This window comes from Symphodus melops (genome assembly GCF_947650265.1).
Source record: "Symphodus melops genome assembly, chromosome: 5".
Classification (NCBI taxonomy): Eukaryota; Metazoa; Chordata; class Actinopteri; order Labriformes; family Labridae; genus Symphodus; species Symphodus melops.
Genome location: NC_136695.1, coordinates 11,733,390 through 11,805,478, shown reverse-complemented (window position 1 = coordinate 11,805,478; position 72,089 = coordinate 11,733,390). Strand labels below are relative to the sequence as shown.

Below are 72,089 nucleotides of genomic sequence, written 5' to 3'. Positions count from 1 at the left end.
TCTCATGAAATCAGAGCTACTCTGATTGACCATGTTCTTAGTATGAGCATGAGGGAGGCCGGACAAAGGGTACAACCAAACATCAGTAGATTCACTGTGTTAGACCGATGATTTATAGAAGAGAACAGATAACCTTTTTTGACATTATAGTATGAAAATGTTGACAGCAATTACTGTATGATTACACTATATACCGCACCACAGTATACTGTAAGTAAATCTGTAGTACTGTACTGTAGTATTTTAATGGAGGGTTAGACTAACTGTTGGGCCTAGTATTCCATGCATATTTTTTTCCCCCGTTGCTTGGGCAGACAAAATGTGGCCTGTGATGTGGATGAAGTCCTGTGGCCGGACCAAGTACAGAGACATGCTGAGTAATGCACTTCTCACTTCTTTATTTTTTACATAGGCTCACTGTAAACAAGTGCTAAATGCACCGTTTTTTTATTTTGCAACATGCATTTAGAACAATAAACATTTATTTCTAGCTTCACGTTTGATAGGGTTTTCTACTTTTCTCTGTAGTGTATAGTGACGGCTCAGTCATGTTTTTAATTTTGACTGACTCAAGACACAAGTCAGTTTTGAGCACAGATTGATCTGTTTTGAGGTGAAACTTTGGTTTTGCAAGAGGAGTCTGAGGTCTTCTGAATGTAGCTTTACAATTGGGTTTTGTGTTCACAGTTTAGAGAAAAGGAGAGCAACTTTCGAGGAACGTGTCTTAGCAATCGGGAAAAACTGTAATGTTAACCGTGACACCTTTAAATAAATTCTGAACTATTAATCTTTACATCCCCACAGCATACCTCGTACAAGGTCCTGTACAAGCATCCTGCGTCATACCTATGTATAATTAGGTTTGTAATAAGAAAAAGATGCCCACTAAGTTTTACAGTTGAACTACTGGTGCAACCTCAATATAGTGAACATGTGTGACTGGTTTAGCAGTTAGTTGTTAACTTAGTTCAGCAGTATATGAATCATGGACTACTTATGGAAAATATGTTTTTCTTTATCAAATTTGGGTGAAATTTCCTTAATCGCATCCTCTGTTTAGGACTTTGATGCATGATTACATACATGCATGATTACATGCATAAATTAAGTTTGTTAAAGTGAAGCATAATTCAACGTTATTGTTGCATATTTCATTTGATTATAAAGGAGTATTCTGTTCAGTTCATCCAGCTGTGGGGGAAGAATGATCACCTGTTTACAGCAGCAAAGAACAGTGCCAGCTTTGCTTGGATGTAACATTAAGGAAAACAACGGTCCACATTATCGCCATTTGACCATCTTGTACTTAAAGGCTACAATTGGTCCTCATCATAAAGCCCAAAATAAGTATGTTTGAGGGATGTGTATCAATTTTCACCGCTGTGTTAATGTGATTACCCTTTTCTGTTGTTTTCTCTGTAATAAGACCTATTTTGGAGACGATGGGCCTGACTGCCAGTGGGTCACCATTACAGGAAAATTCAAAGTATGTAATCTGTGCCTTCAAATTGAATTTATATTAGTTATTTTCATACAAATTGATAACAATGTTTAATGTTGCTGTTGTTTTTACCTGCCATGATTAGTTTCCTCTGCCTTGGGATTGCAAGTGTCCAGGATCAGGAGAGGGCATGAGTGGGAAACCTTTTGCCACAACTTGGCCCTGGTTTGTCTTCATGGGTGAGGTGTTGGGACATAAGCATTCCACCTCACCCCCTGTCCTAATCACCTCCATCCCTGCGAAGCAGTAGGGGAGCAGATGAAGGAAAGGTCAGGGAGAGAAGAAAGCCTGGCAGGAGGAAAGAGAGACTATAATGATGAGCTGATTGAATTTATCAAGGAGGACATGAGCTTCCACAGAAAAGCAGCGGAGAAGAGGGAATGTGAGAGCAAGGCAAAGATGGAGAGGATGTTCTTCCTGCTGGGGTAATTAATTGAAAAATAACGTTAATAGAATATTTGACTTAAAATATAGTTTTTGTTTCGTAATTGTCTGCTATTTTTAATGTCATTTTAATACACTTTTTAATTAATTCAAATCATTGAAAAGTAATTCAGATATATGTTCTTTACCTGGACTCTGTATGAATGCTTAAAAATGATTGAACTTAGAAACTGATCTAAATGACGATTCATTGATTCACTAGGTGCAAACTAAATCTCAAGAAAACAATCTGACCTTCCACTCCTCAAAGACAATACTTAGATGGCACATTATTTACTAAACTGCCAAGCTACGTCCTTAGAGAGCAGGAAATAACCAGACGTGTCTCCATATTTTAAGTTTATAAATAAAATGGCCTGAATGTTTACAAAAAACTACAGTGCCAATTGAGAAAAAAATTGTAAAAGCCCTGATAGTTGCAGCAGTATGAAGGGTATTGTAACCCCGTTTCACTGTATATTTAGTTTCACAGTCTAAATTGTCAACACTATTGTGTAAATTATCAACCTGAACTAGTAAAACTATAATGAAAACAACAATCATAAATCAAATTAAACTGAACTATTTATTTAGTTTAAAATCTATATATAATGTTGAACATTTATGATTGGGTTTTTAAATTTGATTTTAATAAAAAAACACAACCAAAATAAAAACAGCAAAGGATTTTGTACTGCAGGATAAACCTGGCTGTTCCTGTGCTTGACAGCCTGACTGCTGGGTCCTCTCTACCAGAACACGGCTCTTCAAGCTAGCATGTGTTGGTCTCCAGAGTGTTCAGGATCTCTTTAATGTCCACCGCATTGTTCAATGACCAGGTTTACAAGGCGGACTCAACTGACGGCTGCCATCTCATACATTCTGGTGGTCTGATGGTATCTCCTCCTGGGCGGACATCTCTGCAAACAGCTAGTCTCGCCATGGAGCACCACTGACTGCTTTCAAATCATCCTCTCCCTCCATCCTCTGGGGCCACAATGTCATCAGCCCCGAGGCAGATGTTGTGGAGAACGGCACATGCTGTTACAACTTGAAATAGTGAAATGGTAATAAAAATATATAACACCCGAAAAATAAATCCTTCTTTACTTTGATGTACTATTATTAACCATTGTAAAACATCCTATTGACTGATTACTTACTTGTGGTGCACCTCCAGCGCTTGCAGGAAGATGGCACAGAACCTGGTCTTCATCATTCCAAAAGCACACTCTATAATGACATTATAGAGCCCTGGAATGACGAACGGTCCCTGAGGAGGGTTCGACCAAGAGCATGCCACATGGTGTTTCTGGCCCCGCTGATAAGCAGGCTGCACGGCCGGGAACGCCGGAGGAGGAGGCGGAGGAGGGCGAGATGCAGCCGCGGCTGCTGCTTGGGGGCGTCTCTGCCTTTGGCGCTGGTCACGGCGGTCCCGCCATTGACCGGAGGGGTCTCTGGTCTGGTGCGCGCCATATGCTTGCGAATCTTCTCTTCCTTTTCAGTAGCTTTCTGCATCTGATCCACCACGGCTTGGAGATGAGGACCAAACAAGGCGTCTGGACTGATGGGGACCGCCATCAACTCTTTTTTGATTGCCTCAGGGAAGGAGGAGCAGAGCTGAAGCCACAGGAGTCTATGCTGATGATGCAGCCAGGCTCCTGTACGAGCAGAGGAGACAGCGATGCAGGCACACAGGTTAAGGATTGTGGCTGCCGCCTTACCGAGCTCAGCCGCTGTCTCGGAGGGGAGCTGCGGGTCAGATGCCACCTTGGTGAGCGAGTAGGCCAGCAGTGGCATATTGTTGGACGCTGCAGCCGACTAGTACGCACACTGATGAGCCCTGTCGGCAAGTCTGGCCAAGAGTCCCGGATCCAGGGGTGGGACAGGCAGGAACCAATGCTCCATGAGACCTTCGACCTTGGTGATGGGAGTATAAGTCGACACCGGGGCTTTCAGGCTTCCGGGTGAAGTTGTTGCAGCGGTCAGATAGGGGATTATCGCCGGGAAGCGAGGCCAAACAGGATCACATCTGCCCACATGGGCAGAGCCGAAGCCGCCTGACATGTCATCAGGAGCGGCCGGTGCCTGAGCCGGCGGGACAGAGAGATTCTTGTACGCCACCGCCTTCTCAATTATCTTCGGGAGCTCCTGGAGGAGAGCTCCAATCGCAGATCTATGGGCTCATGGCTATTTATACTCAGAGTGAGCCTAGATGTGAGGCTCACCGCTAGGTGGGCGGGGATTAAAGTTTTCAGTGCTGTGCGGTTGCGCGAGGGATAAACCACTAGCGATAGCCTTAACCCTTGTATTATGTTAAGGGTCAATTTGTCCCATTTCAGTTTTTGTGTTGCTTAAATTACTAGTTATAGTTTATTTGCTCGAGTTGCTCGAGTAAACAAAGATGCTATGACTAGCACAATTGGATTTTCCAACTGGAAAAGAGCTTTGGACCGCTTCAGAGAGCATGAGAAAAGCACAGTACACCATGCTTCAATGATCAATGGAAAAATTACAAAGCAAGTTTGATACACGGCAATGTCATTGACAAGATGAATGTGGCAAATGCTGGTCAGATTGCTGAGAGAAGAGAATACCTGCATCGTATTGTGGCTGTCACTAAGCTATTGGGGAAACAAGGCATTGCATTTTGAAGTCATGATGAATCAGAGTCCAGTGAAAATAAAGGAAACTTAATAGAAATAATGAAACTCTTGGAGGAATTTGACCCCTTTCTGCAAAACTACAAACCTTCTGGTCATTCTACCTACCTGTCCCCTTCCTCACAGAATAAAATGATCGAGTGTTGTGCAGTTGAAACAACTGCAAGCATTATTAATGAAATGTAAGAAGCAAAAATGTTTGCAGTGATGGCTGATGAGGCAAGGGATGGCCATGTTGAGCAGCTTGTGATCTGTGTATGTTGGATCTGACAAGACAGTCAAAGAGCATTTCCTTTAACTTTGTAACCTGAAAGGTTTAGATGCATAGTCTATTACAGATGCAATTGAACATGTTCTAGAAGCAAATGACAAACTTCCTATGACGGTGCATCAGTAATGAGTGGTTCTGTAGGTGGAGTTCAGGCTCGTTTCCGTGGGAGACATCCCGAAGCAGTGCATGTGCATTGCTATGCACATCAACTAAATGTGGTTCTCTGCAACACTTGCAAGGCTGTGCCAGAAGGTAGTGAGCTCTTCGAAACACTGGAGAGTGTGTATTGTTTTTTCAGTGTTTCTCTTGTGCATCATCACAAATTCACTGACTTGCAGAAAGTCCTGGGCTTAGGGCAGAGTGAACTTGTTCAGCTCTCAAAAACTCGATGGGTATACCAGCTCAATTCTGTCAAAGCTATGTTTGTTAACCTGACAGTGCGTGAGTTTGGAATTATAAGGTTCTATCTCCACATGGCCGCTTCCAGAGGCGACTGGAAGACTATGTGGTGGAGTCATCCTCAGGGTCAAGGGCTCATGTGAGTACTGGAGATGAACTAAGGCACAACATCTTCTACCCATGTCTTGATAGGATGATAGGTGAGCTCACTAGAAGGTTTTTTGGTGTGGGTGAAGAGCTGTTAAAAGGCATTCATGCTTGTGATCCATCAGCACTACAAGAAAAAAGTCAGTAAAGAGGAGATTACGGTTGCAAAACACTTCCTAACCAGAAGAAAAGATTGATTCCAGACATGGAAAGTGTTTACAAGCTTCTTGACCCTGACATGTTTCCAAGTCTGAGCTCTGTCTTTCAAGCAGCACTAACAATTTCTGTCAGCAGTTGTAGTTATGAAAGATCATTCAGTGCTCTACGCCGGTTGCATACATGGTTGAGAAGAACCATGGGCCAAGAGCGGCTCAATCACCTGGCAGAGATGTCAATCGAGAGAGAATCTGTGGGTGCCACAAATAGGAACAAGGTAATAGACCGCTTTGCAATCCTCAAATCAAGCAGATACACATGAATGAGTCCACCCTCCAACAGATAAAGGACACAAACAGAAAAAGACAGACAGCATATGAGACAACTGCACGAGATAAAACAACACAAAAGACACCATCCAATGATTCAGCGGCACACTAAAGAGCAACACATGATTCAACACAGGAAAGCAACACAGAGAACAACACAGGAGACAGCAACACAGGAGAGCAACACGGAGAGAAACACAGGAGACAGCAACAAAAGATTCAACACAGGAAAGAGCAACACAGACAGCAACACAGCGAACAACAAAGGAGAGAGCAACACAGAGAGCAACACAGACAGCAACACTGAGAACAACACAGGAGACAGCAACACAGAGAGCAACACAGACAGCAACACAGACAGCAACACTGAGAACAACACAGGAGACAGCAACACAGAATGATCAAGATGTTGATCATATGTTTTTTTAATTTTTTTTTTATTTGAGGGACATTAATCCATGTCTGGACTAAGCCCCCAATCTCCTTAAACCCTAGAAACGCCCCTGTTAGGTGCACAACCCATAGGACTGAAGTCTGCAAACAGAGAATAGGACTTTATTTGGCTTCTCTGCTGAGTATTTGTTGTGCCGGTTCTGCAGGGTGTCCACAAGGAATCTCATTTGCATTCTGACCTGGGATTGTGTAAAGGTCTGCTTTTTACCTGTTGTCACACAGCTCACGTCGTCTCTGGTATAAAATGCTTCAATGCAGACGCAACAAATCTAACAGTCATTAAAAGGTTACACTACTTCGGGGGGGGGGGGGGGGGGGGGGGGGGCAATTCACAATACCACTGAGTTGTAAGGCCTGGTGACAGGGCCTGACAGGTGGCCATTTTAACCGTCCTCAGCCTTCAATAAGCTGTGTCCCATTCCAGAGGTTGCAGCCTTCGTGGGCTGCATTTTAAGACCGATTACGTCACACCGGCGCGACAAGTGCTGTCCCAATTCAGCGGCTCCTTCGAATGCAGCCGAGAAATGCAGCCTTCCTTTCCCCGATTTTGGAGGCTTCAGCGGTTGGATCCTTTGCAGCCTTCCCTTCCCAAGATGCATTGCGCGCACCGGTAAACATCAACAATGGCATCCACGGCAAACCCAACCCAGACCTCCGAAGCTGAATTTTACTTTTAAATGCAAGTATTGGGTTTTATTTCTGTCCAATAGTTAACGATACCCATGTTTGAAAATGAATGCGTTTCAAAAGCCTGATATTTGTTGATTCCTGCTCACTGATGATGCGGGAGCCTTAACGTTAATGCTGTAAGGTTGGATACGTTAGATAACGTTAAACTATCAACTCGACCTAACGATTGTTGAGATAACATTAGTTTATTTTGCTTTGCATCTCTTAACATTAGTTTAACTTACTTTGCTTTATTTTTAGTTCAGTTAACAGACACGCACACAAATGGTCAAGTTAAAAACATTTAGACAGGTTATGAACTCTGGTTTTCAGTTGAATATTACTCCAGTAGCCAAACGGTTTTGAAACGTTTGGCTCAAACGTTTGTTAGAGTGAAGCATAATTTAACATTATTTTTGCTTAAACATTTTTCGTTTGATTTCAGGGAGCAAGGAGCATACTGCTCAGTTCATACAGCTGCGGGGGGAAAACGATCACCTTTTCACAGGAGCCAAACACACAGCCAGCTTTACTTGGAGGTAATTAAGAAAAACAACGGGCCATATTATCACTATTAGACCATCTTGTACTTAAAGCTGTAATTGGTCCTCATCATAAAGGCCACAATAATAAGACACCCAGTAAATAATGAAAACTGATGGTAAATCTAAAAAAAATTATGTCAGAGGGATGTGTGAGTTTTCACCCCTGTGCTAACATGATTTCTCTTTTCTGTTTTCTCTGTAATAAGAACTATTTTACAGACAATGGGCCTGGATGGCAGTGTGTCACCACTACAGGCAAAAAAGAAATGGGACAACCTTAAAAAGAAATACAACGTATGTAATCTATGCATTGAAATGTAATTTATATGAGTTCTATCCATACAAATTGATAACATTTGTGTTTATTGTTGTTGTTGTCAACTGCCATGATTGATTTCCTCTGCCTTAGGATTGCAAGTGTCCAGGGTCAGGCGAGCGTGTGAGTGAGAAACCCACTGCCGCAACTTGGCCCTGGTTCGTCCTCATGGATGAGGTGTTGGGACAGAGGCATTCCACCTCACCCCCAGTCCTAATCGCCTCCATCCCTGAGGACACTTCAGGGCCCAGCGCAGCAGTGGGAGACCAGGAGGAGGAGAGGTCCGGGAGAGAGAGAAGCCAGACAGGAGGAAAGAGAAAGAGAGAAAGTGACAATCATAAAGAGCTGATGGAGTTGATGAAGGAGGCCATAAAGTATCAAAGAGAGACAGAAGAGAAGAGGGCGCAGGAGACCAAGGCTCAGATGGCTCAGATGTTTTCCTTGCTTGAACGATTAATTGAAAAATAATGAAAATAATTTTTTTGATTTAAAACATAGTTGTTTGTTTTGTTTCATAGTTGAGTCAATATCACTATGAAGTGCCTTTGGTGTCCTCATCAAACACACTCAATCATAAAAATGTAGCAAAATAATGAAAGTCTGAGGTCTTATTATAAGTGGCAACACATTTGCACACATATCAGTTCATATCATTTGCACAAGTGATAACTCTTTTAAAATGTGTTTCCTTAATTTTATATGTTTTTGTTTCATTGGATGTGTGTGATTTTGGCATGTCCCACACACTGCTCTGCTAACTACAGTGTGCGTGATAAGTGGTTAAAGGATACGAAATTAAAAAAAAAAAAATACATGTTTTATTGACCACAATAAGTTATTTAATAAAACAAGTAATTTTGATCATGTATATTCTATTTTCATAACCACACTGAACATTTTGCATGTGTCACAAAAATTGCTGTCCACCCTGTCATAATGGAGTAACTTCCCCTTTAAGAAGCCCACTGATGTTTTCAGTGACACCATGACAAGCATTTTTTCTTTCTTCAATGGAGGCTGAAGCAGTGGCTAGTTAAAGATTAAGTATTTACACTTATTTTTCATAATTTTTTTATCAAATTATCATATTATTATTAGCTGTCAAGCTTAACATGTCTACTCTGTCATAGGGAAATATCAATTGATATAAAAACCTATCAGAACGTTGAAATATATTTGTAAAACAGTACATGGTCAGTTTGCTAACTGTAGCATATTGCTAAGTGAAGGTCCACCATGTGTTCATTAAATGCTAACATTAGCCAAAAATGTCCACCCTGTCATTGTCCACCCTGTCAGCAAGCCTTCCATGACAGGGTGGACATGGTTCATGACAGGAAGGACATGCACATAGTTTAGGCCACATACTGATATGTTACACATATTACAATTAATACAATTACACTTGAATTTCCCGTGGGATCAATAAAGTATCTATCTATCTGTCTGTCTGTCTGTCTATCTGTCTGCAACAGCTATTACACACATTTTATAGCAGTAAATAGTAAGAATGGACAGTATGATATAATGACAAGGCAAGCCTAGTTTATCAGGACTGCCAATTAAAGTTTGAATCGTCTTTTTCAAGGAATGAGATCGAAAGGAGCCGAGAATGCGAGGAGATATAGGGAACATCGTGACGCTAACACAGAAAGAAGAGAGTATCTTGAGAAAGAAAGGGAGAAATGGAAAAAAGACAGAGAGACTGGAAAGAAGAAGGGCATCATTGACCTGAGTGAGAGAGAAAAGAGGGCACAAAGAAAGAAATGGAGAGAGGCGAGAAGTAAAGCCAGAGCTAGAAACAGGGCCAGTGCTTCACGACAGTCAGACACACCACCCAACTCCCCTGCTGAAACTCCTGAAAATCAGCGTGAGCCAGGGCCCTCCAGGTTAGAAAGTTTAGATTTATTTGAAGGTCAATTGATGATTATGCCAGACTCAGGATCACTATATTTAGATTTTAACCTTTGTGGGATTTTTGGGGGGGATTTGTTAAACTATAAATTTTTGGAAAAGTTATGGTCAAAGGAGTCAGAAAATCAATGTTTGCATTTGCCCAGGTCTTTTTTTTTTTTTTTTTTTTAAATGGCTGCCATGAAACTGTAATTTCTAATATCTCAGCTTCTGAATAAGCTGGAATGTTTATTTTATTCAAAAGCTGAGATATTAGAAATTACAGTTTCATGGCAGCCATTTAAAAAAAAAAAAAAAAAAAAGACCTGGGCAAATGCAAACATTGATTTTCTGACTCCTTATACCATAATCTTTCCAAAAATGTATAGTTCAACAATTCCCCCCAAAAAATCCCACAAAATTATATAGTGAACCTGACTATTATATTGATAATTACACTTAATTAATCTTATAAAAAACACAAAATAATTGCAATTACAAATATGTGTTTCAGGCAACAGCTTCAAGGGAAACGCATTCGAAGGAAGTCAAAGACAAAACTGAGAAAACAGATAGAAATATTAGAGGCACAACTTTCAAAAGAGAAAAGTAAAACTGAGAAATATAAGAAGAGGTACTATAGGGCCAAGAAAGAAAGTGTCTCCAAATCACCACGAACAAAAGTCAATGCTTTGTTGGCACGTCAAAAAGTAAATTCACCCATCAAACTAGCTCTTCTTTTCCATACATCCCTGATTAAAGATATAAGAAGAAAATATGAACATGCAAAAACAAACAGAAAGAAGCAGCTGATAGCAAATGTGGTCAGTGGAAACATTCTGAAAAAGTATAAGCTCCAGAAGCATGCCCAGACTGCTTTTGGCTTCTCTAAGAAGAGAGCAAAGTATCCTGTGGATCTGACCTACCGTGGGAGGAGGTGCTTCAGTCGAAATGAGATTCAGAAGAGCGTTACATCATTTTTTCTTCAAGATGATGTTAGTCGCATGACAACTGGCCGCAAAAAAACAGTCATACGGCTGAAGAAAAAAAAGCAGAAGAGGTTGCTTACTGATACCATGAAGAACTTGCATAGGAGGTTTCTTTCTGAGCACATAGGCCACATGTCATACACCTCTTTTTGCCGTCTCAGACCCTTTTGGGTGGTAACCCCCTCTTCTTCTGACCGTGGCACGCCTCTGCAAAAAACACGAGAACTTGCAATTCATTGCAAATGCCATGTAGAGGCAAGGGTTACTGTCCTCAAGAAATATTGAGGAAATGTCTGAAGCCACCATGTGTGACCCGAAAGCCAAGCTCTGTGCTTATGGTGAGTGCAATGAATGCCTCCTAACTTGTCACCTGATGCTGAAAACCCCTGGGGAAGAGAATGTTCGTTTATCTCAGTGGATGAGATCAAGAAGGATGAGAAGGTGTCAACAATAACAGTGAAAAGGGAGATAACAGCAACAGAGCATGACTTTAACACAGATTTCCAGGAGAGGCTTGTCCATTTTAGGAGGCATGTCTTTAACATTAAATGGCAGTTTGATGCCTACAGGGAGCTCAGAAGGAGTCTGAAGCACGACGAGTCCCTCATCCATATAGATTTTAGTGAAAATTACTCATGTAAGTACAGCGAAGAAATACAATCTGTGCATTTTGGAGGTTCACACAAGCAGGCCACACTGCACACTGGAGTGCTCTACACCACTGCTGGACAAGCGCCACACACCTTCTGCTCCATATCACCCCCCAGAAGACATGACCCTGTGGCCATCTGGGCCCACCTTGATCCAGTTCTGAAGGTAGTGAGAGAACGACACCCTCAAGTCAGCACACTTCATTTTTTCAGTGATGGGCCTGCAACACAGTATTGACAAAAGGGAAATTTCTTCTACCTCTCAACAGAACCCTACAAGTATGGCTTCAAAGAAATAACATGGAATTTCTTTGAGGCTAATCATGGGAAGGGGGCACCAGACGGTCAGCAGACTGGATTGTAGCCCATGGAGGAGACATTCCTGATGCCCAGAGCTTGTATAATAAGCTGAAAAGCCTGGACACATCTGTCAAGCTCTTCTTCATCCCAGAGAGGGATATTGAATCAAAGTCTGAGGTACCTGCAATAGCTGCCGTAAAAGGCACTATGAGAATCCACCAAGCTATTAGTCTGACACTTGGCCAAATGAAATACAGAGACATTTCATGTCTGTGTAAAAGAGAGAAAGGTGTTTTAGACTGCCCCTGCTTTAACCTTCAAGAGGTCACTCTAGCTGTTCCATCTGACCCAAGTCCCAAACATGTGGAAAAACAACAGATAATCTGAGGAGACCGGAAATGATCGAGCAAAAGCACATTGGAGAGTGGTGCGTTGTTAATTATGACAACGAAGCATACCCAGGCATCATTATGGATGCAGAAGGGAACAGTGTGAAAGTTAAGTGTATGCAACACAATGGCATAAACAAGTTCCGTTGGCCAAGTCTTCGGGACGATATCTGTTGGTACCATGACTGGCAGATACTTTGCCTAATACCAGAGCCACAGGCTCTGAACAAGCGCTCTGTACAGATCGAAGAGTCTGCATGGAAGTATGTTGAACAGCAACTGCAAAACTGAGCCATGTCTCTGCAGAAAGGGAGAGAATGTTCAGAGATGCATCCAAGAGATCTGTAATTTTTGGCTCGGCAATTTTTTTTCAAATCAATGGGTCTCCACTTCAAAAAAAAAAAAATCTTCTTGTTCAACAGTTGAATGTTTGAATTTCACTGTGCAGAATGATTAACTAGAGTTTAATTTGCCCCTACATGGGCTTTTTTACATAATGTTCTTGCATTGTTCGTCGCATTTATGAGGCCATTCACTGACATTTGTCAACATGTCCACCCTGTCATACCCAGGGTCCACCCTATTATCTTCATGTTCTATGAAAATAAACAAAATTATTTTCACAAGTAGCAGTGTCTTTTGTGTGATGCCTTTATAATCAAATGAGTGCCAAATATTATTGTTTAATAGTTTGACCAGATACCTTTGTTGTTAGATTTTATTTAGAAAATAAAGTGCAACTTTTACAGATGTTATAAAGAAACAGTTTGCCATAATTTCATTCTTATCCAAATACTTTTCCCAATAACTAAAAGATATTGTTGACAAAGTGACTAAATACCTTTCTGAAAATGTACATTTTATAATCACTATGTTATTACAATGTATTTACTCTGCTTTGAAATTGTCCATGACAGAGTGGACATATCTTGCGGTTTGCATGTAAATTGTCTGCTTGTAATTAATTTATAAAAAGTGTGGGAGCTTGACCAATGTGCATTTCTAACAGCATAACATATACTTAATGCAATGAATATGAAGTTCAATGGGAAATCTCAGCTTTTTGTGGGGGAAATGGGGAGGTCTCAAAGGCACCTTTTGGTGATATTGACTCAGTTGTTAAGTTTGCTATGTTTCATGTACTTTTTAATTAATTCAAATCCTTTAAATGTAATTCAGATATGATCAGTTTCAATTATATTGCTGTTTTTATGCTCTAGCTTCCTACACTGCAGAGCAGAAAATAACCAGGCGTGTCTTAATTTTTTAAATTATAAATGACTAAAAGGATGTGACTAGATCTACAGAAAGTCCATGCCTACAGCAACTGTATCTGGTGCCACTGTTGTCCTGTGTAACCTGGCAATGACATGGAAAGTCCTACTAGACAGGCAGATGAAGTGTCGACCCACCTAAAAATTGGTACCCAAAAATGTATCCTCTAGAAATTCATAAATATATTTTTAATGTTTTGTGTAAATTTAAAAAGGTCATTTGAATAAATTAGTGTAATCTGCTGAGTAATAAATATATTGGGGATTTCATATATTTACAGATAAATACATAAGCAGATAAAAACTAATTTTAAATTTGATAAGTTGACAAAATAATATGAGTTTCCTGTTTCAATGTGTAATCAGACACCAATGGTCAGGCACTTTTCGACACTTTGCAGCAGTTGACAAACGCTTGGTGGTAACGTCCTCTAGGTGGCAGCGGGACTGCGCTGTTTATAGACTGGTATGGTAATGACGTATTTTTGTAGGCCAACCCGAAAAAATGGCGCCGGTGGTTCCTATTTAAATTTGTCTATGGGATTTTTGCATTGGATTTTGGATCATTGCAGAAAATAAGCTCTGTGTCAAACAAACGTTTCTGACGCGTTGTTTTGTTTAGCGGGATAATCTTTACAGATGAACATCATTTATATGAAGTTTGAAGAGTTAATGCAGCCGAGAGAAGTAAAGAGCTAACGTTATGTGCTAGCGAACTACACCGCGGTCGATTTATAATGACGTCACGACCGTTATGCTTCATCGATCTAATCAGTGGATTTGACAAGATAGCTAAACGTTAGCTTAATAAGTTGTTTATTAGCCTAATATTTGCAAGAGCACTGAAAAACATGACTAGAGGCTGTAAGGAGGATTAGGGAGAGAGTTCCCGGCGTGATGACGTTTAATGTCTGTGACAACCACTGTAGTTTCAGTTAGCTACTCGTTAGCAACCGCCGTTTAAAGTTTGCGTAAAAACTTTAAAAGTCACCAGTGGGGTCTTTTCTCTAACAAAATGTCAGCATCTCTTCAGCTTGTGTTAACCACAGACCTTATTTCAGGCGTCTAAACACAACCCCATTCAAAATGCCCATTGACTTTTAGAGTTTGGAATCCATGGCGCTAAAATGCTAACTCATTTCCTGGTTTTAGGACTCAAAACTAGACCAGTCTATGTCCTCTTCCATGCTGACTGCAGAAGGAGTTAGACGCTAAGTTAGCTCTCTGTTAGTTAAGGAAAAAGGGATCCAGACCTGGGGATTTTCTAGCGTTGTGTCTGAAACATTTATCTGTTGTAATAGGTAAGCTCATACACATTGTGCGTCTGTCATTTTATTGTGTTAAAAATGAAAACGTTACGGTATAGCCGTAGTAAATGTTCAGATTTGCTGCACTGATTGTGTCAGGAATAGTGCGGGTATTTTGGTACATGTATGTTAACTGCTGTTGCATATAACTTGTTAATATGTTTTAAAAGTTATGTGAACAATTATTTAAGCGGTACTTTAGCTCACATGTATAGGTGTAGCGGGTTTGAGTTCAGTCTGTTGTAGCTAAGATGCCGGCTACGCGGTACTGCGCTGTTTATGTCCTCTTTCATGCTAACTGCAGAAGGAGTTAGACGCTAAGTTAGCTCTCTGTTAGTTAAAGAGCATATTGCAGGTTAAAAAAAAAGTTTAAATTAACAAAGGGGGTACTCGCCGGTGGCCAATGGCAGTCCTTTACAATATCTTGGACCTGGCTGCCATCAATGCACATTCTGCACAAGAAATGTAGCAGCAAACCCATCGTGAGGAGGGCCTTCATCAGGCAGCTGGCTATGGAGCTGAGGGAGGACCACATCAAGGTGAAGCAGCCCAGCCTCAATACTCGTGTGAGAGAGGTGCAGCCCGCGCCTAAAAGAAGGCAGTGCCAAATTAACAGCAGCTGCCTGCAAAATAAAACATGGGCCACATGTAAACAGTGCAAGCGCCCTGTCTGTGGCAAGTGCACAAGCAAAGTGGACACCTACTGCGCAGATTGCGAGTAAATAGGCATTTAGTGACGTGCAGGTAATGTAAATAAGGGTAAGGGTAACAGTTTATTAGAGTAATAAAGAATGTGTGCATGTATAGGATATTTATTGTTATTATATGTGTATATAGTATGGTTTCGACAGAATTCCTCTTTGTTCTAAATTGAAAATATATTCCTTTCGGCTTTGTTCATTTAAATTAAATTTAAAATTCTACATTTCCAGGTCATAAAGAATATATGTAAATATTGTCGTGATTTCAAGTTTATAAAGGTTTATTTTGACTGACGTAAATTGTTTTCACGTTGTTCAAACAAATCTATTTAGTTCATCTCCGCTAATTAATTAATAAATTCATTTATGTAACCCCCAAGTTCTTGTACTTGTTTTCGTTGCCTCCTTCTTTGAGAATGGTTATGGTAAGTTTCCTAACAAATAGTGTAGCCTGTACAATTTGTGGTTGTCTCTTCTGCATTTACTCTCTCCTCTCCTCTCGCGGCAACCAAAGGGTCAGCATTGATTATTATTATTATGATTATACATTATTCTAATTACTTGACAAATTGGTATGCTGGGATGTGCAGTGTCGGCAGAACCTGTTTCTGTCAAATAAATAAATAAAAACTAATCATAATCTTTTGTGCTACTTTCAAGCTGCAGTAAAAAATACAGCTGCAGCGACAGTAGGGGGTGCTGTATGCTGGCACTCCTAGTGTTAATAAGAAATAATATTTGTGTCCAACAGCCTTACACATCCTCAATATTAACTGAGGCACTAAGTCCAACCCTAGTTAGGTACGAAGACATTCGTTATTGTTAAAGTACATCTGCACAACTCTTCAGTTATGATTTCAGGGGAGAAAACACCTCCAGCTCTAAGTACATTTTTCCAGTTCTCAGATAAATTACAAAATGTTCCCCCAGGTTTCCAAGGTATAGGTGACAGCAACAAACCAGATTTGGGTTGGAGTTCTTGTAAGTCTGTTGTAACTATTAGCATAAAACAGCAGCATCTCCCTGAGAAGGTGTATTTGATCAGTGATAAAGTAAATGCATGAAAATCATGGGTTTTAATTTGGGGATTTTAAAGGATTGTTTGGTTCTTGGGGTGCAAATTTCTAACACCTCTTTTGGTTAACTTAATGCTGATTCTTTTTCTAGTGAAATGTCTGGGAACTATAATTAAAGCCATGTTTTCCATTGTTATTGATAATAATATTGAACTCAAACCAGTTAACCGTGAACAAAGACCTTACATTTTTGAAGAGTGGTTTCTCCCAGGTTAGCCTGATATTGAAGACGATGTTTCACTGTATGAGTAAAGATTTATATACATGTTGCATTTATCAACAGGGAGGAGAGAGATTTTTGTTTCTATTTTTGAAAATCACATTTAATATGAACTGAATGACATATTTTGATTAATGATAAATGAATGGTGTATTTGAATAAAATGATATGTTGCTAATTAATGTAAAAGACTAGAACCATGACGACGTGGGAAGAAACAACTGCCTTGATAAGCTCTCTAGTACGGCCCCGAGGTAATTCAACGTCCCATTCACTGTTTGAAAGTACAAAATAACTGCCATTGGGCATGTCAGGGAAATCATAGACACTGGTTTGCGTTTCAAATGACAATGGACATTGCGTTTTCACTGTAAAAGGATATTATGTTTAAAAAAAATAATAATTGATTAAGTAATTGATTTAAAACTGATTTTAACATAACATGTAACCTTAGTTTTGAGTGCATGTTTTTTTTTTTTTTTTTAAATCTTGGTCAATTGCATTTTTTAAAATTATTATTAGGTGAGGAAAAACAATACATGACGAGTGAGTGACAAGGCAAGTATATGCAGTAGGAGAGGCAGAATAATACAATGTACAGCATAGACTGACAAAGACTGCACAGCTAGAAGGGAGCGAAAAAAAACAAACAGGCAAATTATAAGCAGGTCTGTGTTTGTGTAAGTGTGTGTATGTGTAATTTAAGTTAACACTAGGTTGTTTTTTTCTTGTCCTTTTCTTTCCATTTTTTCCTTCCCCTCTTATTGTTCTTCCATTGCAAGTCCTTCTTTCTATATTATCATTTTTATTATTTCAGTCATTGTACAATGCACTATAGTGGTGTCCCAGTTTCAGTTGCTCCCAGACCCTGCAGAGGGGGCCAGCTGATATGGTCATCCACTGTTGGCCTCTTACCAGAGGGGCCCCTGTTTTAGTTGCCCACTGCTACCCTCTCGCCAACACTGAAACAGTTACCTCGCTAAGCTCAAATCCTGCTTCGTAGTATAGGCCTCTGATGGGAGGGGATGTGTTTGTGTTTGGTGTTTAGTCTGTACACTGGATTTATTTAAGTCTCAGTTTTGTTATGATTGTAGTTATTTCTTATGTATTAGTAAAACATGGAGCACTCAGAGGATGGAGGCAAAGGAGTAAATGTGTGTTGGTGTATGTCTGTGTCGTCATCTTTACATGTGTAAAAGTCAGGAAGAAAAAGGGCATAATGGGACCAAGTGAAAACTTACATCTAAACTAAACAACAGTGAAGTTAATTATCAATTAATTACCAGGGTGGACTCTAATTACCATTCATCTCTGTCACACAGCAGTTTACAAAACAGTCTGTAAATGAATGTCCAACAAGAGTAGTTTGTGGTATTGTCTAATGGCTACATCAATCATAAACGTGTACAATACAACAAAAATACAACAAACTTAAACGGACATTTTTCTGAAAAAAGAAAGTATGGTGATGATTTAGAAAACATTAAAACCACACATACCAAATATTACAAAGACCACATTTTAAGAAACTTTGTAGAAACTGTTTTTTTTTGTTTAATTTATTTGATCCTGAAAATAGGCTTAAAAATGGATAAATATATACAATCTCTATTTTATATGGTGAAAATAAAAATCTACAAAATGTCTCACCTCTCGTCTGCAGCATTGCTTGAAGAGAGGGATCTTTATCGCCACAACATTGGACGTTTCCTTGTTCACACAGCACAACACTTTTCCAAAGCCACCTTTACCCACAACTTTCAGGAACTTCTATTTGTCAGGCAGAAGGTAGGGGTTTTGGGTTTTGGGGACTCCTAGCTGTCTTCCCTTGCAATAGCTGCTTGATATTAATTTTTACTTTGGTGGTCATCTGGGGGGAAAAAAAGTGAAAATGAGAACAATGAAAACGTTACTGACATTCCTGTTTTCTCTTCATCATTGTGAATGAAGCCCGTTTATCTGAAACACAAAGATGATCTCTTTCTGAGCTCTGAAGAAACAATCTCCTGTAAATTTAATATTGTACATTTCTTCTCTCTGTCCAACTCCAGTTTGCAAAAAATCTTGCAGAAATCTAGCTCCATCAAGGAGAGATAAGGAGTAACTTATCTTTATCAAAGAGGTTAGTCTGTCATTGGTATTCTGTATATCTAAGTTTGATGCAATTACCTTTTTGTGTTTTGCCATCCTCACAGTTATAAAACATGCGCCTCAATTTCTCCTTCAGGAGACTGTGTGAAACCTGAACATCTCCGGGTGCCATCAGAGCTGTCTGAGCTGTCACAATCGGCTGGTACACATCAACACTGATGTCTCTCAGATACCTAAGTAGCTTATGTGAAGATGAAGGCCAAGTAGAAAATACATGCATTAGAATATAGTCATACCTCATATACACTTTAGTGTGTGTATTCATATATATATATATATATGCAGCCAAACAAGGAAGAAAACATTATCAGGATTCATTTTTTTTTTTTTTATAAATACAGTGCTTTCAGCCAACCCTAAATGTCATTGAACCTTAAACTGAACACAGAAAACGTGAGTTTTGTCTGTGTGAATCTGTGGAACTGGAGCTATATTTATAAATGTTGTCAAGGCCCGGTCCTAGAAAATATGATTTATGGATGCATAGGTGTTATGGGTCCAACATGCGGCACCCGCTAAACAGATTAGGATTTTTAGGTGTTTTATTCAACAAGCAAGAACATTTTAAATGATCTAACGTTATCACTTTTGCATAAATATTAAATTAAAAATGAACATCTTACCCTGCTGTAGCAAGACTTGGACAGGTACTTCTTAACTGACGTCATCAGGGACTAGCAGGTGAACACTGGGCGGTAGCAGTGTTTGGGTCTGGTCTGGGAGACGGTTGTGGTTCAGGTGGTTGTGAGCGAGTGCCAGTAGCTGGGGGTAGCTGCTAACTTTGGCTAAAGCCTTGTTGCTGTTGTGTTCAGCCTCTGTTGCTGCTTCATCCATTTTTGGGTTATCAAACGTAGCCATCAAGTAAGTTAAAAGTGCTGCTGTGTGCATGTAGCAAATGATGTGCAGGACAGTAAACGTGCACCTGCCATCACCCTCAAAACATGGATGTCATTTGTCCTCCTCATTTTCAATCTAATCATGTCTTGGGGGCCGAATACAGGGAAGTCTCAATCTGATGTTTTCATTCTACCCAATGCCAAAGTGTCCACCTCCCTCTCCTCCTGCACACTCAAGTCATGCACCAACACTGACCTTACCTAAATGCAGTGCACCTCACACTGTTATGCTGTTTCATGTGAAAACAGTTGTAATTCATGTATTCAAACCCTTAACTTCAGTACAAATTCAGTGTACTCCTATATATCTGGTAAGAATTCTTTGTATTCACAAAGCGTCTGACAGCTGCACTTTCTTTTTTAAACCCTTCCTGTCAAGTGAAATCTATTATCAATGGAGTTCTATTGAATGTAAATAGGGAACAAATGTTTCCTTTAAAGTCTACTTTTTCCGTTGAATCTGATAACACCACTTTGTGAGTCAAGTCAAGCATAATCTTTGTATCTTTGTGAAATTACGGAGGTGTCAGCTGCTGACCTGTGAGCGATTTATGATGTGACGCATCAACATTCTCCATCTGTAGAATAATCTATACATGCCTCCTGATTATCATCAGTTAAAAAAAGTGTTTTAAAACAGCAAGGAAAGCACACGATGGGAAGAGAGCAGACAACTGCAGTCTCAACATCACTCGAGACGGCATCTTACTCTTTCACTCTTCTGTACTTGTCTGGGAAGTTCTGGTGTGATTAAGGGGAACTAAAGTATTCTAAATGAACATGTAATGAATGTATAAAAACAAATGGTGTTCTCTTCAACAGAATTAATTACAGTGTAAATATTCTATTAAAGGAAGAGTTGTGTTTAAATCTGTCAAAACACTGGTCAACTTTCAAAGCCCAGATAAAAACAACTAAGTAACATCACATCGATAAAATGAACGTTAGAACATAGTCTAAAGGTCATAGAGGATTAATGAGGCTGGATGGAGAATGATAAAGTTAAAATACATTTTTTTATGATTAAAAAATGGAGACCGTTGATATTACAGGTGTGTGATGGGAGGGAATTCCAGAGGTTGGGGGGTGTTTCTGGACCCCATGGTGGACAGTCATGAGGGTGGGGCAGTGAGTTGAATGGAAGAAGACGACCTGAGTGTGTTTTACCGTGTAAATGATCAAATAATCGCTCAGACTAATAGACCCACGACGAGGGAAGCTTGTATCAAGCTTTTCTCGACTACTCTAAAGCCCCGTTTCCACTGAGCGGTCCTGTTCGGTTCGTCTCGGTACGGCAAGCATTATGTTTCCATAGACTAATCCCGGGAAAGTTTCCTAAATAACCGACCTGTACCGTCCTACTTTTTGGTACCATTTCGTTGGGGTGCCAAGAATATCGAACTGACCCAAAAAGGTGGAGCTAAACACTGCAGTCCGTTGATTGTTCAAAAGAATCGTCTTTCCGTGTGACAACGGTTTAAATACACAGTTGACTGTTTACATCTGTTTATTTCTCACTGCAGCACACAGCCTTCACTGAAATGAAACTTGATCGAGTTTTGTAATAAATAGCCACATGTCAGCGACAGAGTGGATGAATTGCTGGATGTTTTCTATCGTTGGTTTTGTTTGTATCTTGTTTTTCTCCTTTGCGGAATTTATTAGTTAGCAGTTAGCTGCCATTATGTAACGCTATTACGTAGCTGACGCGGCTATCGGCATCCGGCTTACACGCTGCTTTACCAAATAGGGCACAGGTGACTGTGGAAACAAACAGGATCAGGCTTTACCGAACCAAACTGTACCGATCCATAACGGACTGCTGTGTAGAAACGCGGGTTAAAGCTCTTTTAACACCACATGTCACACCTACCCCTTCACACACTAATGACAGTGGATGCTATATAAAGTGACCCATCAGAAGCAACTCATCCCATTCACACACATGCAAACACCACAGACAAAGCAGTGGGAGCAATTTGAGGGTAAGTGTCAACCATAAGATTAGGGGTCCTATATTTTCTGGTTGACACTCTTTAAACTGAGCCCCAGCCTCCTTGCTCACGGCTCATAGTTAGCTTGGATATGGACTCTCTATAATTCGGGTATTGTTGCCCGTTGCCACATTAACATCCCAAAATAAGAACTTGCAGTTGACAAGGGCAGAATGTTTAGTAACTGACTTGAGGCAAAGTAATCTTCCTACGACAGTTCATATTTACATTGGTAAAGGAGATTTTTTTTCTTTTACTACCAAACATGGAAGTCCATGTCTGTGCAATTTTTTGGTGAGATTTTACACATCTGTATTCATTTTTATTTTAACCACAAATGTTGGTGAACATGCACACAGACTTTCAAAAATAAACTGTATACACACCAAAGAAGAAAACATTGTAATTTTTTTTCCATACACAATAGTTTATATTGTATACCAATGTCCGCATTTTTGATTTAACTAAGAGCAGCGATTCAAGTGTAACAGTTATTCCAGCATTATTTGTTCAAGAGCATTTCTGAGGATTCATAAAGAGAGATCAGCATTAATCATAAAAAACAAGAAAAAAAAAACTCCAAGTGTCAAATTAAGTGAAACGTCCTGGTTGACATGAAAGAGCAGCAGGTAAGAGAAGTGACAGAAAACAGTGAAAGAGTATATTTAACATTGAAATATGTACCAATCACTACGAATGGTTCTTATATACAGAATAACACAAGTCGTTTTCAGAGTGCGTACACTAAAGGAACTTTCAAGTAAGGCGTAGTGAGCGTTTAGCGAGAGGGGCCGTGATGAGATTTCCCTTTTTCTCAGAATACAATTTCTTCTTACAGAAACATGTATTCTCCAATTTCATCTTAACAAAGTACAATGTTTTTTTTAAACGCAACAAGCCCCACCCCTTTCTCAGCAGACCCCTGATATGTTTGTTGGTATTTTAGGGTTAGGATCTGAGCTGCCTCGATTCTTATTTAACCGGTTCCACTTTATTAAGCAGGTTTCGAAATGAAATGCAACATAATATTACATGAATAAATGAAATAACATCGTCTTTCTTAAGGCGAATCGTAATACGGTGAAATGTATCCAAACATTTCTCAAACTACAAAACTGTGCATCAACAATGGAACACGATTACGTTCACAAACTTTAATGGCAGCATCTAATCATCTATTAATACTTTTGAAATGCATTTCACTCATACTTTCAGGTATAGAATAATCCGTAACAAGCCATTTATTCTTCTGAACCTTTCTACTGTAACGTACAGTATTCTTATTAGGAAGACGTAGCAAAGACATGAAACTATTTAGAGTTTATTTTAAGAAACATCAGTGATCATTTTAGTGCTAGTGGATTCAGTTTCTTTTCTTTGTTCAAGTTTCCACCATTACTGAGTTAGTTCTTGTTCATTCAGGGTCGACTCAGCTATCGACGTTTTTTCTTCTTATTTCTATACTTTCAGATAAATGTTTACAATTTATTGAACCAAGCTATCTAGATATCACTTGGCATGTACCATTATTATTATTATTATTGTGTATTTGTGCTAAGGTAGCCTTTTAATTATAAACGTATCTTAATAGTGCTCCAAAGTCCAAGTCATTATTTTGAATCACAGGCTGTAGTGGTAAATGGTGTTTAGTGTCCAGTGTACCATTACAGCCTCAGTGCTCCTCGTCTCATAGCGCTGCTGCTGTGTGGTTAATAGAGCCTGTAGTGCAGATGTGCCAGAGAGAGAGGGTGGGGGGGGGGAGAGAGATAAAGAGAGAGACTGATTAGGCCCTGAAACTCCAGCTCCTCTGAAAGGGCTGGAAGGGTTTCTTGAGGTTTAAGAGCATGAGATGAGGTTTGAGCCGAGGAGTTTTCTCAGGTATGACGGCAGCTTTGCTTTCCTCGGTGGGAAATCGATGGTGGTACACTTCAGGGTACGACTTCTGGAACTGCAGAGGGGAGGAAATGCATTACTGTCTAAGTATGGGTGACTTTAATACATGGTACATGGTTCATTTAATTGCAGATGTTTGATCAGCAGTCACATTTCGCTGTGGTTGCCCATACTGTTAGTGCCGTAGTGAGTGTATGTGCGTCTCTGTGTTTGTTTCAGGTGCTGCGCAGCGGGCTTCAATCAGGTGGGGATGATAGAGGAGGAGTCGGTGGAGCTGCGCAGCTGCTTCGGTGATGGATGTCATCTCGCCAGCCGCGTTTTCATTGTGCTTCTGCGCTGTGGGTGTTTATACACTTCAGGCTGCCGATTCACAACTGGCCAGGGCTGCAGCTGGAAATTAGCCACAAAGGCTAAAGCTGCCCCTTTTAATGTAAAAAGGGACTGTACACAAAATAATAAACTAATAATAATATCTGTGTAGTTTTTTTCTCTAGAGCTGGTGGTTTTTGAGAGGGGTTGATTGTACGTTGACGTCCCTCCTATTGAGTGGATTGTTTTGTGTTCGAGATCATACTGTTGTTTGTTAATAAAATATTTGGGTTATATAACTTCTACCAGCGCACCGTCTCTTCCCTCCCTGGTATGTATGGTTTAGTTATTCTTTTATAACGTTACTTCTAAATACCCAGACAGTTCTGAACGTAACAATTGGGGGTTCGTCCGGGATTTCCCAGTTCCATATATGGTATTGTTCACGTGTGGACCGCGATTGAGAGCGTATTGTGTGACGTAGGAACTGCTTTCTCAGCATAGATTGGGAATGCCCAGCTGTGCCTGATCAGCTTTGTCCTTCGGGCATTCATTTTAATGTTGCCTTTTTTTTAGCTTCGGGGGGCAATCCTGGGCGGAGGCTGTGTTCTCCAAAGGTGGCTGGCGTTTCAAAGCTTCGGCTGTTGATGTGTGCCTGTAAGTCGACACCAGCCCGGCACGGCTCCAGAAGATAAACAGGTGAGTGAAAGTAGGCAGGAGCTGGGAAAGTTTGTTTTTATGTTGCATATGCCTTATGGCGCTTGTGTCTGTGGACATTGGGCGAGAGCAATTTGGTGTTGAGCGCGGTGGTGGCGTTAGATTGTGGTTGGCATGGAGTTCGTTTTGGGGGAATTAGTGGTTAATCCCAAGCTAAGCAGTCTTGAGAGGTGTAAGAAGGCTGATTTGTTTGATACTACGGTGCGGTACCACTACAGTGCTAACGTGGCTTGTTTTCTTTGTAAGGATGATTTGAGAGCAGCTGTGATTGGTGGTTTGGTCAACTTGGGGATATTGTACCTCGGCTGTGGAGGTTAAGTCTGCGGCAGGGACACCTGATGGTGATGACCGCTCTCTCTCGTACTCTCTAGAGCTGGTTCCTCTGTACATGATGAGGCAGAGGCGACCGCTGGTGTTGTGGCGACGCCTCCGTGTGAGGCGGTAGGGCTTGAAGAAAAATGGCCTCGCACATTACCGCGGTTTGACCCCATTTTTCCAGAATCTTCCGCTTCCAGGTTAGATTTGCGGTTGGCAAAGTTGCGTCGAGGTAATGCAGTTACAAAGACGGAATATTTTCCCAGTTTACCCCCGATTGATGACTGCATAGACGGGGTTGGTCCCACGACATTGCATCACTAAATTAGATATTGGCAGGTTCCGTGCGTCAGATATCAACACATTTGTGACCCCCTGATGCATTTATGCAGTACACAGTAATGCCGTTTGGCCTTAAAAAAAATGCGCCCGCCACTTTTCGTAACACAAAAGTGAAGAGAGAAGAAAAAGAAGGTCCTAGATCAAACATTTAGTGACGTTTCTCTCGTCCAATCATAACAGCCGTACCTGTTTCAGCCTTTTCTTCTTGTCCTTGGCAGGTAGTTCTTTGTCTGCAATCAGGCCTTCGAGCAGCTCTTGTAGGGGGGTCTGTGTTCCAATCACCTTCTGCTCCTCAGACTCAACCCTGCTGATCTGTTTACAAAAGGCTGGAGAAGAACTGAAGTCTGTGTCTGACCCTGCGTATTTGATCTGAAGGAAGAAAAGAGAAACGGGAGATGAATGGACATACTTACAGAAATACGAGTTTAAATGAAAAATTAGCTTAATAAATAAAAACCGTAGAGAATTATGTCGCTTTTACTGCTGCATCATGAATAAATAATGTTCTTTTGAGGAAATAGAAGTCTCTCAAGGTTAAACATGTTTGAAAATAAATTCTCAGTTTTCACAAACAAACAAACAAACAAAAAAAAAAAACATATTTTCAGTCCCGTTCACAGTGTGGGATGTATACGCTTAGACGGCCAGTGTTGGGCCTTCGTTTGAGGGACAAGCGACGCTCACTGCCTATGCAGTCTGTGTTCTACATATTCGGATATTTCTTGCCAAAAGAAAACATAATGCACACGCATCAATATTCACCAACACTGCAAAGAGAAAGAAAACCATTCCACTCCATGAGGGAGACCAATTGGACAGGCGGAAAAATCAAAAGAAAAATGTACTTTCAGAGAGAGGAAGCACGAGCCCCGTCTGTTAAAACGTTCAGGCAGAAAAGACTTGTTGAGAAATGATAACGATGAAAGTGCTTTTTAATACGGCTCCTAAAAGATTTACAATTGTTTCCAACCCCTGCTGATGATACATACTTCATCCCCTGACTTCATTCACAGTGTTTTCTGCTGCATTGTAAGTCTGCATGTCCCAAGCTCGATGGAACACAAGTTGCATGTCCTTGTTTTATTGAAAGAAGAGCTTCTCCAGCTGCTTCAGGGTATAATTGAAAACGCAGGGTGACCTCGTGTTCGTGGGGAAGAGATGTTCCTCAAGATTCCAAAGACTGTGTTCCTGAAGTGTTTTTCTATTTGACATAGCAACAGAAAGCAAAGCAGATACAGGAACACAAATCTTCAGAGCACGGTGGCAGGATTGTCTTGAAACATTTGATTCAGACGAGCAATCCTACTTTCACTTAATGATACTGACAGAGTGTTATCATACAGTGATCAACACGCACACTGTTGCTGTTCTATCATTTCTTATTCTTGTCTTTTAAAATAGATTCTTATACATTTTCTCACCGACTTTCACAAACAAGTCAGATGGTGTCACATCCTTCAAGAAATCTTTGAAAACTCACCTCTTCAACATCGCCTACAATCACTAAACCCCATCCTCCCCCTTACATTGCTTTTCTTTATTGGTTGTTGTTTGTCTTTGGTCAAAGCGTCTTTGGGTATTTAGAAAAGCACCATATAAAACTAATGTGTTATTGCTATTATTATTATTATTATTATTATGTCATTGGTAGTGGTTACTTTGTTTCATACTCTGCTTCGTCTTTTTACTGATCACTGACATGCAGCTGAAGCTGTGTGACAACAACCAGTAGCTTCACTCGACCAACATGTCAGCCTGCTTCAGTGTTTCTGTAAACTAACATATACTCTCTTCCAGAGCGCACAGCCGGCTCACACAGCGCCCTCTGCAGTACAGACAGGGCTCAGACACACAAGTATAAGCTAAATAAAAAGTGTGTGTGTAACTTGACCTCATCAGATCAGAGCAGAGCAGTAGATGTAAGTGTTTTGATTGACGTCTCTAAATGAATAGAAGCAGATTTGCAGTGATGTGTATATCCTATAGAGAACAACAGTAGAGAGAGTGATACATTATTAAGATTCATGGAGGTTTTTTCATCTACAAGTCGAGTTACGTCCAGCTGAGGAGGGAAAATGTTCTTTGATAAAGGTTTTTTTTTCTGTGTGATCTTAGGCCACGTCCACATGTATACGGATATTTCTAAAAACCTGTTTTCCCCCCTCCGCTTGCAAAAAAAAAATTAAAAATCCTGTCTACACCAACCGTTTAAAAAATAAAAAAAATCTCTCAGTCCACATTGCAACACACAAAAACAAGGGAAAACGCTCACATAAGCATGCCAGGCCAGTTGGTGGCGATGATAGCAGTTTCTTATTCACATCAAACGGCATAAAAGAACATTGCGAGCATGCGCATCAAGCGTTGTTTTCACAGCGGCGATTTGGGCGGACGAGGAAGTGGAGTTTCTGCTTAGCGGGGGATCCTTCAAACAATCCAACATTTCCAACAAAATCAACTTTGCGCGTCGTACTAACTTGGACTCTTTTGAGATGGGACAGGTGCTCGTCGACCTGGTGACGCAGCTTGGGAGGAACCTGGAAGATGGTGTTGTGGCACTCCATCATGAAGGTCACCAGTTTAGTGGCAAGCAGCTCGTCCAAGTCCATCTCATCGACTGAGCCCAGGACGCAGTGGGAGAACATCTGCACCATCTAGAAAGAGACAGCAGATAAGTTAGATAATAAGACACCGAGAACGTGTAGCTCACCCCTGTGCTCTTTCATTGACACAAATATGGATGATAGACTATGATGAGCATCTATCAAATAAAAGCAACGAGGCAAACACCTAGAGGAGCTTTTCAGTATGTAAGCAGACTGATTGGTCCGAGCATGAAATCAGTGGTGGGCCGTCACGGTCATAAATTAATGGAAGAACAAACAATACTGAAATGTAAGTTTGTTACTTTTATTTGTATTGTACCCAAAATAATTTATCTTCACTTCAAAGCTTCTCACTCCCTCATATGAGCTGCTTCCAGTGCAGCTCACTTTAATGACATGGGCTTTGATCCAATCAGATTTTGCCCGTGTGTTGTTGTCTCCAGGTCAAAAATCTGCCATGATGACTTCAGAATGCCAAGTGTATCTCTCTGCAGTGAACAAGGCATATATTTCGACCAATCAGATTTGGAGTTGGATATATTGGCTGTATTTCTCTGACATGCCGTGCAGAGTACAGAACATAGTGCTACTAATATGTTTACTTTTGGATCAGGTTTTTTTTTCCTTCATTCATTCTGAGTCTAGTTGCTTCTGGTGATGTTTTATTGGCTTGGCTAAAAAACGATGCTCTGCAGCAGTCTCTGGGAAAAAAAAACAGGCTCAGGGCTAACACTGATGGACAGTCACGTTTTTGATTTTCTACTGTTGTTTGTTGTGCTTTTACTGGACTTCATATATCTTAACAACAGAGATTAACAACAGGTGTGTTATAATCCCCACACCGCACCTGACCCTCAGAAACATGACTGTCTGGTCTGTGTAGTCAGAAAGTTTGGTAACCCATGTCCTTAGATCATAGAGGCGCTATAGAGTCCATTTAACTAGCAAAACCTATTTAATAAGTCACTTATTAAAAGTGCAATACACCTTAACCTTACACAAAGAATAATAGAATCTGAACCAGCCCACTCACTGCTTTTAATGTGTACTGCCTACATGTTTCAATGCCGCTCCATGTCTCTGGAGAGCCTGAGGCTAATGTCCTCCTTTGGGGAGGCCATAAATATGTATTCTACTCTAATCTCACAGCGATCATTACGCAACCACTTCTTGTTATGTCTACAGGAGAGAAGTTTCAGAACACTCTGTATTCTAAACCACATTTTTTAAAGAAGCAGAAGGTTTTCAGTCTCCGTGAAAACACTGTCCTGCATCCAGCGGTCTTATTAACGGTTGGGAGGGATTCTGGACCAACAGTATTTCCCCACAGCTTCTCTCTGCCCCTTGTCCTGCAGGGAGACTGTGTCAGATGTGTTCCTTTCACCTCGTCAAAATCCAATCAAAACTAAACGAGCCCAAGCAAACTCAAACCTCGGCTGCTCAATTTAAAATGCCTGCAGGCCGCAAAAGGGATTTGTCGATGGCTATATATTTGCACTGATTGTTCATTAGTCTATATAATATTCCAAGGCTGATTTAGTGGATTGCCCAAATTCCCAGTCTTCTTTGACCTCAGATACGTAGCAGTAGCACAAAGAGATATTGCAAATAACTGTCAGCTCTGTATACCAGTGTGCGGGTCGCGATGGTGTCATTGAGTGGAGGCAGGTGGGGATTGTGGCAGACCCGAGCCATGAGGCGCAGTAAAAGCTGAAGGCGTCTTCGGTTGGCCGGTGGCAGTAAGAGACAGCTGACTTGAAGAGCCTCAGTGGCTACCTCCTGATTGTGTAGCAAGCCTGCAGAGACACAGAGAGAGAGAGACGCAGAGAGAGAGAGAGAGAGAGAGAGAGAGAGAGAGAGAACAATAATAAAAAAAGAGTCCAGCTTCTGATGAGCAAACACGCAGGCTAGACACAACATAACCACGAGAAGAAAAGCACTGCACAAATCTTAGCAGTGGAAGCACATCGTGATGCACTCACTGAGAATGTTAACAAAGACTTCATATAGCTGGAAAGTCAGCAGGGGCTCCTTGAGTCTCTGAAAGTAATCTCCTACTGTCCTCAGCACATCCCTCTCGAAACCCGGGTACATTGGCTGTTTGGTTTCATTGCCATTTGGCCCTGGGAAAGAAGACAAGTGCATTTGGAAACGGGTCACAGAAAGTGCACATCTGTCTGGAGCAGACATTTTAACCCAGTCTGTATTAATCATACAAACAAGAAGGACAAAGGGCCTTCGGATTTAATGTCACATGTTTGCACCATCACATTCAGATCTAATCAATACTGATAACACCTATAGATTCAGTATTCTCCATGTTTTTTTAACATTTTACAAATGTCTTGAAGCTACTTGCACTCACTACTTCTAGGTCCTAAAGTTAAGATATACTTACAATTAGCAAGACATTTCATGGCTGATATCACCCAATACGGCATGTCCTCTGAAATGGCAATAGGGGAAAAAGCCGACTTCAGTTGTTAAACTCTCTGGCGTCACCACAAACTATTCTTCTTAACTTGTGAATGAATCCATCATACCGGCTTTATTCTCCAGTACAACAATGCCCGTCTTATTGACCTTGAACACGTTGTGAACGATGTGCTTGCCATTCACGTGTGTGTGGTTTAAAACTCCATCCAACGACGGAAGGCCCAGCACTCTCTGTAAACTAAAACAACAGAGTTAGCATCCAAATCTCGCAGAAGTGAGCGGCAGTCTGAGGGGCGTCCTGAAGGTGGGAAAATATTGCTCCAAGATTTACTTTTCTGGTACTTTCAAAAACATGTCCATTATCGAATTGAAAACTTTGTTGAAGAAGTTTTTATGCCGCAGATTGAGATTTGAAAAATTATTTCCAGCTCTGGATTTAAAAGGGGCTCAGAGCAGGTGATGAAATATATGATTGGATTAAAGAGCTCAAAGAGACACTGATACATAGAAGCTGTCAACACTGTCGGGAAGGAAGGAATTCAGCGATTTTTAAAATGGAAAGCTCAATCCATCTCTGGCTCTCTGACCTGTTCCATCAAACTTGATGGTTAATTATTTATCCGTCTGTTGTGCTGAGGGGGAACACTCTGGCTGCTGTTAAAAATTAATTTCTTCTTAATGGATGCTATAGCCTTTAAAAATGCTCACATATCATCTGAGAGTGAAGTATCCAAACCAAATGCTAAATGTGTGTGGTCGACGTCGACATGTGACATACTGTGCAACTGTCATCGACTTCCAGATGTGGTCCACTTGTTTTGGCGTAATCTCCTTCCTCCGTATGAGCTTGCATTCGTGTACGTCGCCGATGGCGACGCTGTGCCTTTTGTTCCACAGGTCGGAGGTCTGTTCAAAGAGATGTGCAGACGTGAATCAAAGAGCTCCTTCAACTGAGGGAACACAGCACCAAACAGTGTGAAACACATAATCCTGAAATGTGACAAAATAGAAGTCAGAGGGTCAGCTGTAAGGCCTCCTCCATCGTAAATATAAATCACTGCAGTGGTCGAAACACTATAGTAAAGAATGTCAATGTTACTCACTTCAACACGAGGGCACTTTAACATGACAAGACGCTAACAGTCGAACAAGAAAAAAAAAAAAAAGGAGAGTGTAATACTTTTTGGTGTTTCATCTACCATAAAGGAGATGTAAGGGGTCGTTTCTGTCCAGCTCTTGTTTGGAATGCTTCACACTACACTTTCCTTTAAGCTTCTTTGTGAGAAAGTATTGCTTACGGGAATTATTGAAAACAAAAAGAAAACACGAAAATGAGCTCTGTTTTATTAGCTTATCCAGCCCTCTATTAAGTTTTCACAATGCTGATGAAATTCAAGCAGCGTGCGTTACTCATTCATTCATGCACAAAAATAACGTGACAGCATGTCCACAGAGAGAACTGTCATAATACTATCAGTGTGATTGATTTAATCACACACAAAGAGGATCTGGCCTCTTCAGGGGGCGTTCACTTCCGGCTTTGAACTCTGAATTTCCCAGTTCAACTGGGACGCAGCGTAAGGACGCCCACAGAAGGAGCTGAGCTGTCTTCTTGCTTCTTTCTCACCATGACAGCAGACTTCGGAGGCGGGATGTTTTCCCGCTGGGGCAATTCTTCATAGTCATCCCAGCGAATGAGTCTGGGCAAGTCCCTGCCGTCCTTCAACAGAGGCCTCGCTGGAAACGATTTCAGGGGAGAAAGTGTCGGGAACCTGAGAGGGGAGAGGACGGCAGCGGGATCAGACAGGGAAGGACAATCATTGGACATGCAACAATGAGTTCTCCTGTAAAGGCTGTAGACATCAATTCTTGCATTTTAACAGATACTAAATATTCTCTGGTCGGCATTTTTTTCCTTCTTCATTAAATCACCTGCTTACTTCAAGAAAACTAGTAACATACAAGAGAGCAAGTAAGATAAGCAGCTTAAATGAACCTGTTTCTATTTTTCTTGTTTGTTTTTTTTCTTCTTTTACAAAGTCCCCCTGTTGAGGGGTCTGTAGAGGATTATCTTGTTTTATGATGAGACCTAAATCTCACACTCTGAGTTCATAAAACTGCCAAATGTAAAAGATGACTATGTTGAAAGGAACATGTATCTTATCTAAACTTCAACAAACAAAACAATATCTGGGTTAAAAGGTTTGAGTCATGCCACACCTACATAAGTAAGTGCGGGGCCACCCCAGTCAGAAAAGTAAAAATCGTAAAAAATAAATTTAAAAAATGTTTTAAAAAAGGGAAAAAGCAGCTGCTGACAGTTCCAGCCTGCTCTGATCGCCGACGTTTTAAAAGCACATATGAGACACACTAATCAACCGTGCGGCTAGCAGCTTTCTCGTCATCAGGGATTTTAAAGTTTCATAAAGATTCAGAGGAAATCTTCAAATGAAGGCGAAAGGATATGGCATAGAAGAAGGGAAACAGTTAACGTGTTAAGACTCAGACAAATCTATCCTGGTGCTGCGTCTGAGACAAAGCACAGGAGACACACGTGTGTCCCCTCTGAAAGAACACGTGCGAGGGAATTCTCATGTAAATTACTGGCAGTATCGCGTGGCCTTCACCAGTGCACTGAACAGTAGTCCTGGGTTCAATGGATCTCCAGGCCTTTCAGAAATCGAAGGTACTTGATTGATTGGAGGAATCCTTTAAGATACACAGACAGACTTTAGTAGTGTGGACATTAGTAGAGCAGTGCTGTAGGATACAAACAGGATTTTACCCCACCACTTTTTCTTTTTGGCCAAAGGGCAGATCTGCGCTGCTTGTTAGTACACATTCCACTCGCTCACACCTCTCTCTCTTTTGTGTTTTTTTTCCTCCCTGAGGCTGTAGGGCGGAGTACATTCAGTTATTAATATTCCTGTAATATTATTACTATTATTATTATTGTCACTTTGGGAGTTTGAACAGTGTGTGAGGTGTAAGCTGCCGTCAGATGCGAGACTGTGGACGAAATATTACAGATTCATGCGTGTTGATAAACAGAGATGTAAAGATCAATCGTGGGGCAGCTAAAAATCGATTTAAAGGCACCACGGTTCACATCGATACTGTAAAAAATTCATCGCAGTAACAGCGTCTGAAATCAGCCAAGCGTCACATGCGGGTAGATTTTCCGTTTGGTGAGTTCATTACAGAGAGCTGTCTGCTACAGAGTGGGTAAATGTTTTATCATAAAGTCATCCAAACTATGCTGTGAATATTAAAAGTGTTTTATGTAGCGGCAGCTATCTGCTGCAGTCTCAGACTGTGAACGTCTTCTCTTCACTCAGACTCTCTGATGGATTTAAGTGTTTAATTTGTAATATGGGGGGGGCGTCAGAGGGGAGTAGGGGGGTCTGTTAACTACTTATTTAAAAAATGAAGACCAACAAATGTGTTTTTTCAATTTCCTGATCTGATCAATTTATTGAATCTGTGACTTAACTTTGTGATTGATTCGACAGAACATAATGCTTTCTCAATTAAATGTACAACAACAAATGTGTCATTTCGCCTGGTATAAAACATGTTTGGCCGGTGAATTTTTTTTCATCTACCCGACACCTTGACCAGTCAAAAAGATAATATGGGACCATGTCAGTAATATGGTGAGTGTCAGCAGCTGTAGAGCAGAGGTGGCTGGTTGTAATAAGTAGGCGTTACCATGGCAGCTGCAGAGACCAAAGCATTTAAACAAGCAGGTTTGTAGCCCCAGTCGCCCAAACGAGTTTAAGAGCCAGGGATCTTTTTAGTTAGCATTTTTCTTCAGTCTCATTTTGTTAAATAAATCGTGAAAGAAACGTATAGTGAATCGTTACATTCCTATTGATAACCAATGGATATAAGATTAAACTAAATCTGTGTGCTCAGTTTATAATAAATCTGTGTGCTCGGTTTATAATACTGAGGTCTAACAGTGTGAGCATGAAGCAACGTGTTGCTCCATGTGTTGTCTGTCCACCTTCCCTCCTTCTATTCTGTTTATCATATCCACTCTCAAAGGGCTGAACTCAGTGTGTGATGAAAGACGGACGGGGTTTACATTTAGAAATCAGAGAATGACAAATTCTCTGATTTCACTTGCTTTGACACTCCTGAAAACGTTCCGAGTGTTCCTGATGTGCTGCATGTGTGAACACAGACACATTTTTTCACTCTGATGTTACCGAGGCTTTTTCCTGCCAGCACCCTTCAAACTTTTCAATGTGAAGTCGGGGTGAGCTGTTGTTGGTAAATCCACCGTGAGCGAGTGAAAGGGAGGGAATGGTAACGTTGATATCCACCCACCCCGCCACGGGCTTCCTCTCTCTCACAGCAGACGATTCATCCCTCCTCCCACCTCCAAAATGTCCCTCACAGCCAACCAAGTTAGACAACAGCTGACGTGGCGCCACGTAGGAGAGGCTGGGGGCGCCCGATGGCCCCAAGGTGCTCAAAGCCTGAGCCCCCCCCCCCCAGCTCTGTGGAGTTCTTCAGCTTGGGTCTTCAAAGAGTCCCTATGCTGTGGAAGACGTCATGCACCATCCCTGTGCCGAAAACACTATGTCCCAGTGACATCAACAACTCAGACGTCCCACATCATGAAGACTCTGGAGAGACCCCTCCTCGATCAGCTCCGTCTGATAGCTAAGCCAGAGTTGGATCCCCTCTTGTTCGCCTACTGGCCCTGACTAGGAGTAAATGATACCATCGTGTTTTTGCTTAACCACATCTACGCTCACCTGGACACACACACCAGGGGGGCTAATTGCATTTAAAGTTTAAATGCAATGAATCCCCCCCCCCCCCCCCCCCAGCAGTGTTCCAAGCAGACACCCCTCCTAAAGATGGCGGACCTGCGCAAAAGTTTGGCTGTAGGTTGGAGGCGGAGTCCATGGGTGGAGATACCAGGGGAGGGGATTTTCTTTCCAGAATTCAACTTGTGATGTCACAAGAAAGACATTTTATAACTGAGACCAAAATGTTATCCTGCAGTGCAAAAGGTCAACATATAAAAAAGCAATGTAATGTAACCTAATGACAATACTCCTCCTTAAGTTGCTGAGTTATTTAAGCTTCTTCACACTCTCCTGCAGGCTATCCAGGGTTTAGTTTCCAGCATATTCCTTTTTCCCTGCCACACTTCTCTGATACGCATTTGATTTAGTCAGTAATGTGAAGTCCTCTTTTTTTCTGCCTTCACTGCCATTTCGTCTGCATCATCTCGCTGCGTATCATTATTCTTCTTCTCTGTTTTTTACACTTAGCCATTGCATCCTGAATCGAGCGCAATGCTCCGAGACTCCTCTCCTTCAAGCTTTCGACAAGCATGTCCTTGTTGACTGAGTAGCCTCTTTCTACTGCTGCTTGTCCATGAGACAGTGTGAGGAGACATTTCATCAAGTCCCACAGTGCTGCACACTCCGCTTTGCCACTCATAGAGCTTCCAAAAAAATTCATCCAGCCGCCAACTGTAAACAAAATCTTGGAACTCTGCTTTATGGTTTTCCCTAGCATGCAATGAGAAAGCTTTATACTGAGCAAGGACTCTGTCACAGTCTGAGGCAGTGTGCCATCCTGCATTGAAGAGAACCTTTCTCAAACATTGTTGTTGCAACAGCTTCTGTCACCATGACTACAGGGTCAATGGAGCTCATTTGTCGTACTGCTGGGTACACAAGAGGACCTTTCTCGAAAGTATTTTTGCAGGCCACAGCGAGGAAGGAGACGCATTCTTTCTTGAACACCTGTATGTTCACTGGATTTTCCTGAAGCTTTTCAGATGCCTTCTCTAAAGCTTGCTTTGTGGCAAACCGTATGTAGAGCTGTTTGAGTGGATTGATTTGTTTTGGAGGTCCAGTTTCAGCAACTGAAGGTGTTTTTTTCCATCTCCAATTCTTCCCTTTTGATAAAGCATGACAGCAAGCTTCTCAGGATGGACTGGAAGGACAACATTGGCACATCTGTCTGGAATTTCTCCAAAAAAAAGCTTCAAGTGTCTGGCAACAAATGCAAAACACTGGAGCTTAAGCCTGGTTCACACGGCAGGATAATTACGCCGATTTTGGCCCCGATTCTCCCCTTCCGATAATCTTAAGGACGCCCCGATCATCATAAGATAATCTTATAAGATCATCCTGCCGTGTGTGGTGTGTTCAGAACGCTCTCGTCTGGTCGGAAGAATGTCGGGACCGCTCCGATCTCAAATCGGGGATATTCAACATGTTGGATTGTTTTGGCCCGATCTCTCATCATGTGTGGTGTTTCCCCTCCGAGGAGAAAACGAGCACGAGCCTGTTGACTGTGACGCGTAGCCAATCAGAAAGCGTGTAGCGAGGAAACACCGGCAGCAAAACAACTACTCACCTCCATATCATCATGTAGCAAGTACAGCTCATGCTCCCGTAGTCGCTGCTCCTTTGACCGACGCCTCTTTTAAAACGTGTTTTTTCAGATAAAAACAGCACAAACGATCCCTATTACATCCTCTTTGTCCGTTTGTTGACTCTGGAATCACGTTTGATCTCGAGAGGTTTTGCGAGATTTCCAGTCTGATCGGGGGACGTTCGCGAGTGAAATCGGCTCGTGTGTGGTGTGTTGATGTTGCCGTGTGGCCGCACACCACACACTGTACGACCAACACTGTAAAACCTCAGATTATTTATCACCATGTGTGTGGTCTCTAAAGTTTGGGAAATCTGCAGACAATTTTAAAATCCTGCCGTGTGAACCAGCCTTTAGCCTAAAAAAAGAAGATCATCAGTGGCCTTTTTTACTGTACAGTAGGATGCAGATGATGGTACTTTGCTTTTTGGGAGTATCTGGTGGCTTTTGATGAACTGTTGCACAGCTGGCCACAGCTCTATTGCCCGCTCGTCAACTGTTAAGTCTTCAACCCATCGATGGGCACAGAACTTCAGAGGAAATTTCTGTGAAATTGTCACCTCAAAGAACTCGTCTTGCTGAAGAGTCATGGAACATCTACCAAAGAGCTCTGAGCACATCTCCCACCTTCCAACCTCGTTCTCTCTCTCCATTTTGAAAACCTAAATGCACAATATGCAAACCACAGCTTCCCAGATTTATAATCTTTGATGAATCAGCCTCAGAAACTTCCGGGCCGTCCACTGAAATCTGTAAGAGCTTATTGGGATGAAGTGGTGACAGGGCTGTCTTGACTTTTTCCACAATCTCCTGTGCTTGAGTGTGTCCCATAAACTCTGAATGAAAATAACGCATTATAACCTTCCCTTTACATTCATTCCAGGACCGCACTACAACATCCAACTGTTCCGTTTGTGTCATCTTATTCAGCCATTCATCAAAAGAAATCACGTAGCACTGCGCTTCTTCTTTTTTTTTTTTTTTATATATCTGTGATCAGTTGTTTGAAATAAGGACCTAAACCAAAACAGATAAGCAGACGTTGATGCGCCACATGAAAACTGTTTGGCAATTGCACTGTCTGGTAACATGTCTAAAAACTGCTGAGATGTCAGAGTTGGAATTGAATGAATAATGCGACTTGACCATCTTAATTACCCAGCAAATCTCTGCTTCCAACACGGCTGAACTTGAAAAAAAGGCTGCGATTCCTTGTGTTTCTGTTTTAGAGACACAACTGACACTTTCTGTGGCCGTTTGTGTTTCTTTGTTGGTTGGACAGCTCCTTCCCTCGCCTGTGTCTTTTGAGGCAGCCCCCCCCCCCCTCCATAAAATCCGTCTCTTATTCTTTAACTGTGCAGCTGTCTCGATGTGGCCTTGTCTTCGCGCTGAAATTCCCATGTTCCCAACATCAAACGACTTTCTGCTAAACTTGCAGTAAGCTCTTTATATGCCTCCTGACACCTCTCCTAGCCAGTCCCTGAACTGAATTTGAATTTGTCTTTCTGACGTTATTACTCCTGTAAAAAGAGGACACCACACATTTGAAGCCCATTGAATTACATTTGATTTGTTTAAAGTTATGAAATGAAGTCAAATTGACTGATGACTGTAGCACAAATTTAGCGACGTTAAAGCGCATTCATTTATGCTAACAACAGTGGACATAAGACATTTCGGTGGTCAGGGATGTGAATTTCAAGAGTGTGGCTGTTCTAGGATGCCACCCTGCCCACCCGCTGCTGCAAACCTGCCGTGGATAATAATTTAGAGTACTGAATACTCGTGTGGACCACCTTGTCAGCGGCGGTCATTCGTCTCTCATTCTTTAAATGTAGAAAAAAAACAAATTGTGTTTTTGTGTTGCATACACATCTGTTACAGTCCATTATTTTATCAGGTCAGGAAATTGATCAATTTTGAAAATACATTTGCTTGTCTTTATTTTTTAAATAGGTAGTTCCCTGAACCCCCCCCCCCCCCGCTCCCCTCTGAACCCCCCCTGCATTATAACATTACAGATAAAATAAACTGAACTCTGTCAGAGAATAATAAATTATTATTCCACAAAACAAGTTCTCTCTTGATTTATCTTTAAAACATTAGACTCTTTATATAATCAGCCTGTTCATTATTAGACGTGTGTGTGTCTCTGTCTGCTCCTGCTGCGTGTGCACACAGCGTGCACTCTATCTGCCGGTCTCTAACGCAGTGCTGTTTCACAGAGTCTGAGTGGAGACGTTCACAGACTACAGCGACTGTGAGAGGAAGTTGCTATCGTTGTGTCAGCTGCAGACGCGGTGAGAGTGAACGGAGAGAAGTCGAACGACCGTTTGACCGCATCACGTGTTCGCGACCCGGTTCATACTGATCACCGATCAACTGTGTGCTGATGAGGCGCGTGGGAGATGACCCTGGACACGAGCATTCATCGCCGCGGCCTCTGCCGAGCGGCTCATTGTATAACATAAAGGAAATTAATGACATAATGTCGCCATGAAGTCGTTACTCTCTAATTTCTTCTCCCCATCTATCTGTGTACACATAGTAATAAAACAGAATTCCTAATGTGCTTTCATTCACTTACTTCCTGTTTTCTATTGTCAGACAATAAAACAAGTGTGTAGCCCATTAAGATGACCTGTTAAATGTAGTTACTCTACATCAGAAACATGTTGCCTAGTTACTCACTGCTACTCAGTAAACGACCCGCCCACTGGAACTCTCCCTTGCATGCTCTACCTGTCAGCCAACTGCTCTTAGCTGAAATGCAGTTTGATTGGCTGGTAGTGTGACGTGGGGCGCTGCGCCGGCGTGAAGCAAAGAAGCGCTGTGCCTTAATGTTGTTGGAAGATAAAGTGACAAATCCATGCGCGGAACTTTTAACCCGTTGGCATTGGCAGGGGGAGGATAAATCATTTTCCAGGTTACGAAACAGTTTCCAGGACATCTGACTTTTTAAAAACAAAAACATTTCCAGGTTTTCCAGGACCTGTGGGAACCCTGATTTTTTTCTCTGGGTGGTAAGACTGAAGCAGACCACCAACAAAAGGACTGGATGGATTTATTTCACATTGTGTGGGTCAATAGACACTCAGGTTATCCAAATAAATGTTGAAAATCACTGTCAAAGTGGATTTTCATAATATGTCCCCTTTAAATTATGACATGAAGTTTGTGCCTCCGTTTGTGTTGGGATGAACAAACACAGTAAGGTGATATCAGGCTGAAGCTGATAAAGCATACTTCTATTTCATGTAGAGAAAATATTGTGAAATGTCTCAGGGGTAAGACGTAAAACTTTTGAAGATAAGAAGAATATGTCTCACCTGTACAGATGACCGCTGTCCTCAAAGTCCTCTGTCCCGTGGCGTCCTTTGATGTCTTCGATGACGTGGGCCTTCAGGAACTTCTTGAGCAGCTGCAGAGTCTGGTAGCGAGTCACCTCAGGTCCAAAGTTATAGTTGCGTCTCAGCAGCTCGTGCAGGTAATCCACAGCCTCGGATCCTGTGAAACTGCAATCAAAGTAGCGGAAGTGTGCCCAGTGCCTTCTCAGCGGCATGCCTCCTCTGAAGAGTTTGATGGTTTCATTCCACTGATGACGGGGGGAGACATATGATGAGGTGGAGAAGAAAAGTCAGAATGAAAGAACGAAAAGCCCTTTTCCCCCTCCATAGATAAAAAAAATAAATAAAAATATACCATGTGTTCTTCTGTGGTGTAAACTGTGGTGTAAACTACTATTATAGAAGCATGACAAATGTTTCCCTGATGCTGACGTGAAAGATCAAAGATGTAGGCAGCAGGACCATTTTTTGTGTTTACTCTGACAAATGCTGCATAGAGAGACAAGTAAATAAAAGACAATATCTGCAGACTATAAAAAAAGCCTCTGCATGTTCTTGTTTGTTTCCTCTTCTTGCTCTAATGTGACTCCATCTACTTTAATATCCTCTCAACACAAATAACACAGGCGGGCTTCACAGCAACGAAAACATTGTGTCCTCATAGTGTTTGGATGGTGCAGAGGTGATGATAATCTGATCCAACAAAGTACACAGATGGCCTGTCTGAAAAATCAAAGTTAGATAAAAGCAGGGACAGACTTAAGATGGACTTCAAAACCAAGAAGAGCCTCAAACTGTGAAGCCGTTTGCTGCCTTGAAACCCCAAAAAGACTTCAAATTAAAAATAAATAAATCAACCAAACATCTTTTATTAACTACAATGTAAAGGATTTTGCTTCTACATGGCCTTTATATGTGGTTAGATTTATGTGTCTGAAGGTCACAAAGACACTTTGACGTATTGCCTGCATTGTTCTTTTCAGTAGAGATGTTTTATTTCTTTTTAATAAGGTCTGACCAGCTTCATAGAGTAACCACTGTAATAAAATGGCCCATACATTGTTAACTCTGTCAGAACACGTGTTTTGCTTATTATAAATATGAGATATGAAAAAAGTTAGTTTGGGAAAAATGTAAACAGCAGAGGGACACTAGTGTTTAATTTGACTGTAAGAATACTGCTGCACCCTGAGGTACACATACCACCTCAAATATTATTGTATTGAATATTACAATAGCTTTTCAATGAAAACATCATGTTGCCTCCTGTCTAATGGATCGAGAGGATTACACTTTCCGAGCAAACACGACGAGTCCGAGCAATAGGCATGAAACGTGTAGCCTTTTAAAATGAGTTTAATACCGAAAAAAACTACAGCTCGTCAAACAATAAAGGAGCATGTTGTCCCAGCGCTTCTTAAAATAAACGATCTTTGTTCACAAGTGAATTAAGGACTTCGCGTGCAGTTTTGCCGTTTCTCAGGAGGGCTGTTTAAACGCCTCGAGTATGTCTGAGTTACATATCTTGAATTAAGTTAAACTTAATAAAGTCACATTCACATACAACATAACACCAGCGCTGAATATGGATATTAATCACGACGTGTAACTCAAGTCGCGGTGGTACATGCAGAAACATTTAGCAAACTTGCAACAGTTGCACAATGTTACAGTTCTTGAGCGTCACACCTGACTGGCCTGGTAACACTTCAAAACAAACTCACCAGCTTTGTTGCTCTGTACGGACCCGGCCCGATAACTTTGCCCTCCATTCTGCTTCTGAAAACTCACTTCACTCGTTAGAGGACATCGATATATAGAAGTTGTTAAGCTCTTCTTGTGAAGCTTCAACAGATAGGGGATGAAAACAGTAAGCTGCCAGAGTCTTTAACAGAGACGTTGCTGCCAACTTTGAATCTCCTGCGTCACTTCATTTTAGCTGCGTGATTGGCCAGTGCGTTGATCATGTGACCTCAGGAATGCAGCGTTCATGAATAGAGACAATACACTCCATCAATAGGTTAACTGCTGGTCCGAGGGTTAGTAGTCTGCTTCTTTATACTGTGTCATCCTTTGAATTTCTAGAGAAGATGTAATTCAAGCGTTTTTATAAAAGCAAGAAAAAGGGAGAGGAGGAAACTTTTACAGAATTAGTCAACCAGATGAGACAAACATATTTAAGCTTTTAGGTTTACCCAACAATTAAAGACATTAAACAATCACTTAAGAAATTACAATACTTTGGACTGTCAATTCTTCTCAGTCAAAATGACAAAGACTAAAACCAGTTATACATAGCAACATGTGTTTGTTTTAGTTTAAATATAGTGTAAAGAAAGGTAACATATAGGCTATTGGCAGCCACGTTTTACTGTTTGAAATAGAATGAGTAAAAGTAAAAGACTCAAAAGTCCAGATGGTGTTAACATCTTTCATTTGAATCCCAGCTACAGGCTTCTGGATAGACTGCAGGTATGGAGAGTGAAGTAAAAAAAATCAAATCAAATCACAGTTGCCTTTACAAAGGGAAATAATTGCAGGGATGACATTTTCCAAACCTGTTGAGGATCTGAGTTAATATTTCAAGCGGTTTATAGCTGCAAATGATGACTTTACAGCCCTTAAAATTTTAATTGGAATAAAATAAGGAACACCTGCGGTGCGTTTCAAATCAAAACCGAAGTTGGCAGTGAGCAAGACTGTTATCCCTCCCAATTAAAATGGATCTGCAACGATAATAACCCCCCCTCCCCCCCCCGAATTTATCCATCAGAGCTGTAGATTCAGTGTTTGATGGCTTGCAGAGCCCTTGGGTTTTGGCGACAAAAAAAAGCAGACTGTTATATTTCACAGGTAATATTAGGAGCTTCTTTTTCCCCATTCTGCTTATAATTGCACAAAATACAAGACTGACAGAGGAGAAGCTGATTGGCACTTTAAAATGAACTCTGACAGTGACCGAGCTGTATTGAAATTCATGAGAAACCCTCTAGTGATCTTTGATTCCTACAGATATTTTTACTGCTAAGGACATAAGGGCTGCAATCACATTTACAGTCAAGCTTTGAATTCCCTGCCTTATTATTACACTTTCTATAACTCTTTTCTTGAATTAAACTTCATTTTTACTCTTGTTATAGGGCAGGTGTAGGCCTGGCTTGATTGCAGCTCAATCCAGCCTCTGCTAAAAATAAATAAATAAATAAATAAATACATGACTGACATACATATTAAAGTCTGGGTTTATTAAAAGCTAAATGTCAACACATACCAATTGTAGGGATATTAAAATCTGTGATAGCATCCCTCTCTGGCTCAGATATTTAATAACTTTACATACTACATAGTAGCTGTATAGTATGAGTCTATAATCAAGGTCTCTGGTAGAACAACTTAGCTGTCACTGACAGCTAAGCCTGTCAGTGTGTTTGATTGCAGTTCAGCCTATAGGAGTGTTCTCGTTAGCCAAAAGTGAAAAGGGTGCTGTGTGTTACACCTTTAATAAGTCCTGTCACAGCCCTATAGTTATAGTTGGCATCCATTTAATAAAGTTGCTTCATTTATTTACTCACTGTCTTCTTTACTTCTCAATGACAGGTCAAGACAATAATGAGAAGCAGACAGTAGTAAAAAAAACAACGTGTCCATCATGTCAGTACATGGAGACTATAGAAAGAAATATTGTGCCTTATCAAGAACAGGAGAGACTGACTATATTCATGACCAATAATAACAGGCACATTGTGATTCACACATTTTAAACATTGTGATGTATTCAAGTCAGGACAGCACAAAGAAGGCACATTGAGTTTTTATAGTATGATTATGAATCATAAAATGGAGTTCTTATAGACTCTATATTCACCTCCTTGTTACTGTTATAGTTTACGGTTTTACAAAATTGATGTGAAGCATTTTAATGCACCTTTAAACTACGTTAATACAGATTACACAGTTCTGCAATGACGAATCAAAATTCATATTCACATGTAAAAAATATATTGGCTTTATTTTCTACAGTCACTGGAATAATCATCCCCTGTCTTCCTACTGATAGAATTCACTTAAACATTTTATTCATTAAATGGAACCACTATTAGGACCCGGCTCATATGGGGAAAAGGAAGTACCATAAAGCCAGGTGTTTTTTATGGAGCACTAAAAGTGCCAAAATGAAATATATAAACATATACTTAATTAAATTGTTAGATGTGTCATCAATTATATCGTATTGGAAATAAATCAACACATACATTTAAATATTTACATCTAATATTAAGCCCAGTTTACACTTCTGTGTCAAGGTGACGACGTGCTCTCAGCGTAGACCCGATGCTGAAATGTGTTCTGAAAGTTGGTAAACTGTCAATAAATATTTTAAAATTAATGCCCACAAACACTTAAGACCTTGTTTTAATGCCTAAAAAAGAAACATGTTTATTCTTGCCTTTTAAAAATGTCATGTTGTAACTTTATGAAATCAAGATTTCATGAGAATCACCCAAAACAAGTCCATAAAAATCTCATTATCGCAATGGTCTCAAAACATCAAGATCATACAATGAAAAGATGAATCTCAATAACACGGTGAGCGCCAGCAGCTGCAGAGACAGATTTAGAAGTTGAGGACGCACCGTTGTCTTTTAAATCGCAGGTGTGGAAGCGTTTTATTGTCTCCTAAAGGCTGGTTCACACGGCAGGATTTTATAATTGTCGGCCGATTTCCCAAACTTTAGAGACCACACACATTTACAGTTTTGGTCCTACAGTGTGTGGTGTGCGGCCACACGGCAACGTCAACACACCGCACACGAACCGATTTCACTCGTCCCCCGATCAGACGGGAAATCTCGCAAAACCTCTCGAGATCAAACGTGATTCCAGAGTCAACAAACGGACGAAGAGGATGTAATAGGGATCGTTTGTGCTGTTTTTATCTGAAAAACACGTTTTAAAAAGACGCGTTGGTCAAAGGAGTGGAGACAACGGGAGCATGAGCTGTACTTGCTACATAATATGGAGGTGAGTAGTTGTTGTTTTGCTCCCGGTGTTTTCGCTACTATGTCACCTCGCTTTCTGATTGGCTATGCGTCACACTCAACAGGCTCGCGCTCGTTTTCTCCTCGGGGGACACCACACATGATGAGAGATCGGGCCAAAACAATCCAACATATTGAATATCCCCGATTTGAGATCGGAGCGGTCCCGACATTCTTCCGACCAGACGAGAGCAGTCTTAACACACCACACATGGCAGGATGATCTTATAAGATTATCATATGATGATCGGGGCCAAAATCGGCGTAATTATCCTGCCGTGTGAACCAGGCTTAAGTGATTTCTGACTTATCAAACAGAACTTAAAACTCTGCTTCGTCACACAGAGTCAGAGCTTCCCTGGTTTAGTTTGAACAAAGGAGCGTGAAAAACTAACATGGAGAGTTACGGTTGTGGTTTGTGCAAGTTCATCTTGGTCTGAAACGGCTATTTCTAAAACTTGCTCTTTGGTCCCTACATTTGCATCCCAGAGCTCAAACTCGACTCTCTCAGGTCGTCATGGAAACCTCACACAGTTGCTTTAACACACCCTGACCAATCACATCAGAGGGAAAATGGTTTGTTTGTTTTTAAAAACCAACAAAGAGTTTGGAGTCTTTTCTAGAACAGAATCCGTGATTGAGACATCACTGAGCTTTTATTGAGTTCACTTCAAGCTTCATAACCACTTTGAGCAGCCTCTCGATCAGTCCCTATTTTCACAGCAAGTCGGAACTTTTACAAACCTTTAAAAAACTTTCACTTACTCGCTTTTCTACGAGCACAGTCAGTAGTTTCGACCTCTGTACGAACTTTAACTGCAGCGATGGATAAACGCTTTCACAACCAAGCTCAAAATCCAAGGAGGAGCAGAAATCTGGAGGATACCTGCAGCAGCATGCAAGACTTCCAATACCAGTTTGACTCAGAATTCGAGGAGGACAAAATGTCCCAGCTGATGGCAGAAAATACTCATTTAAAAGCACAACTCAAAGATGCCGAGTACCACCATAACATTTTTTATTATAAATATGCAGCTGCAGACAAGAAAGTTACACAGCTCAAGACCAAGCTGAACAAGGCTCGCTCCGATCTGCTCCAAGCAGAGAATAAAGCTGCAGCTTTGGAGAGCCAACTTGAGATGGCCAAACAGAAAAAGGAGCAGCCAAGCGCCAACGCCACTGCTGAGGTTTCTGCAACCAATCAGTGCACCCAGACTGAGGACAAAGACACCTCAGAGCTGATCCTGCAGCTGCAGAGAGCTCATGAAGATCTGGACAAATGCACCCTCAAACGTCAGTCCAGTGAAGACTTGCAGGAAGAGGATGAGCAAGAGCACCAGCAGAAGGTCCGTGCTCTGAAGATGGGCATCATGAGCCTCAGTGAGAAGCTGCAGCAGGAACAGGCTGCTCTCATGAAGAAGGCCGCAAAAACGAATCCCTGCACCGGCCAGTCTGCTCAGGATGAGGAGGCAGAGAAGATTAACTTCCACCTGTAGAAGCTCCAAACTCATCTCCTGAACCAGGCCCTGAGTCTGAATACAGTCTGCAAGGAGAAGAAAGCTTCCAACAAATTCAAGTGAGTCAGAAGCCACCGAGAGCAGGAGCAGCAGACTGACGAGCTGGACGAGACAGCAGCAGATGTCGAAAAAGACCTGCAAAGGCTCAAAGAGGAGTCTCAGGCGGAGCTGGAAAGGTCCCGCTCCTCCTTCACGGCCGATCTGGAGAGCCTCAAACTGGTCAGCGCTGAGCTCGCTGCGGCCCAAAAAAATGCCCAAGAGGAGCTGCAGCAGCGGCAGAAGGAGTGGCAGGAGGAGAGGAGCTCACTCTTAGGCGCCATTCAGCTCCTCCACAAAACTCTGAAGGAGAAGGAGGAGAAGTGGACTGAGAGGGAGAGCTGCATGGTCTACAGGATGGAAGAGCTGGAGAACAAGATGGAGATGTTGGATAAAAAAGGAAAGAAGAAGAGAGGCTGGCTCAGACGACTGTTCACTTGCTCCAGCTCCAACTAACACCACTGGTCTCCTGCTTGCTGCACTGAAACATGTGCATGTGAAGAAATCAATTAAAAAAATAAAACAACTGAAGTGATGAATGCATTCATGTTTCATGTCTGTAGAGAATTGTTGGCGACATTTACAGTCAATGTTTAAGTGTGATAATAATAATAATATAATAATTTACACTTTATTAATCCCACGAGGGGAAATTCGGTTTACACTCTGTCTAACACACACATAGGCCGAGATACACACTCATGCACAAACAGGGTTCTAGTGACATACATTAATGGAGAGGTCTCAGAGTGAGGGGGCTGCCCACAGCGAGCGCTCCAGAGCAGTTTTGGGGTTCGGTGCCTTGCTCAGGGGCACCTCAGCAGTGCTCAGGAAATGGACTGGCACCTCTCCAGCTACCAGACCAGTTTCCGGACTTGGGCCGTGCCGGGACTTGAACCGGCGACCCTCCGGTTCCCAACCCAAGTCCCTACAGACTGAGCTACTGCCGCCCATGATGAAGGCTCTCATCCTGGCAGTCACTGCGTCACATGCTTTACAGTTATTCCAAATCAGTAGGAAATATTTCTGATGGTCAAACTCGTAGAGCGCTTACTTTGAGGTGGAAATAAAATGTTTGATGAGCTAAAAAGTCAGGATGTAAAGATGAATCCTGGTAAAATGATTCAACGGTGTCGAGGTTCACATCGATGCTCTGAAAAATGAATCTCAATAACGCGGCAAGCGCCAGCAGCTGCAGAGACAGATTTAGAAATTGAGGACACACCGTTGTCTATTAAATCGGAGGTGTGGAAGCGTTTTGGCTTCAAGACAGAAAATGAAAGAGGTGAGAAGATAACAGAACAGACAAAAACTGTGTGCAAATGTTACAAGAAGACACAAACAAGACAACCGTCACCTTCCCTTGTTGAGATATTACAAATATTAAAAGACCAAACCACACTGACGAGCAGGTTAGCAGCTGCTAAAGGAATCTGTTTATCCTTTGTCTCATTTTGTCAAATAAATCGTCAAGAAAAAACTTTAAAAAGGGGCATTAGTGTAATCGAGTTGTGGTTATAGCACTATCTCAGGGAGCTGGGCTGTGGTGGAGGGGCCTAATGTGATATATATTTAAATTAACACTTTTATGTCATTTCGACTTATTTCTCTCATTACCGCAACACTTTACACAATCTGCAACCTAAAATATTTGTTATTGAAACCTATAGGTATTTTCAAAATGATTTGACAAACCTGAAAGGCATAAAGTATTATGCACACACATTTTAAAGCTCCTACTAGATATCTATTCATTAAATTCACATTAAATGAACACCTGTTGCAGTAATGATACATGGGTTTAGGAAATGAGGTTGAAAATTTCGGTGACAATAATTAAGTATACTATCTATCTATCTATCTATCTATCTATCTACTAAAAAAAAAAAAATCTAGGTCACTGAAAAATTACTGTCCATTGAACCTAAAGATTCTAAACAACATATTACTGACTAAAACTAAATTTATTTTCTTCTTGTTACATGCTATATACAACTTTTCATCCGTTTTACATGTGATTTTTTGCATACTTGGCCCAGACCAAAGGCAACAAACTGAAGTGGCGAGCTGAGGAGGTGGCAGGTTGTTGCTCTGGGATGACAGCTTTAATGTCCTCAAAGTAATACCAGACCTTTTCCCCCTCAAATCTGATAGATGGAATGATAATGTGTTCGCTCCAGCACAGCTCATTGTGTAAATAGTTAGGCAGATAACAATAACAATTGTGCACTTTGTGATAAAAGCATGAAATTTGGTGCACTTTGTTAGTTAACAGTTAGGACAGTTAGGAGAGGTGGCCATTTTGAAAAATGGCTGCCATGGCCGCCATATTGAAAATTAGAGATTGCTCATTATCCTACTATTTTCAGAAAGCCTTTGGCTATAAGTGTACCAAATGTCATGCTTTTATCACAAAGTGCATGATTCCCTCATATTTTTTACCGAAGCCACACCACTACAACCTCATATCGTCAACAATCTGGAAAGACAGTAAAACAAAAAGTACTTTGGAATAGGATAATTTCATAAGTAAATGAAACCGTCTTTCCGTTCTAAAACTAGATATGTCCGTCTATTAGTTTGGTGCGGAACTTTTTAATAGTCATGTGAATGAAAATGGCACGCCATTGTGTGTGTCTGTGTGTGCGCGTGCACTATAAGCTAATTACTCTTGTTGTGACCCCTACAACCCCTAACCTCTCTTTCTCTTTCCTTCTGTACTCTTCCAGTAGTTAGGTTGTTGTAAATCTTCTCTTAAGTTTTTCAGCGTAGTCTTCACTAAAGCTGTCTTTCTGTCACTTGATGACTGTCTGCAATGAAACAGACCATTAGGGAAAATACCAAGTTAGTTTACAATAATAAAGGTAATAGTTAGGCTAGTTAAAAATATACTTTGTATGGTTAAGTTCTCATTACTGAAACAAGTTCTCTCTACCGCAACTGGACTTAAATTGTAGCGGTAAGTGAGAATGATGTTTTGGAGGATGAGGAGCCATAGCATGTTTTGCTAACAACAGCAAAGCCATAATGACTAAGCACGTTTTTACTCCATGAACATATTTAGACATTAACTTAGTGTTACACCCCCCTCTCAGGTGCTATCAGGTTACCCAGAAATCCCCGGCAGGGGTCAAATCAATGACCAAACAGAAAAACGAAACGGAGACAAAATTAGAAAAGAAAGGTGCCAAATGTTTATTAACAATAATATAAAATCCCGGTGTCGACACAACAGTTGGTTCAATTAATGTTGGGTCCACGGGAGCTGCACTGAGGAAGTGGCAGGTACGACAAAACAAACAAAACCCAAAAGAAGACTAGAAACAAAACTAACCCCAAAACAACACCAAAAACTAACCCACACAGTAAAAACAGCAGAGGGAAATCTGCCCGTCCCTAAAACAGAAATAAAAACATTAGTTTCCCAACCAAAATCCCATATACAATGTAAATTAAAACTTACAAAACATGTCGCTTACCGGTCCTCCCAAACTCAGGACAAACAAAAAAAACACAGCCGGCGTGGTCGAGGGTGTGCACCTTCCCTCTCCTCCCGGCTGGAAACCAACACCTCCCTCTCTGTTCCTGCCCCCCCCCCTTTATCCTTAGCAGGAACAGCAGCGTTGCCGGTGCCACCGGCTACATTCGTATATTTTCAGCCTTTTATTATTTACGTTGTGACTGGTAAAGCAACTGCCGGAAATGACATTCTGAGCTGACCAATCATAGTCCTTGCAGTTTGCGTCGACGCAAAGCATAGTCAAGATTTTTTGGAGGTGCGCGTCAGGGTACTGCGTAGGGTCCTTGTAGGGGTTCACGTCGACGGCGTAGCAATGGTGTCGACGTGACACTGAAGTATAAACTAGGCTTTAGGGTTAAGGGTTACTGAGGGTATGCAGGTTTCTATACTAATCTGTAACTGGCCCAGTCCAACACAAACCAGTGCATTGGAACATATAACACCGGACAGCCAGCTCTTTTCAGAACATTAACAAATATTCACAAAAGACATCTTGAGGCAAAGTGGTGAGCTGTTAAATGTTGTTGTTTGATGGCGCACTGACTCATGTATTTACGGTAGGTTCTTTTACGGTAGATATGACGTTACCACAGTTTTCAGTAAGCAGTGCGGTTATCGCATGGGTATGGGTAACCCGTTGTTGTCTGATATACTTCTGCAATGTGTTTGCCAAATAAACAAAAAACATAAATAAACCTGAAGGCTAAGAGAAAAATCTCAGTGTCAAGTTATGCTTATTCTCCTTGCGCGAGAAGAAGCCCAGGTAAAGTTGGACACAAGCTTTTTGGAAGAAGTTTACCGCAAAGTACTTGAATTTCCCTCGGGATCAATAAAGTATCTATCCATCCATCCATCCATCAGACTTCTACAAGCTATGTCGACCAGCCTAAAGATAAGCGAACCATTAGATTCTCGAAAGACGTTTTTACAGGACGTATAAAAAGCAAAGACACAAACAAGCTAGCTTAGCAAGGAAAAAGTTTAGCAGGCTAGTAGAGCGCGGTAAAATTAGCGTTTTAGCAAAATGGCATGCAGAACGACAGGAGTCCTCGTACTGAAACTTTTCTTCAACAGATCCGAAGATAAGTATGAACTTTGGGACACTAGATTCCTTGGATATTTACATACTCAGAAACTGAGAGAGACTATTTTACATGAGTCCATCGATGATCGTCAACAAGGACTACCACAGATGAAAAGAAGAATGCTGATTTCTACTGTTTGCTGAGATGATAAAAGTGATAGACGATAAAAGCCTGTCGCTGATAAGGCATGATGCTCCTGATGATGGAGGGAAGGCCCTGGAAATACTAAGAAAACATTATTGTTGGGAAAGCAAGCCCAGATAATACATTTAAACACGTTGTTAACCAAGCTACTGATAGAATAATAGGCCTCTTTCTGCTTATACTCAATGTGTTCACTGCAATAAAGCGTTGTTGAACAAATCTGATAAGGTTTCATCACCCGGCCGAAAGGAATATACCCTTCAGCTCGTCCAAAACGCTGCAGCTCGTGTTCTTACTAGAACTAGGAAAAGGGACCGCATTACTCCTGTATTGGCTTCTCTCCACTGGCTCCCTATAAAATCTAGAATAGAATTTAAAATCCTTCTGCTCACCTACAAAGCTCTAAACGGTCAGGCACCATCCTATCTTAAAGAGTTAATTGTACCGTACTATCCATCAAGAACATTATGTTCCCAGAATGCAGGCCTGCTCATGGTGCCTTTAGTCTCTAAAAGTACTATGGGAGGTAGAGCCTTTAGTTATCAGGCACCGCTCCTTTGGAATCGTCTACCAGTCGGAGTCTGGGAGGCAGACACACTAGGTACTTTTAAGAATAGACTTAAAACTTTTCTTTTTGATAAATCTTATAGTTAGGGCTGGCTTAGGACCAGCTCATAGTTATGCTGCTATAGGCCTAGACTACCGGGGGAACTGGCACCAGGATCTCTTATCTCTCTCTCCCTCTTTCTCTCCCAGCTTTCATACCTTATTACTGCTTGTCACTATCTTTATATTCTAACCTCTCCTTTTTCTGGGAGCTCCTGAGCTCTCTTAGGTTCCTTGGGACTGTTGATGAGGATGGCCTACCCAAACAACCGATTGATGATTGATGTCCACAGTATGAATGATTTTTGCTTACGTTAATATCAAATCAGTTATTTTATCATGTTTTATTCAAGGTTTGTGTGTTTAATCTAATTGTCTGACTTTTCAGTAAGGTGTTTGTGTGAAGAGGGCTTGTAGGAGTGATTGCACATTCCAACATGTCTTTGATGTGGCCCTTCACTGCCTATCACTCACCAATTCAAACATAGGTTTAGTTTAAAGCCCTGAACAGTTAATTACTCACCCACTTTTATAGGTTCAATGAGCCTTGATAGTTAATTACTTAAATGGTTTTCTGCTTAAAAGGAATTAGTTACTACACTAGATGTCAGGTTAAGATAAGAAACAGGCCAGGTAGGAAGTGTCTTCCCCTACAGATTGGATAAAGGATTCGGGAGTATGATGCACCAATGAGAGAAGGGGAACCAAACATCAGGAGGCGCATAATTTGGAAAGGTGCCCAATTGGAGGAAGGAAACCGCACATTCTTGAATGCATTATTTGGTTAGATATTCTCTGTCTAGTGTATAAAAGGGTTCAGGGAAAGATAGTCGGGGCTCAGACTTCGCAAACTGACCAGGTAGCTGTCTGTTGTCAGGGACACGTAGTGTTGAACCCAGAGACTCTGTAACTCGTATTCTTGATTCCTCGGGTTAATAAACTATGTTAACCTGAAAGAGTCTCCAGTCATTCCTCTCATCCCATCAAAAGAATGCGCAGAGAGATTCAAGGTAATTATTTAAAGGAGTCAGATTTCTATTTACAACATTTAGGAAAAGGATCAAATAGCCAAACTTTTATCCAACACTACACATGGCAGAGGAACGAGAGTGCTACTGACTACCTAATAAGAATGGTGAACGTCATAACTGCTAAGAGATTCAGGTGAGACCTTGAGTGATGGACTAACAACAGCAATGATACTAGGCGGGTTACCAGACTCTTTCAAGCTGCTAGCCGTCCACATAACACAAAACGAAGATAATCATTCATTTGCAGACTTTAAAGGAAAACTACCTGTATATGAAGGAGGAGAAAATGAACACGGCTGGATCTACGATCTATGTTGACTCTTTTTATGGAGCACTATGTGACATTCCTCCAACCTACCAGGACGCCATAGTGTCAACTAAGTCAGGGCAGTGGAAAAATACCATGAACGATGAAATGCAATCTCAGGAAAAGAAGTAGAACTTCCGCCTCACCCACTTGCCGCCAGGTAAACAGGCAGCTGAGGGCAAGTGGGTCTATGCACATAAGAGTGACATCGGTAAATACAAAACGAGATTCATAGCAAAAGGCTACAGTCAAAAATAAGGAACTGACTACGAAGAGACATTCTCACCCACAGCTGATATAGTGAATGTGAGAATGGTCATGCAAAAGGCAGCACAGTAGAACCTAATCTTGGACCAGATGGATGTCAAGATAGCCTATTTACATGCCCTGATTGACTGTGAAATCTATAGATTAATTTTTGAGAAAAAGTCAGAAAAAGGTGAAAAGCTAGTATGCAAGTTGCAGAAATCTCTCTATGGTCTAAAGCAGTCATGCAGAAACTGGATTGCTTTAGACCATGCTACATACATAAGAAGTAAGAACGATTTTATAACAGCAACGAGCAATGAGGATGTAAAGTTGAAACGTTTCTTGGGGATAGATTTTGACCAAAGGAAAGATCAGGTTAAAATGTCACAGGAGAAATATGTGGCTAACATACTGGAAAGATTTCAAATGCAGTATTATTAGTCTAGAGAAACTCCATGTGAACCAAAACGTGAGTACACAGAATATTTTGAAAAAATGATATAGATTGTGGTCAGCAAACTATCTCAGCAATTTGCCAACTGAAGAACACTGGAACACAGTGAAACGTGTTCAGATACCTCAAAGTTACAGCAGAACAGGAGTTAAGCTTCAAAATAAGTGACACAGAAAATACAGTAGATCAAAGAGTATATTGTGATGCTGACTGGGCATCAGATGTAAAAGACAGGCGTAGTATAAGAGCATATTGTGTCGGCTTAAGAGAAGGAAGTGCTCTAATCTCATGGAAAACAAGAAAACAACCAACAGTAGCACTATCTACTTGTGAGGCAGAGTACATGTCCTTAGCATCAGCTATACAGGAATGCATCTACTTGGAACAATTACGTAGAAGGTATAGAAAGGTATGAATAGGCCTATGCACAAATAAAGGTGTACGAAGACAACTAAGGTACTATAGCACCTTAGTCTAAAAAATATCTAAAAACCAAAGGTGCAAGCACATTGATATCTAGTACCACTTCATCAGAGAAAATAATATAAAATAATGGAAGGGTAACGTTAGAATATTATCCAACTGAGCAAATGATCGCTTATATGATGACAAAACACAAAGAACATGTTCAGGACATGTTTGGCACCTCGAAATGCTAAAAGTGTGCTTTATTTGAATTGCTGAGGCAAAGAGTGGAAAACCTTGTTTTGTTTTCGCATAACCCAGTGAGGTAAGAGCGAGTGGGGGTGTTAAATGTTATTTGATGGCGCCCTTACTCGTGTATTTCCGGTATGTTAAGTCGTGTGCAGCGCAGTTGTCACTGTGTAACAGGTTGTTGTCTGATATAGGTCTGCATGAGACGCATGCAATGTGTTCGCCTAATAAGTCAAGTTATGCTTATTCTTCATGCGCTGGAAGAAGATTGCCCATTTCACCTTCACACGAACATTTTGCGCCCAGACTGATGGCTGACCAAGCTTTTTAAAGGAGCATGTCGGCAGGGTCTGTCCACTGATTGGTTCATTGGTTGATTGGTTCTGATGTGCCACTACTGTGCATTCACCACCAGCAGCAAAGGTTGATGAAATTAGGCCTGGAAGATACACTCACCAGTTGAATCAGGGTTTTATTACAAAAGAACACGGCAATAACCCAAACCATAAAAAGTTATATTGACTGTAAATAGCAGCCAGAGATGCATATATATGAATTTTTAAAAGCATGCTCATAAAATTGATTCTTTGTGCTGTGTTGACAATTAAATAAATAATATTAAATATACAGTTTTCTTTCATTTGTCCCCTAAAGAACCTCTACCAAAAGATTACATTTAATACTAATGTATAAGTTGTGGGACAATAAAAAATATATAACAGTGATTTTATTGTGCAGATGGCAGGCCTGTTTTATATTAGTATGAACAATGGACCACCTAAGATGTGAAACAAAAGCTAATAAATAGCAGTTTTTGTGTGGTGGAAGCAAAAGTCAAACAAGACATGCACTGTCTGCAGTGTGTTTCACATGGAAGCTGAAAGTAGACCTATAACCAGCAGCAGTGCCACAAACAAAAGTTAGAGTCAGAAGAGAAACAGCTTCCCTGTGTTAATTGAGTGTGATCGACGACTTGTTGGATGTGAGTCACCTCCTCTTTCAGGCCTGAGAGGACACCTGTGTATCCTGTTGTCATGCCTCATTAGAGGGAAGGGATACTGTAAGGAGTTTTCAGTGCTCCCCGACATCTTATCTGGTTGCAAACACGTTGTGTTCCAGAAATCTAAAGCCTCCCGATACTTAGGCCGCTGGACAAGTCATTAACGTCATCAGCTTGCAGCTGAGGTTGTCATGGCGCTCTGTACAAGGTAGCTCTTGCCAAGAGCTACCTTGGGGGCTGCATCTATTAGTTGATAGTGACAAAGATCGTAGAGGCATTCACATTGTGAGATTATCAACCTACATTTCTAACACTATCAGATATTTGTTGCTGGCCATCTTTGGTCACAAAAGTGTCAGATCAGTCATTGTTGACCCTCTCTCACAGAAAGACTAACTGTACCACCACCTAGGAGGTGGTGCCTTTGTGGGTACCTGGGTTCATCAGCATCTCATTTAATTAGATTTGTAACATTAACCATTTGCTGCTTCTTGTTTGGTTTGCATGGCTTTTGTCTTTTCACCTGTGACTACTTACCTGTCCCCTTAATTAGTGCCATGTTATTTCTATGTGTGGCTTTAGGCAATGTTTGAATTTGTTTTGATTTTCCAAGGAGACTTTTATATCATGTAATCTGGCCAGATGAAAATTAGCCTTTTGGCTAACTCTCTCTCTCTCTTTCTCAGAGAGATAAATATAGATATATATAGATATATAAAAATTAGCTTCAAACATACTTCTTAATGAAATAAGCCTGTACTGCCAACTTTGCAAAAAAACAACAAGAAGGAAAGTATGCACTCATCGCAAGATGTAGCCTCAAGCCTTGCTCTCTGGCTGGTAAACCTTGTGTCCTTATTAAGTGAAAAGCAGACAAGCCTGTTACTTTCGAATGTGAGTCCCAGCATGACTGACAGAGAACGCAAAGGAGCCCATGCTGCGCCGCAAAGAGCTGGGAAAGTACCGCAGGCCTTCGTGGCACAGTGTGCATTTGTCTTGAGTGCTCCTATTGGGAGAGATGACATGCCCCAAGTTAAAGTAGGCATGCTTTTGAGAGCAACAAAAGCTAATGAAAAAGAGTGCTCTGTTGCCTCCAGACAGCTGCTGCTCTGAGCGACTGGTTTAACTTCGAGGTTATGACATTGTTATCAGCCAATTGAAAATCGATCAGAAACATAATTTAAAAGGCCACATGTAGACATCTGCAGGAAGTACTGATCTCCTGCTGTGTAGAGATAGGAGAAACACTGGGGAGCTGATTTGACCTTGTTTTTTTTCTGGGAAAGATGATTGAAACATTGTTAACACAGAAAGCTAGTAGAAAGGCTGAACACAATCCAGGCTGCTCAGAACAAGAGGATTTAAGATACAGTACATAGAAACAATAGCTTTGATATTACCCAGGCAGTGATATATGTCACAATAATACAAGAGGGGAGGAACAGGAAAACAAAACAAACAAACCAAAATGAGAACAAATCAAATGTAAAGCAATTTGCCAACAGAAATAATCATGTATTCACTGATGCCTTCCTCTATATTTCTTGACAAAATTCAGGGCAGACCACCACTGCAGTCTTCCTGAGATGCCCGTTAACTTAGTGTATACACTTCACAATGGGGTCTCCCCTATTGGTCAGAAGGGGAGGTTCTTAGGAGACAGGACATAGTGCAATAAGAACAATGATGACAGTTTAGTGTTGGCCTTCATAACAAAGCTTTGTGGCATTGAACATTCATAATATCAACTAAGAGTGGTAGATAACATGTACTTGCAAGCTGAAAAAAGCATGGAGCATCTTCACATGTGCACAATAATGGCATTGTTTGGTCACTGTTAGAGTAATTTATCACTTGCTGTTCACTGTGTAGTTTTTTTGAATATTTCCTCTTGCTGTCACACACACACTCGGGCTCGTCCCAAATTACATGAAAATGTTACCATGGGGATGAAAGTACAAAAGAATTCTGTGTATTGGGGCTGAAAAATCAGTTGAGTTACAATAATGATATGTAAAACATAACTTTTAAGTACTTTATAATTAACAGTGTACTAAAGACCACTACAGTAAGAGTTCCTATTGTAGTAGTTCATATTTGTGTATCTTGAGCTTGCATCCAACACACTTTGCTGAGGAGGACCACTTAACAGGCCATCCTCCAACACACTGTAAGATTTTTCTATCAGCTAGTACTTCAGGCCTGTTTTATTTTTGTTGTTTTCTGGGTCATAAGAAAAGTCATGGCACTCTTGGAGAGTGATCATACGTAGCTTCAGTTCATTTATTTTCAAGCGTCCTTGGTTTCTTTGTGTTGAGGCAGAGAAATGGACTAAGTTGAAAAGTTACTTAAACGTGGATAAAAGTTTAATTCAGCCAGTCTCAGCACAAACATTTATTTAATTATCGTTCTTGTAATTCCTCTACTATGCTGTTTTCACATTACCTCTAGGTTTATATAAAAGCAGAGCAAAAACAAATTATTTAGTTGACCTATCCTTGTGCTCATTACAAAAATGTGTGAGCAAACCGCACAAAAAAAAAATGTCTCCAGCTGCTCAAAAGGTCACTGCTGCACTTGTACTCGTAAAGACATGCCCTAATTAAATATGAATAAAAATACAGTTTTATTAGGTTTAGTCGGGTTTGTGTAGATCTGGCAACAATTATGAGTTTAAATAATGTTACAGCTGTTATCAATCTGCTTTTAAAATATGAATGCAGACTATGCTAAGGTAGCACTGGAACACTGGGTCCGTAATTTTGGTGGTCAGCCGATCCGGTTCAACAAGGGTGCAAAAGGATGTACTACACCCTCATTTGAGTTTTTTTGCAGTTATTTTAATAATTGCAACAAATTTTATATATTTTTTCATAGAATGTAATCATGGCTTTCAAATGACAACAGTGACTCAGCTCCGTGTCTACGACAGCCTTTGCCTAATGGTCATCACAGGTACATGTCATTTGAAACATGCACTTCATTAGCATACAGCAAAAGGTTTAACTTCAGTAAATCCGTGTAGGCTATTGTTAGTATGTATTTTCATGGATTAATTCATCTTGATAAATTTTGTGGATCTAAATAGATGCAATGGCTCCTGGACATATCAGAAAGTGGATGAAGCAGCCACTGAAGCTAAATAGGACACTTCTACCTCCACTGCTGCAGAAACTTCAGCAGGTCATGTTTAGAGTAGTCAAATTATGAGCAACAATGAGACTCCAGCCAAAGTTAGCCGCCTAGCTGTTGCAACTACACTGGCTACTGGCACTACGACCTGAACCACACCACCCTATCCCCAGGACTGGACTCAAACACTGCCACAGTGCCTGTCCAAGTATGTCTAAATAACTACCAATATTTTTTGTAAGTAAGTAAGTAAGTCTTTATTTATATGGCACTTTTAAAACAATTAGTTACAAGGTGCTTCACAAATGCAAAAAGTAAAAACAGTAAAACATACACAAAGAAAGAAAGATAAATAAAAACATGCAAAAAAAGAAAGAAATGAAAAGTAGGCATAAGGAAGGGTAATTGATTACATGAAGGCTTGTCTGTACAGGTGGGTTTTTAGATACTTCCTGAAAATGTCCAGAGATTTAGCAGATCTGAGGGTTTGTGGTAGTTGATTCCACAGAGTGGGGGCTTACAACAGTGAAGGCACGATCACCTTTTGTTTTGAAATTAAAGCAGGGCATGGACAGATGGCCAAGATTAGATGGTCTGAGTGGACGGGGGGGGGGGGGGGGGGAATATGGAGTGAGAAGGTCAGACATGTAGCTGGGGGCGAGGTCGTGCAGTGCTTTGTATGTAAGTAACAGGATTTGGAAGCCAGTGGAGGGGAGGCAAGAACAGGAGAGATGTGGTAACGATAGTTGGTTTGTGTTAATAATCTGGCAGCTGCATTTTGGACTAGTTGGAGACTAGTTGTAGAGTATCTGTCAAGTAGGATGGCATGGTCAATGGTATCGAACGCTGCGGTTAGATCTAGAAGGACCAGGATGGAGTGTTCACCTTTGTCTTCCTGCATAAGGATGTCATTAGTGACCTTTAGTAATGCTGTCTCAGTGCTGTGTTTATTTTGAAAGTGGGTGAATGTAGGCCATTTTAAAGAAGCCAGGTACAGAGCCAGAGATAAGTGAGTGATTGTTGATAGATAACAGAGTGGGGCCTACAACGGGAAGGACAGATTTTAAGAATTTTGTAGGGATTGTGTCACATGGACTAGAGGACGGGCGCATATGTGCTACTGTGCTGGAGAGGGTCTAGAAATTCAAACAGACAGTTGAGTAGGGCAGCAAAATGGGGTAGGGGGAAAGATGGTTGGGGTAAATTGTGACCTCAGACCATCAATCTTATCTTTAAAGAAAACAAGAAATAGTCCAGGATCCTGAGAAGATGGAGGAAGAGTACTAGAATAGGGATTTGACAGCTGGTCAATAGATTTGAAGAGGAATCTCGGATTGTGTTTATTGCTACTGATCAACCCAGAGAAGTAGCTCTTGCATCTGTTATCATTTTGTTTAAATATAGTAATAACTGTTTCACGTGGAGGTGGTGTACTTCGAGTTTAGATTTTTTCCATAAGCGTTCAGCCTTTCTAAATTTCCTTCTGTGTTGTCTGATATTTTCATTTAACCATGGAGTGTGTGTAGTGTTAACGGGCGATACAGTTCTTGAAGTTAGCGGAGCTGAGTGATCGAGAGCAGATGTGCAGAGATTGTTAAACCAGTTAATTTGGTCATTAATATTTAGGGGGACAGGAGTTTTCTTGGTCATACTGAAGAAGTAGGTAAAGAATCTGTGTATAGATTGATCAGAGAAGATGCGGGAGCTAAATGTACATTTTTGGGTTTTTGTAGTAATGAATGATAGAACATCAAAGATAATACTTTTATGGTTGGAAACAAAATCAAACTTAGCCAACAAGTTGAGGGTCATACCAAGAGTAAAAACAAGGTCAAGAGTGTGTTGTGAAGGGTCATTGATTGATTACAGAATTCTCAATCATTGCTCTTCATATTCTGCAAAATAAAAACTGTAAAGAACCTATACTGTATTGAAAAAGGACAGTTATTTCCACAACTATTTGAAAAGGCAAATAGGCTGCCTGATTTGAGAGAGTCACAGGTAATTTCCTCTTGCCGCACTTCACTGGTTCAAAAAAAGTCTTGCTCTCGACTCTTGAGAGCAAGACTTGAGAGGAAGTGCGGGGAACACTCTCCCCTCACTCCGTCTCTGATTGAAGGAATAGCCTGAAGGTTTTCACCACTTTAACATTACAAGCCACTCACGACTAGTAAGGAGAGCTTTGATCTCTTCTTCCTTGGAAAAGTCAGCCTCTCTGCTTACCTGTCAATCAAAATATATCAATTAAATATTTATGTACCACATCTCTTCTTTACTCAAGCTATTCCCCTATTCTGCTACAATAACTCATTCTCTCTACATCATCCCTGAGAAAGCATATGACAGAGTTTAAGACAACTGTCCCAGTAATAGTACTTTTGAAAACAATTAGAATGTCTTCTATGATTACATGTGAGGGCTGCAACATCGGTCTAATTTTTACGGTTATTACATTACGAGTATTTGAAATAAATGCATCCCAAAAAAAATAAAAGATAAATCACCATGCAGTGCATTCTCATCCATCATTCACACATGGATTGGGATGGAGGCCTTGGTATGTCATTGCTTTCACACTATTTAGAGAGTACGTCAAGCTTAAGCTTTCTCTGCTACAGTCAGAATAATTGGCGCCAAAAAGGAAGGACGAGTTGAAAATCAAGATGTTATGTAAAACACGAGGAACAGATGATGAGACACAGAAACTGTGAGTTACAGCTGACATTCATTCCTTTTGGTTAGATGGATAAAGGCCATTCTGATTTAAAAAAAAAAAAAAAAAAAACAGTGCCATGAGAGCATTATGGGAGACAGTGTCAAAGCCACACCACTTTAGTCTGAGTGATATAACCTGACATAAACAATAAATATATTAAGTTTTATGTCACAGAAATGCACAGTGCACTCACATTTGCACTTTTTGGCATTCTTCTCGTATCATATATGCCTAAAAATATACGTGTTTATGTTTATGTTATGTGTCATAAAATGTTCTATGATATTTTACTTTATGATCTTGTTCTATGCTGCTTATAGGTGCTCACATGTATGAATTCAATGACATGGGAACAGTTGATTGAAACTTATTTGAGTCCCTCAGAAAAATAAAGGCTTGGATCTCAGATAATAGCAATGGTCTCAGTCATCTCAGTGAGCAGGGATTGGCTATCCACTTCAGTGCTGGTATCCAATAAGAGGGAGAGCGAAATGTAATCATTTAATTCATCCTGTCCAAAGAACATCCCAGAGACTCATTTCTCTTCACACCCACACAAAACTGGCTGAGAGAAAGCTTGATCAGCTTTCATATAGCATGCTGGCATCAACAATGGCTGAGTAATGAGTTTAATGAATCACAAATACCCGTCATGCTTTGATGAACAGCTGTTTATTTTTCTGTGGTTTGTTGTCTTTCCAAAGGAGTCCAGAGCAATTTAGAAAATATGGATTCAAGATGGTGTGTAGCTAAAGAAAAAGGGAACAAATTTCCATTTTCAATCTTACTCAGCAGTGCGTGACTGAGAAAGAATGGCAATATGATTGGTGTGAGTCAATCGTAAAAACCCAGCAGGAACCACTTTGAAGTCGACGCTGCACTTTTGTGTAGTATATGTGTAACTCTTTCTTCCTGCCTGTCTGTCACTCCAACTCAGATGTGATATGCATGATGACTCAATAAATAATACAAAAGTTTGTATTACAAGTAAACAATTTAACAACTTCACATTTGAAAGGTGCATTACCTTAACAGGCCTCATCTATACTTGTTTATAGTTCAGCCTCGTGTATTTCGAGTTTCAGTCTTTTGGTGAACTGTTACAAACCCACCTGTCAATCACGTCAGCTAAGTGTCTAACTATGGATAACGCGTATCGTTTTCAAAATCCAAACGGAGACGATAAAGCCCCCCCCCCCCCACCTATTTAGTTTTTTTGCACTAGGCTGTAAGCATGTTTATTTATGCTGTAAAAACAGGATTTTTGAATGTGGTGTGTATGTAATTTCAGTGTTTCTGGAGCCAGCATCAAGCAGAACCTCAGGAACAACAGGATTTTGCACTCACGCATTGGATGTTCTGATTCATCCTTCCCAGCCAAATTGGACTCGTGCAAATACTGCATAGATTCGTTGTGTCAATGTAAACTTTTACTGATCCACAGTCAGTCCCTGAAAATGATGCTGCAATCCTTAATTACTGTGTTGAGAGAGGGGTGAGTAATAGGCCCCAGTGCTACTGTAAAACATGAATTAATATCATTCAGTCATCTCTAATTTAATCCAACTCTTTGTTCAGACATGAATGGGAAGTAATGAGAGAGGAACCTGGAGTCAAAAGAGCTGTATATTCATAACATCAGCAAATGAAAAACATGTTGCCTTTCGTAATGGGTAAAGGCTTCCAACTGATGTGCGTCCCTATTTCCTCTATAAATAATATTTTGAACCAGGAAGCTTATATAAATGCATAATACTCTTTCTGGGTCAAAGTCACCTTTTGTTTATTATGTGGTATTAGCAGATTTTGGGGGAAAAAAAGCATTTCATTTAAACATTTTCTCTATTTTAAATGAATGAGGTCATGCAAAATTTAGAGGACAGAAGCAGCCGTGCAAAGCCTCTGCAAACCAAGCCTTTAGGCATGTCAAACAGACGTAATCAATAAATTAATAAACAATAATTGTTCTCTGAGTAGTCCATTTCAAATCAGGTTTTCAGTCTTCTAGCTGCTGAATCATAACACCAGTCTGTCAGTTACCAGGCCCAAGACATCCATGCCCGAAAATGTAATTATAATAACTTGTAATTCTGAATTTTATCAACTTCTCATTAATGGCATGTCAGTCCCAAGTGCCTTGTTAAGGCTCCTGGCAGCTCATTATAAATGGTAAATGGATTTCATTTTGTACAGGGCTGACAATAAAAGGATTCATACACATTTATATGCCACCAACGAAACAGCGGCTGCAGATTTTGGTTACTGCAATTGTCTTGCTCAAGGACACGTTTGCAGGAGCCATGGGGATCAAACCCCTGACTTTCTGGTTGAGAGACGACAGACTACCACTTAACCACAGCTGCCCCCCACACACCCTTAAATGTACAGGTCTTTTTGCTATTATATCAATGCTTAGCAGGCAAATGAAGAACTAAATAGATAAAATTTAGGTCGTCCATCACGGTGTGGGTTGAAAGTAACAACCCAACACTGACCTTGGTTTCACACCTGATATGGAGCTGCTTTTTTGACACTTCCAATACCTCATATTGCACATTTCAAGAGCTCTTATACTATTGGCCCATCAGAAGATTAACTCTGAGCAGGTTTACATTGGAGTTAGTTGGTCTGGAGAAGGTCTGACACATTAATCTGGATAAAAAAAAAGTCAGTCCAAGACTGTGGTTTATGAAACATCTGGCCATCACATTCCCATCATCTTCAGCTTAACGAGCACACAGTAGTGTGCCTTAAACTATGTTAAGAAGTGAACATCAAAAATATGCTACTGAGGTTAGCGTCATAGCGTTTCGATATTCCCTCCATGCAGCTTCAGGATATTCAAATGTCGGCTTCTTAATAAAACAAGATCACATTTGAATACTCCAGAATGACTTTTTTTAAATCCTGTTTACCTCAACAAATGTATGCTCACTTACAGCTGTACCTAAAAATTAAAAAGAAAAAAAAAAGAGGTGGGAAGCTATTATGACTGCCCTGGGGAGTGAACAAACATATCTGTACATTCTGTTTACAGCTCTCATTTAGACACATTGTAATGTATCCCTCAGGCCAAACAGTTTAATGCATTACTAACATAACCATTTGCAAATCCAACATGGCCTGCATACATCATTTACTGTTACTGTTTAGATGTCCTTACATTATTCTTTAGTGTGCATACATGTGGACCATAGTCATTGTTTCAGAGTAAAATAACTTTAAATTGTTGACCTACTTATCTGTTGCATAATTTCAGCAAGATACCTTTAATGATATGTAAAAGGGCATGTCTCGTAATCCTGGTGTAGCTCGCCATTATCTCAGAATCTTTACCATCAGTCCTCTGGGTTCATCAACTGTCAGCGAATCAATGAAGAAGACTATTCTGTTTGGGATTACAGTATTGACGTTTGCACACACATTGATACAAAACAAAAGACGGATAATCCTTGGTACAACTGACCGATACCGAACAGTATATGCATGTCAAAAAGCAGTTTGATAATGACAATAAAAGGAGCAAGAGAGAAGAAAGAAACTGAAAAGAAAAATATAATACATAAATGAAATTAGAAAGGGAAAAAACATTTTAGAAATTGAGGTAAATTAATGTAACGAATTCACTATTCCCCATCCAAAGCAACTGCCCAAAAAACAACTCAACTTCGAAGGCTTCTGCGATATACAGAGAGAAATGTTTTAAGGGTTGAGGGCTTTTATAGAGCAGTGTCTAAAGGTGTCATCTTCCCACACATCTGAGCTCTATTAAAGCCATTAAATAGAATTGGGCTAATTGAAATCCCATCTTCTTTCTTGTGGATGCCTGTTGTCATGGGGACCGTGAAGCTTCACCTGATCAACATCTGGTTTAGAGTCAAATTAGGTCTCATCAGGTTGAAGGTTTATTTGGCAGTCAGCCTCAGTGCCGCACAAAAGCAGGAGCCTCTATTCACCCTTCTCTGGTACACACACTCTTATGACTGAGCTAATGGGTGCCAAACAGATTATTCCTATAGATGCTTTTATCTTTTTAGTCAAGTTAGATTTGGGTTTCAGCTGATTGTAAATCATTAAATACTGCAAATAATATGGTTTTCGTCAGAAAGCTTTCATTCAAAGTGCCTCAAATCAAATGAATGGCGAGGAGTATTCTTTTAGTGGGAGTGATTTGAGGATGGACGATTCAAAATAGAAGCATTTAGAGTAGCTAGTAACTACACAACAGCAGTACTTTATAGAAAATCAATGTGCATTCATCTCTGTGCAGGCAGTGAATAGATTAATCTAGTTTTAGATTTAACTCATTGTTTTTCTGTGATGCTGTGAACCAGATGAAGTCAGTATTAGGTTCCTGTATGGTACCAAAGTAAAGAGATTTACTCTTACGAGTTAATAAAAGATTTTTGAAAGAAAACATAAAAAAAACAAAAAAACAAAACAGCTTTACAAAAGAGAGAATGGTAAATTCACATGTTACACCTCGGTACCCCACTGTCTTCTCTTTAGTTAACATCAGCTAACAATCGTAGCTAAAAACCAAAAGTCACCAAACTCTTTAAAGATAAACTACATTTTATAATTTGATGATTATAAAATGAGGCTGCTATGTAAAGTGACCATCAGAAGTAACTCATCCTATTCACATTCACACTCTGCAGATGAGCAGCGGGAGAAACTTGGGGTTAAGTGTCTTACCCAGTACGGCCTGCTCCATGCTCCACTTCAGCGGCAAGGAAGTGTGGACAATAGGAAATGCAAGCACATATAAGAAATATTTTCTGCATCTTATCCCATCTCCCCTTATCACATTTTTCTTGTGTAACATAACAATGTGTACCTGCTCTTATTTAATATTAAATACCAAAGGAGTATAGGGTCTTTTACCTAATATTTGTAAAGCGTCGAGAGACATTAGTTACAAAATCTGCGCTATAAAATAAATGTTTGATTGATCGATGTGGCTGAAGGAGATGGAGATCAAACCCCTGACCTACCAATCGACTTTACCAACTGAGTTACAACCGCCCACTGTGGCTGATTTGAGACAAGAGTCTTATCTTGTACAGAACTGACTGGATAATATTTTGATTCAGTAACTACACTGACATGTTGATCAAATTGCAACACCCTGAACACCATGACTATGTTTTTCTTAAATACTGACATGCAGGGGTCTTGAGTCTAAAAATAAAAAGAATGGAGGGTTATTCTATTTTAAGTAAAGGAAGTCATTTAGATTAAATAGAAAAATACAGCATTGAGTATTCATTTAGGCCTCTCACTGTGGGAATGGGCGTGAAAGAACAATACTCCAGAGATGTTCTATAGTGTTTTGGTGACCTCTGCAGGATAAAGTGTTTTATCTTTTTTTCCTGTGTAAACCATCATGGGATGTTCTGTTAAAGCAGGATGTGACAGGAATATCATTATCCACTATGCTGAGTGAAAGAGATAAACCAGGACGTACATGTTTCAATAAAGATGAGCCCATAAAGCCCATATTTCAAAACTTGTCCAACATTTAATATCTTTAGGTTTACTGATATGCCAAACAAGACATGCAGGTTAAATGGGGAAATAGCCTATCCTCATCTTTCAGTGTAAGCAATGGAGTACGGCAGGGGGGGCTTCTGTCTCCAGCCCTGTTTAACTTATACATGGACAATCTTTCAAAGCAGCTGGGGAAATGAAAGACTAGTTGTGTAATAGGGAACACTTTGTTAAACCACCTGATGTACGCAGACGATTTAGTTATGATGTCACCCAGCACTGTAGGGTTCCAGCAGTCGTTGGATATATGCTCAAAGTATGGGGTTGAGTTTGATGTACAGTACAATGCAAACAAGAGCGTTGTGTTAGCTTGTTGGACTAAGGAGGATCAGAAGCTGCACTTTCCAATGTTTTACCTGTCAGGGCAATGCATCTGTGTATCCAACTGTACAAAATATCTCGGGCACATCATTACTGACAAGATGGAAGATGATGCTTACATGTACAGGCAAAGACGAATGTTGTATGTCCAGGCGAACATGTTAGTAAGGAAATTCAATTACTGCTCTGATGATGTAAAAGTGAACTTGTTCCGTGCTTACTGCACCCCTGTGCATGCAGCCCCTTTATGGGTCAACTACAAAAAGGAGACCATGCACAAACTGCAGGTAGTATACAATGATTGTTTGAGGATACTGCTGAAGAAACCCAGGAGCAATAGTGCTTCTAAGCTTTTTTTGTGAATTGAGATTATGCTGTTTACAAGTCCTCTTGAGGAACCTGATGTTTAAATTCATGTGTCGACTTGATGAGTCACAAAACTGTTTTATTGTGAGGCTCACAAGGCCCAGGTGTAGCTCAGTCCGATATCAATCACATCTAAGGAAGCATTGGTATGAGTGCCTTTTAAGACTCTTGTGAAAAATGTTTTTTTTGTTTTGTTTTCCTTGTTTATATGTTTATGTAACTGTTTTTATATGTTGTATGTCTGCCTATTGGGCTTAGAGCCTGTAATAAAGTTTATATATATCTGGCAGGGGAGACAAGGAGATAAATATTCAAATCTGATGTAAGCCTTGATTAAGTGCAGACAGGGAAGTTTAACAGAAGAAAAGGTTTCATGACCTTCAAAGTTAAAAAGTTTCTTTCAGGAGTAAAGTTTCGGACACACGAGGACTTGGAAAATAGGAAAGAGAGAACATGATGAGAATAAAACAGCAATTCCTTTACCACCAGATTCACACCCACACAACCCCGGGCAAACACACACACACACTCTAACTCACATGAGATACAATTGACCACATTTTACCTTCGACTAGCGTCAAAATGGATGGTAGAGTTCACAAAGACTGAAGGTGAAGGGTGGCATTATTGTTTAACTTTCATAAACACAGAAAGACTGGTTAATAAATAAAAGCAAATTATAAATGTACTTTCAAATATGAAAATCAAACAGTTTCAAATAATAGTATCATAATAATTCATGGAGTCTCAGACGCTGAATCATTTTAATTTTGTTGATCATTTCATCACGTTCCATCACACAATTTACTTTTCCTGTTCTTTGAATTTTACGATCCTCTGGCTCAACCTAAATCATTGATGGTTCACTTTTAATAGAATTGGCAGATCCCTCTCTGCATTGAGTATATATGCTGTACTATGCTAGCAAACAGCTGCCTGGATTGAAGGAGGAAACATCCACCACTCCTGTCTCCTTGTTTGCAACTCAGCCTGCCAGGAACCAGTTGCTTCTTTAGCCTTATAGCATCAAGTGTGTTAGCTGTTAGCCTGATAGCTTGTCTACTTAGTCCACCAGGCTTTCCCCAACAGTTTAGCCATTTAAACTCCAGTCAGTAGCTTTTTCTCTTCTAGCTTTATGAGTTTGCTCACAAGTTTTCACCTTCACTCCAGAGAACACTTTCCTACAGGAAAGCTAGCCGGCTTCCTGTCAGTTTCAATTATGCATGTCATGAACCGGCAGTCAAACTAATATCCCGCTATCTGCATATTCTGAGTTTTTATTCTCCCTTTTCCAACTTCCTACCTGTTTTGAAGCTGAATCCTCCTGCATCAATGGACGGCTTGATGAGCCCTGACACCAAGACATCTCTGAGGAGGGTAAATGTTTGGTCATTTTCAATGTATCCCCCGGAGGCACTAGAGAGCGACATGTTCATTATTGCAACACACTGGTTTTTTCCAGCCTCCACTGGCCACCACCCCAAAGATTGCCCAGCATTACATAGCTACATCCTGTTCAGAGCCTGGCCCCAACCAGAGCCTTGTTTTCACTTATTAGTCTGGGTGTAACCTGGTTCGTGGCAGTATAAAAGCAAAATAGCCCAATACTTTGGTAAATAAACTATGAACTACCAATTTGTCAATTGAACTTATTCAATCCAATTAATGAGGGAAGAAAATACTGGCAAGCAGAACAACATAGCTTCATGACCAGCTTTACATCAGTCACAATATATAAATGTCACACTTTCACCTTTTACATCTACTATATATTGGCTCACTCCTACCCTTTGCAGAAATTTGACTCTGAAGTGGATGTTAAAAAGTCTGGATCAAGCCAGGATGGAAAATGTGTCTGTTGGAGTTTACATATTCAGCTCACCTTGAACATGTCAGGAGTTTTATGTAGGAGGAGAATTAATGTAGCCAGAATACTCCAAATCTAACTCTATACAGCCAGAGATATGCATACTTTTTAACCTCGTGTTTGTGCATGTGTCATGTCTTGAGCATACAGTACTTGGACGTGCACTATGTGTGTTACTGGAGCATACCTGTAGAGGGCACAACAGAGTAGAGTTTTGAACAATTTTGATCTCCTGATTTTTTTAAATAACAAAATGTTCTGCTCAAACATTTAATTTGTCCAACACATCGGTAAATGACGCAATGCCTCAAAAACACATTGGAACACAGACAGCAAACATTGACATGCTAAATGTGAGCATTCAGCTGAATACTTTGTACTCACTGTATATCCACAGTATCAAGATATGAATTAGAAATCACATTTATGAAATATCTCAACTTCAACTGTAAATGAGTTGGATTCTCATCATTTAAATAATACAACAATGATCTCCTGGCAGTTGCAGGGTTACAATGTAATGTTTACATGTCCCCACTTGATGGCAGCAGTGTGACTTGAATTGGATTCTTGAAGGCTTTCACATAAGCATAACACTTGTGCCATCAAGACCACAATGTGGATTTCATTTAATCTGTACAAAAACAGCAGTATGCAGTTATTGGTCAATAATTCTGGTTGGTTTAAGATGATCTGGGGAAATACAGGTTGTATTGGCGTTTTTTTTTTCCACAATTAATTTTGCCAAGTCAGTAAAATGTCTTGATGAACTGCTAAATTTCCATTCACTTTTATCATGAAACGGAAAGCAGTGAGAAAATGAACACAAGGAAAAATGTTTCTGCATGAGTTTGGTAAAAATGCAATCACAACTTCTATTCAGGGAATCTGAAATGATTCAAAGCCTCTAAAGAAAGTTCCCAGACTGTTTTTAATTCTTGAGTTGGGCTCATTTAGTTAATTCCTGTTGACTTGTTTTTGAAGAGTGGTCTTTATCCCTCTGAGATTAAAATTCAGTTAGGAACAAAGCCAATGGAGTGTAATAAGAAAAACAAAAATAGCCTTGCATAGCCTGCCAGAAGGTATAGAATGCCATTTGTGTTTCATTATTTATGGTTAAGCCATACACTTTCTTTCTTTTTATTAAGCCCATGTCTTTTCTCCATGTTGCTGGAAATTACGCACTGCCTGTAGAGGAGTTTCCATGCTTCACTGCTTACTAAATCGACAATCCCCCCGTAGCCGAGCACCGTTCTCAAGCACATCATGCCAGGGCCAATTTTGATGACATCATCATTGCTGTCACTCTCACAGCGGACTGAGCCCTTTGGGTAAAATGGGTGACACGGACTGCTGCACACTTGTGTCTGCTCTTCCATTGGCCAACACCGAAGTATCCCCTATCAGAAGTCCCTGCAGTGTTGCTTTGCAGAAGCAGATTATACTTGATGACTTCATCTTAATCACACTCAGTTCAATTTTCTTTTTATCTTGGCACCGCCATGCCACACTGCCTGCAAAACACTCCACAAGTGGGTGCACACCAGCCTGGTTGTGTGCATATACATTTAAAGACAGGGACAAAAGAGCACACAAATGTTGCGATCCTAACACAAGTTTTCCCATTGTTTAATTTGAACGGAAACTTTCAGCCCTAATGCTACACGGTAATCACTAGGAGATACTTTTAATCTGAGTCAAGGACTGGATTCTCCTTATCTTGAGAGAGAAAAGACACAAACAATGAAAAACAAACAAGAAAACTGAAAACACATTTAAACATAGTGTCAAGAATGTATCCATGCTTTTACAATTACTCAGAAAGTCACTAATGAATGTTTATTCTTATAAAAAGCAAAAATAAGACGGGCAACAGCAGCTCACTCTGAAGGTACTTGGGTTGGAAACCAGAGGGGTGATGGTTTACTACCTTAGCATTGCCGGGGAACCCTTGAGCAAGGCCCCCCCCCCCCCCCCCCCCCACTCTGACATCTCTCCATTAGCGCATGTCCATTGGATCATATTTTAACATGTTCTACAACAAAGTGTGTCTCACGTTAAATGAGATTCATAAAGTATATAACGAAAAAAAAAAGTCATTCCATGCTGCTTGTAGTGTTGAACAGAAGTGAAAAGTACATTTTACGTAAAACTGCAAAATAGTCAAACTTTCTCTTAGTTGCAGTTTCACAGAAAAGCTTTGAAAATGTCTTTAAAAAAAAAAAAAAGACAATCTGCATCAGTTTGACAGACATGGTAAAGGCCATCACTGACATTGTACACAGTGATTCCATTGAATGTATTTCAACAACACAACTGTGACATTTAGGAGTGAAGATTGTGGTCCCTCTGTGTTCTTCTCCTTCACTATTATCAATTTAAACAGCACACATAGATACACACG

The 72,089-nt window shown here is 40.6% G+C and overlaps 1 protein-coding gene and 1 long non-coding RNA gene across 2 annotated transcripts; both read right to left on the bottom strand.

Moving 5' to 3' along the window:
- Positions 1 to 22,023: 22,023 nt before the first annotated feature.
- Positions 22,024 to 42,081, bottom strand: LOC306823854 (DEP domain-containing protein 1B-like). Its single transcript, XM_079343729.1, has 11 exons — positions 41,813 to 42,081; positions 40,071 to 40,336; positions 31,958 to 32,102; positions 31,109 to 31,236; positions 30,438 to 30,568; positions 30,293 to 30,340; positions 29,877 to 30,017; positions 29,524 to 29,690; positions 27,766 to 27,942; positions 25,475 to 25,657; positions 22,024 to 23,660 (listed from the first exon to the last, which is right to left on the bottom strand). Exons 1-11 carry the CDS (start codon positions 41,858 to 41,860, stop codon positions 23,496 to 23,498), a joined length of 1,599 nt encoding a protein of 532 aa, XP_079199855.1. The 5' UTR covers positions 41,861 to 42,081; the 3' UTR covers positions 22,024 to 23,495.
- Positions 42,082 to 49,851: 7,770 nt separating this feature from the next.
- Positions 49,852 to 50,270, bottom strand: LOC306823388. The gene is made up of 2 exons (XR_013778990.1): positions 50,160 to 50,270; positions 49,852 to 50,076 (listed from the first exon to the last, which is right to left on the bottom strand). It is a non-coding gene; the product is annotated as an uncharacterized lncRNA (long non-coding RNA).
- Positions 50,271 to 72,089: the final 21,819 nt, after the last annotated feature.

Coding starts and splice junctions, on each gene's coding strand:
- LOC306823854 (XM_079343729.1), bottom strand. CDS start 41,860: ATGGAGGGCAAAGTTATCGGGCCGGGTCCGTACAGAGCAACAAAGCTG. Junction 30,569..31,108: donor AAGTCGATGACAGTTGCACA/GTATGTCACATG, acceptor CTGTTGTTTTAG/TTTACAGAGAGTGCTGGGCC. Junction 27,943..29,523: donor CCATCGCGACCCGCACACTG/GTATACAGAGCT, acceptor GTCTCTTTCTAG/ATGGTGCAGATGTTCTCCCA.